This window comes from Papaver somniferum, unplaced genomic scaffold (assembly GCF_003573695.1).
Source record: "Papaver somniferum cultivar HN1 unplaced genomic scaffold, ASM357369v1 unplaced-scaffold_54, whole genome shotgun sequence".
Taxonomy (NCBI): Eukaryota; Viridiplantae; Streptophyta; class Magnoliopsida; order Ranunculales; family Papaveraceae; genus Papaver; species Papaver somniferum.
This window is the reverse complement of record NW_020648082.1, coordinates 370,720-436,351: the sequence shown is the minus strand read 5'-3', so window position 1 is coordinate 436,351 and position 65,632 is coordinate 370,720. Positions and strand designations below refer to the sequence as shown.

General features: G+C 36.4%; 8 protein-coding genes across 11 annotated transcripts; 7 read left to right on the top strand and 1 right to left on the bottom strand.

The window, feature by feature from the left end:
- Nucleotides 1-7,028: 7,028 nt before the first annotated feature.
- Nucleotides 7,029-11,630, top strand: LOC113343100 (probable galacturonosyltransferase 14). Of its 2 annotated transcripts, XM_026587404.1 has the most exons (6): nt 7,032-7,650; nt 7,747-7,802; nt 7,897-8,052; nt 8,968-9,558; nt 10,067-10,369; nt 10,654-11,630. In XM_026587404.1, exons 1-6 carry the CDS (start codon nt 7,437-7,439, stop codon nt 10,936-10,938), a joined length of 1,605 nt encoding a protein of 534 aa, XP_026443189.1. In that variant the 5' UTR covers nt 7,032-7,436; the 3' UTR covers nt 10,939-11,630. The 2 variants fall into 2 exon arrangements, with proteins under 2 accessions (XP_026443188.1, XP_026443189.1); XM_026587403.1 differs by having other exon boundaries at nt 7,029-7,802.
- Nucleotides 11,631-12,491: 861 nt separating this feature from the next.
- Nucleotides 12,492-15,204, top strand: LOC113343091 (membrane-anchored ubiquitin-fold protein 2-like). Of its 2 annotated transcripts, none has more exons than XM_026587399.1 (5): nt 12,492-12,791; nt 12,978-13,110; nt 14,382-14,552; nt 14,787-14,875; nt 14,981-15,204. In XM_026587399.1, exons 2-4 carry the CDS (start codon nt 12,978-12,980, stop codon nt 14,840-14,842), a joined length of 360 nt encoding a protein of 119 aa, XP_026443184.1. In that variant the 5' UTR covers nt 12,492-12,791; the 3' UTR covers nt 14,843-14,875; nt 14,981-15,204. The 2 variants fall into 2 exon arrangements, with proteins under 2 accessions (XP_026443184.1, XP_026443183.1); XM_026587398.1 differs by having other exon boundaries at nt 12,493-12,791; nt 12,890-13,110.
- A 1,944-nt stretch (nt 15,205-17,148) lies between these two features.
- Nucleotides 17,149-18,570, top strand: LOC113343107 (aspartic proteinase CDR1-like). The gene has a single exon (XM_026587409.1). It carries the CDS (start codon nt 17,149-17,151, stop codon nt 18,568-18,570), a length of 1,422 nt encoding a protein of 473 aa, XP_026443194.1.
- A 332-nt stretch (nt 18,571-18,902) lies between these two features.
- LOC113343106 (ornithine carbamoyltransferase, chloroplastic-like) lies at nt 18,903-24,118 on the top strand. Its single transcript, XM_026587408.1, has 6 exons — nt 18,903-19,085; nt 19,937-20,143; nt 21,921-22,255; nt 22,381-22,385; nt 22,808-22,916; nt 23,677-24,118. Exons 2-6 carry the CDS (start codon nt 19,960-19,962, stop codon nt 23,857-23,859), a joined length of 816 nt encoding a protein of 271 aa, XP_026443193.1. The 5' UTR covers nt 18,903-19,085; nt 19,937-19,959; the 3' UTR covers nt 23,860-24,118.
- A 5,122-nt stretch (nt 24,119-29,240) lies between these two features.
- On the top strand, nt 29,241-33,210 carry LOC113343105. Its single transcript, XM_026587407.1, has 6 exons — nt 29,241-29,625; nt 29,675-31,483; nt 31,611-31,665; nt 32,095-32,382; nt 32,467-32,530; nt 32,629-33,210. The coding sequence occupies exons 1-6, from the start codon at nt 29,241-29,243 to the stop codon at nt 33,208-33,210; spliced, it is 3,183 nt and encodes a 1,060-aa protein (XP_026443192.1).
- A 3,978-nt stretch (nt 33,211-37,188) lies between these two features.
- LOC113343104 (protein MAINTENANCE OF MERISTEMS-like) lies at nt 37,189-38,254 on the top strand. The gene is made up of 3 exons (XM_026587406.1): nt 37,189-37,383; nt 37,480-38,147; nt 38,248-38,254. Exons 1-3 carry the CDS (start codon nt 37,189-37,191, stop codon nt 38,252-38,254), a joined length of 870 nt encoding a protein of 289 aa, XP_026443191.1.
- Nucleotides 38,255-45,040: 6,786 nt separating this feature from the next.
- On the top strand, nt 45,041-48,168 carry LOC113343129 (proteasome subunit alpha type-1-B-like). The gene is made up of 2 exons (XM_026587428.1): nt 45,041-45,507; nt 47,410-48,168. Exons 1-2 carry the CDS (start codon nt 45,157-45,159, stop codon nt 47,881-47,883), a joined length of 825 nt encoding a protein of 274 aa, XP_026443213.1. The 5' UTR covers nt 45,041-45,156; the 3' UTR covers nt 47,884-48,168.
- LOC113343128 (heparanase-like protein 1) lies at nt 48,153-54,089 on the bottom strand. 2 transcript variants are annotated; one of them, XM_026587427.1, is made up of 12 exons: nt 53,869-54,089; nt 53,256-53,517; nt 53,119-53,155; nt 52,744-52,933; nt 52,079-52,227; nt 51,748-51,981; nt 51,454-51,643; nt 51,210-51,335; nt 50,998-51,097; nt 50,212-50,851; nt 50,042-50,084; nt 48,153-48,545 (listed from the first exon to the last, which is right to left on the bottom strand). In XM_026587427.1, exons 2-10 carry the CDS (start codon nt 53,466-53,468, stop codon nt 50,468-50,470), a joined length of 1,623 nt encoding a protein of 540 aa, XP_026443212.1. In that variant the 5' UTR covers nt 53,469-53,517; nt 53,869-54,089; the 3' UTR covers nt 48,153-48,545; nt 50,042-50,084; nt 50,212-50,467. The 2 variants fall into 2 exon arrangements, with proteins under 2 accessions (XP_026443212.1, XP_026443211.1); XM_026587426.1 differs by having other exon boundaries at nt 50,042-50,081.
- Nucleotides 54,090-65,632: the final 11,543 nt, after the last annotated feature.

Here is a 65,632-nt window from a genome sequence, read left to right as displayed (position 1 = left end):
GTGTAACTTTAAGTTACATACATGTGCTAATTTTACTGAGATTCTGCCTATATTTGTTTGCGCAGCTACAACGCAGGAAAACGTTTTTAGCCTTGGATTAGAAAAAACTCCAAAACCTGCAGGAGAGTTACTGAAGGAAGCTGCGAATACAATAAGAGAAAGGCAACCATCATTAATACAACAACGTGTGCTGAGGAATAGAAAAATCCCAACACAAGATCTGAAACAATATCAAAGAAATTCAAAGAGGATTAAGAAGACAGCTAATGAAGAAGAAATGGCCGCAGTTCCAGAAGTAGAAGAAGATAGAATGGCTGAGGTTGCTGAAGAAGATGATGGAACAATGAGAAACGATGTGAAAGGTTCAGAAGTTATCGAAAGGCTGGAAGGCGAGAAAAAGAATAAAGTGCTTGAATATTTCAATACTCATCCGAAAACGTAAGTAGCTTGACTCCAAGTAGGCTTGATTCTGTTATTGATTGTTGTATTTTACTACTTGATTCTGTTATCTTGATTGATAATAGTTTACTTCTTTGTAATGCAGAGACATTACTTGGATGGAACGCAAAGAAGATGGTAGCGAGCTGTTTGATATATCTGGAGAACTAATGATACAGCTTACAAAGAAAGAATCCTTCTTGGAGTCAGAATTCATCGACTTCTACATTAGCAGATTGAGGACGAAGATGAACTCTAACAGCAAGTATGACAAGGCGATATTCCTGTCGCCAAAAGCATACGTAAGTACTTCGATATATTTAAAATCTTATTGCATTTATAATGTGTAGTATATGTTGTAAGATTATGATAACATACTCAAGATTTTTTTCCAGTGTAAAACCCAAGGCCCTATGTGTAACTTCTGTTTACATAATCACTTGTTCATTTGTAACTTTTGATTAAAAATGTGAGTTTGACATTCCAAATGGTTTTTGCAGATCTCTTACTTGAAGGATTACGAAGAATTCAAGAAATTTTGGATTCCGAAGCTTGCGAAGGAGTATGTCAAGTACAAGAACGATGCAGTCAGACTTTTCGCCCCAATGTGCAACAACAACACACACTACACTGCTGGAGTATGACTTGAGGAGCTCTAATCCTTGGTCCTACATGAACTCGTCAAACGTTAAGGAACTCAAGGGTGAACACCTTCTTCAAGCCAAGAAATATGCATTTGCAATTACTACAGAACTGAGACTCCGCTGTCCTTTTGCTCTTGGGATGAATGAAAATGCCAAGAATCTCAATGCGCCCCCACAAGGTACAATTCCTGACTGTCTTCCATGTGTATGCAATTACATGAAGATCAGGATGAAGAATAAACCACTTGACAAAAAATTAACCTCAACTATGATGCTATGGTGGACTGACAAGCTGAACCGCATGAGAGGAAGCATGCTATACAAGATTCTTTCGGATCCATCTAGAGATGTGTAAAGCAGTCATTAGGATTAGAAAAAATTCTATACTCGCAAATATGTTGTTAGCCACAAACAGATGTTAGACTTGGAAAATATGTTGTTAGAAACTTTTAAATTTCGTCAGTTAGTAGATTTTAGCAGTTCTTAGTTTTGCAAAATATTTTTGGGTTGAAATTCTTTGAATTAAAAACTTTTATCTTGTTAGAACTACTACTGCTGTGTGTACAGGTTTCAGAAAGTATGCAACAGGTTAAGTAACTACACATCTTAATTTGATGCAGAAAGTGTAACCTGAGTTTACATATACATTTATCATGTGTAAGCTAATGTTACACATCCATATATTTGAGTGTAAACTGAAGTTACACAAGCCATTGATCGGATTTCCCAATAAATCAAAATAAAGTTACACCAGCATTTATCATGTGTAAGCTAATGTTACACATGCATCACAGCAGTGTAACTTCCGGTTACACATCCATATATTTGAGTGTAAACAAAAGTTACAGAAAGCATTTGACCACTGATCAGACGTATACAATAAATCAAAATAGAATAAAACGCATTTCAACTGTGAACTGACAAAATATAAAATCTGAATGAATCATCCTTACACATAATCAACGTTGAAGAAAAATAAAAACGTTTGGTCCATGAAAACCAACATGAAGAAAACTAAAAAAACAAATAATCAAAGATAAATAACAATCAAATCATTAGTTGCAGAAATGAATTTTGTTAGGCTCAAGCTAGTGGGGTGTGAACTTCCGAGGATTCCTGCAACCTGCCTTGTTGTGACCTGTTTCCTTGCAGTTGCTGCAATGAACTTTCCTCTTCACCTTCTTCTCGTGTTTACTTATAATCCTTTTCCCTGGTGGTCTACCTGGATGCTTCTTCACGGTAGGTGGGTTGACGGTGTCGTCTGGATGATATTCAACAGGCCTGTTGTAGTTGGGAATCGGCTGGATGGCATGCATATAAGTCTTCCTAAAATAGTCGCTTGTAAAATACGGTGAAATGAAATCAATAGCCTCACGTTTAATCTTGCGTATGGCTGCAAGAGCATGAGCACAAGGAAAACCATATACGCGCCACCTGGAAGAAAACAAAAACAAATCAAAAATCAGTTAGTTGCACATACAAATCATAAAACACTCAAAATTAGCTAGCTACAGGTGCATGTACAGGATGTGTATCTTTAAGTTACACATAAAATAAATTTGTAACTATTATTAACACATGCATATATCTAATGTAAAGTGGATATACACATTCTTAAAAAAAAGAACATACAAAGAGAAGAAAAAAGCATAAGAAACCAAACCTTTGACAGGTGCAAGTCTCGTGTTCGAGGTCCACCATGTGAGACCTTTCACTAATAACTTCAAACACGGTAGGACTAGCAACCAATACTTCCCAAGCCAAACCTTCATCTTGAAGAGCCACAAGCTTTTCTTCATACTCAGGGGTTAATGGAGTCATCATATTAGCACCAATTTCACGACGCTCCGCCATCAAACACATTATTTTCCTCCTAATCTGAAAAGGAGAAAAAAACTCATCAATGCATAAAGTGACAAAACATGAAATAAAAAGACAACAAAACAACAAACACACACACACTCAATTAACCTGATCAAGAAGAGCAGATGCAGGCATCTTCTTGTGAACCAGAACCCAGCTATTGACTGATTCTGCTAGAGTACTAGATGTTCGTCCATACCGACAACCTTTGAAATAGGCATTCGCATATGCTTCAGGTGGGATTGTCTCGATGTAATCAGCCACCCAATCGCAGTTCAAATCTCTAATCTTCTGTATGGCTTTCGCATGGTTTTCAGGTGAGAGTGCGTATGTCGCCTCTCGGAAATGGTCCATCACAAGTGAGTACCTAGGATCTGTTGCAGTGATGGGTATATTCTTCGTCAAATGATAGTAGCAGAAGCTGTGGAACCCATCTGGATAAACAAGTGGAACACCTTGCAAGAGTCCTTCATGGCGATCCGAAAGGAAGGTGATTGGCCTCCCATCACCAACAACTTCTTTCAAATTCCTTAAAAACCACTCCCAGTTGTCGATCGTCTCAGAATCGACTAGTGCAAAAGCAAGGGGGAAAAATCCTACAAAAAAATTGTGCAGAATCGAAAGAATAATAAGTTTCACACATGCTAAAACAAATATGTAACTTAAGGTTACACATGCTAAAACAAATATGTAACTTAAGGTTACAGATGCTGTTTTCTTAGTTACACACTGAGTAAAGTAATGTGTAACTGAGAGTTACACATGTGTAACTGTTAGTTATTTGTCAACTGAAGTTGTTCATAAAAAAAAAACACATAGAAAAAACATACCTTTACCACCATTGATCCCAGTAGCTGCCATCAAGCAACCTTTGAATGTACCAGTCAGGAAAGTAGTATCCAAGTATACCATTGGACGACAAAACCGGTACCCTTTGATGCATGCAGCAAATGCGATGAAAATCCGCTGGAACTGTTTATTTTCACGTTCAAACTTTATCACACTACCAGGGTTGGTTTCCCTTATAGCATCAATATACCATACCAAGTGCGAGTAGGACTTGACATCGTCGCCATAAATCGTATCATAAACCTTTTCCCTAGCATTATATGCCTGGTAGTACTCCATGTTGATCCCATAGTTGGTCTGGAAATCAGCAGCAATTTGCTTGGGCTTCTTGTGAGGATTTTTGCGAACTTCTTCCTCAATCAAACTAGACGAGAAGCTGGTGGAGTAAGTTTGGTTCAAGTTGCGTCCACCAGCACCACAAATGTGCTCAGGGTTATAAGACCTGACCTGAAGAGATTCATACAAAATATAAACAATTCAACCAAAACACAATATGGTGCCAAAAACATCATGTGTAAACCAAAGTTACACATACTGTAACAAAACATAACATATGCTAAGCATTAGATGACAGAACACGGAAAACCTACCTGAAACATTTCGTTCCTTTCATCGATAGAAGCTGCATGGAATTTCCAGCCGCATTTTTCATCTGCACACTTAGCCGTGAACCTAGAACGCTCATTGTGAGTTACAATCATTTGGAAACCAGTGCGAAGACGATACTTGGTAAAAGCAACCCTGACTTGCTTAACTCCTTCAACAAACACATGGCCAATATCACCAAGAACCTTGGGCCAACCATCCGATAACAAAGGTTTCGCTGGCTTACTTTTATCTTCCAAATACATTGCAACAGTAAGATTGTTTGTGGACGAAGACGTACTACTAGACCCATTAGAAATAGAAGAATCTGCCCTAGAGCTAGAGGAAGAGGCCACACGAGGAACATTTTGCAAGAAAATATCAACACTGGTCTTCTGTTTACTATTTGTGATAGATATAAGAGCTTGCAAAGAAAAATCACAGTCAAGCGGAAAATCTTTCCCACTTTCTCGAAAGAAGAAAGTAATACCAAGTGGAGTATACTGCTTCCATTCCTTGCAAACTTGTTCCTTAAACTCATCAAGTTTGATATCAGTATTAACACGCAGGGTAATGAAATCAGAAAAGTAGCGAACAACAGCAATGCAACTAACAGCAGCGCAACTAACAACAGCCATGACAACCTGAAAATATCAAATACACAATAAGAATATCAAAATTTGAAAACGAACGCAATTCACTCGGGGGCGTTGCCCCCTCGTGAGAAGTATATTCTATGCGGCAAGCTAAATATAAGTAAAAGATACAGATGATACAATTGTTTACAAATAAAACATGTTACAGGACATATATATGTAACTTCAACTTACACATTCTTAAAATACAACAGGGTATATATGTGTAAACTAAAATTACACATGTTGTAACTAAAAAAACATCTGCATCTTCCTCACACATGCTTAAAAATACAAAGAGGATATATATGTGTAAAATAAATTTACACATGCTGCAACTAAAAAACATCTGCATCTTCTTTAAGCATGCTTAAAATACAACATGATATATATGTGTAACCTCAAGTTACACATACTGTAACAAAAAAAACAGCATGTATACAAATCAATTTGAAGTTGTTTTTTTGAAACAAAATTGTTTCTTCATACTTCTCTCAGTATAAACAAAAAGTAAAACAACAAATTAACAGATCGCACATGAAAGAACAACAAAATAATTCAAAAAAAAAATTGAAAACAGATCTGAAATCAAAAACAACATAAAATTCTTACCTAGATTTGTTGTTTTCTTTCTTCTGAAACAATGTTTATTTTGTTCCTCTTCTCAGTATCAAACAAACATGTGTAAGCATCAACAAAAACATGTGTAAGTATCAAAAGTGATAAAAATAGATCGAAACGGTAAAATCAAAATCAATTGAATTTGAAAACTAAATCGAAATCACAATTCGTACCTATTTTGATTTATGTATTCCCAACTGTCTTCTTCCTCTTCTCAGACTCAACAAATTCGAAACAGAACAAAAATCGTAATCAGTAGAAGATCGAGATTCAAAAAATCGATGAGAAAACTAGTGAATCAAGCAACAGAAAAGCTAAAAACGAACAAACCTATTTGTTGTTCATCAATGCAGCTTCACTATCTCGTCAAATCTGAAAAACAGACGAATACACCTCAACGAATTGAGAGAAAATTCGTTTTCTTCTTCTTCTCGTTTATGTTGTTCTTCTTCTCGTTTTCTTCCTATCAAATTAACGAAAATCAGTATGAAACTATCAAAATTCACGAATTCGTCTGAAGAAAAATCTCCAATTCTGTTTCTGAACGAGAGCGGAGAGAAGAAAGAGCTGAATCTGATTTGGTTTTCAGTTTCTGGTAGGTATAAAACGTCTATAAATAGGGAAGGTTAATTTCGGTATTTTTACTTTTATTAAAAATCCTGATGACGTCAGCAATCCGGGAAAATTGAAAACCAGGCCCCAAAAAAAAATTTTCTGGGCCTAGAAATATCATAAACGGAAAGTGTGGAGTTCAGGGTGTAAGATCCATTTTGTGGGGCTTGTATATGGTTGAACCCATATAATAGGGGGTTCTAGTATTTTTCACTTTTATAAATCACTATGAGAATTACTCGTATACCCCATCAATTAGCATATCTTTTTTCTTTTCTTCTTTGAAGTATAAATTTTGTTAAAAACGAGGGAACTATTACACGTGGATATTTGTTACCGATGAAATCACTTCATATTGGTTAAAAAAATGTGGCATTCACGGTATAAGTTGTAGTTGGCCTCTCCTTCTCCCACTGAACATAAAACAAAAAATTCTTTTCCTTTTTTAGAAACAATCAAGAAAGTCATGGAACCTATTTTTGCAGCAAAGCGTCGGTGAACCTTCGTAAGACCCAGTCGCATAACCAAATACGGAACCTATTTCCGCAGCAAAGAGTCGGTGAACCTCCCACAAGACCCAGTCCGACACCACCTAAATCGACCACATAACAACAAGACAAGAAAACGCGGCATCGATACACTCATTTCTCACACGCTATTACACATAAATACTCTGTAACAGAGTAAAAAAACGCTTTCTTCCTTTTTCCAAAATTACTATAAAAATAAATAAATTAATTAAGATAAAATCCCAAAAATAAAATAAAAAAATATAAAAACAAAAATTGAAAATAAGATCCGATCGCCTTATTGATTGATGCCTTGAATTTTCCTCTCTCTCTAAACTCTGTGTCTAAATGGTGGTGGTGGTAAGTACTAGTTAGAAGAGTCTGATTCAATTCAGGGTTCATTAGCAGCTGATTTATTCAATCTCCAATGCCTGATTCCATCACAAGCAGCAGAAGAAGAAATCAATTCCATATACCATCATCATCAACATCATCAGGATCGGTCTGCTGCTGTGATTGTTGTAAGATTGGCGGTGGTGGATCTAATCAATGGTGATGTTACAACCATTTGGATGTTGTCTTGTCTTTCCTTTTCAATTTACTGTAACATCAAAATCAGTATCAGCACCGACGGAGAAGAATAAGAATATACTGAGACTAAGAGGGGGAAGAAGAAGACGATGCAGCTTCATTTCTCTCCTAGTATGAGAAGTATAACCATTAGTAGTAACCAGTATGGATTTTTTGATTTGATGAAGATCAAGATTGGAGCTCGACACATTTCTTACCGTACCTTATTTCATACTATACTTTTCTTAGCTTTCTTGTTACCTTTTGTATTCATTCTTACTGCTCTTGTTACTCTCGAAGGTGTCAATAAGTGTTCTTCTCTTGGTGAGTATTCCCCAGATCTCCTTGTTTTAAAATTCAATTTCGAAGATCTACAGATCTTGTTTGTTACTGATTTTTTTTATGTTTCGTATGAAATAGATTGTTTGGGGAGGCGATTAGGACCTAGATTTCTCGGCAGGGGTGATGATTCAGTGGTAATTTTAATCTATTCTGCTTGTATTTCATTCAGAACAACATTATTCATGTTGAAATTGGTGTGTAATAAGTGGTTTTGAAATGGTTGTGCAGAGGCTTGTTCAGGAGTTTTACAAGATCCTTTACCAAGTGAATTCTGAAGATATCCCAAATGGAATCAAGCTGCCAGTGTCATTTAACCAGCTTGTTACTGAAATGAAAGACAATCGTTACGATGCCAAGACGTTTGCAATCACTTTAAAAGCCATGGTATGTCGTTCATTGTCTTGATATCTGATAGACTTTATGAATAATAGGTCCTAGATTGCTAGAAATAGTGCCAATTTAACATAAACAAGTTTTGTAGGTTTGACTGGTAATTTTTTAGTGTGAAGGTAGTAATAGAGTAATAAGTTTTTGGACTATTGGAGTTGGCTGACTGGAATTTAGCAATTAACCTTGGATTGCATTTACCAAGAGAACCTAATTTCAGAATTGAAAGAATTTTGGTCTGAAGACTTTCGAGTTGAGTGATATTTGGTCTGATGACTTCGAGTTGAGTGAATTATGCTATAACTCTTCTAAATTCTCAGAAGTAGACTCATCTCTCTATTTCTCCTCTGTGGATAGCTATAGCAGTTTTGGTGAATCCTATGTAGTGAGATTTCAAGTTGCACACCGTCTATCGTCCACATGTTGGACACAAGACTGTTATTTGGTTATTTGAGTTCCATGGATATGTTACATTGTCACATGCCAAGGTTATTAAGGCTTTAAATTTGAATCATCTTTATAATTTCTGAAACATGAGTATTTTTCCCCACTTCCTGGTAACGTTTTTCATGCACTAGCTAGCTTCTTTATTTTCTGAACTGCTATCCTATAACCTAATGTCATAGTTAAAAAACAATCCTCACCTGAAACTACATCACTGTTATGTGTTCACTTCAACATACTTACTCTCTGAATTTGTATAACCCAAACAAGAATAGTAAACCTAATGAAACTATCTATTATATTTTGTTAAGTTAAATAGACCAACAAACACTTAAACCAACATTCTCTCCTTAAACTAGAATTTGCTCAGTTGTACTCCTTCTTTGATATTCACATGTTTAACAACGCTAGACGTTTTTGCTAAGTTTTAGTACTTTAGGTGTCAACTAAAACGATTTATATAAACAGATGGAGAAGTATGACAGGGAGGTCAGGCAGTCCAAGTTTGCGGAATTAATGAACAAACATTTTGCGGCAAGTGCCATTCCAAAAGGCATTCACTGTCTCTCCTTGCGCTTGACTGACGAATACTCCTCTAATGCTCATGCACGAAGACAGTTGCCATCTCCAGAGTTTCTGCCGCTGCTCTCTGACAACTCTTACCATCACTTCGTTCTGGCTTCTGATAATATCTTGGCAGCTGCTGTAGTGGTATCCTCTGCAGTCCAATCGGCTATAAAACCTGAAAAGATTGTGTTTCATATTATCACTGATAAGAAGACTTATGCTGGTATGCACTCATGGTTTGCTCTGAACCCTCACTCCCCTGCAATTGTCGAGGTGAAGGGCGTTCATCAGTTTGATTGGTTAACAAGAGAAAATGTACCAGTTCTTGAAGCTGTGGAAAACTTCCATGGGATAAGAAACTATTATCATGGGAACCATATTGCTGGGGCCAACCTAAGTGAGACTACTCCAAGGAGATTTGCTTCAAAGTTGCAGGCCAGGAGTCCAAAGTACATTTCAATACTTAACCATCTCCGGATATATCTTCCAGAGGTACTATTCTGCAACCTGAACATTTAGTGTTCTGTACAATTTTCAATCCTATAAATAACATGTTTTGTATGAAATAGTTGACCACATGATAGAATTAGATAATTACTGGGTCCGTCGTTCGGAGTTTATGTGGAACAGGTAACTCGGCTGAGTCATAAAAAATCCTAGAAATCTCAAAATTTCCAAAACATAGTTTAACGATGTCAACGGAAAAGGTGTGAGAAGTTACATTTTAATAGCGGCCCCGTTGAGTGGTACTAGAGAAAATAAAAGAAATAGTATATGGTCATTCTTGTTTCTTTTCTCTTTAGAAATCTTAGCAGGGGTTTAGGAGTGGCATTTCTTTGGTGATATATTAGATTACCTAGGCTTTTTGGAAGGTGAATTTGTCTTATCTTCCAAATGATTTTTATTCTTTCAATAGAGTTCTGTTATCTTCCATTCTTGTCTTTCTAGGGGTGTCTATGAGTAGGTGTATGCTGATTGACCTTATGATGTTTCTTGACAGCTATTCCCTAACCTCGACAAGGTGGTCTTTTTAGATGATGATGTTGTAGTTCAACGTGACTTGTCAGCCTTGTGGGAAATTGATCTTATGGGCAAGGTTAATGGGGCTGTGGAAACTTGTACAGGGAAAGATGAGTGGGTGATGTCGAAGCGCTTCAGGACCTACTTTAACTTCTCTCACCCCCTCGTAGCTCAAAGTTTGAATCCTGATGAATGTGCATGGGCTTATGGGATGAATATCTTTGATCTCCATGCATGGAGGAAGACAAATATCAGGGATACCTATCATTCCTGGCTTAAAGAGGTAAAGTAAAAAAAGAAAAACTTCCTCCTTTCTTGTCTATTATCTGTTTAGTAGTTATTAGGCAATGCATGCAAGGTATACCAGTCTCCATCTTTTATGTCTTGAGTTCAAATTATGATCAAGTGGGGGTTTTCTGAACTTTTCGTTTGTAAGACCAGTCACAACATAGTCAGACGAGCACCCAACACTGAGTTTTGAGTTGATCAACATTTATTTTATTCTGGTTATTGTTTAAATGTTGCTTAGTTGTTGCATGTGACGGTGGGTTGTTCTCTTCATTGCAGAATCTGAAATCGAACATGACAATGTGGAAGCTTGGGACACTCCCCCCTGCTCTGATTGCCTTCAAGGGGCATGTTCACCCCATTGATCCATCTTGGCATATGCTAGGTTTGGGCTACCAGGAAAAATCGGACATTGAAAATGTGAAAAAGGCTGCAGTGATCCACTACAATGGTCAATCTAAACCATGGTTGGAGATTGGCTTTGAGCACCTTAGGCCATTTTGGACCAAGTATGTCAACTATACCAATGACTTCGTAAGAAACTGCCACATCTTGGATTCGTGAAATATTACATGTAGAATACGGGAAAAAGAGAAAGAAGATCGAGTAAGATATAACTGGGAATGAGGTACCATTTGTTATTGTACGTCGGAAGTTCAAGATTCAGGTAAAAGATAAATAAAAGGAAAAGCTGGCCTTGTGGTATTGCTATTCGAACTAGATAGTGTACCATCTCCCACGCAGTAAGAGCAGCTCTGCATTGTTTGCAAGGGGTTACTAAGGGCATTCTTTGAATCTGTAACATAGTGCATCGGATGCTTTAATTTTGGAGGAAGAAGAAGGTTTCTTTCTAATTCTGGTGGTATATATTTGCCCCTGTTTTTTGGCGCTGAATTCGCTGGGTGTCAGACGACACGCAATAAGGGTAACAGATGAACACACACGATCATTAGGTGCCAGTTCAGAATTTTCATTTGATGAAAGAACGGCTATTTTCTTTCGCAAGGCACCCAAATATCCCCTTCATAATTTTTTTCCTATATAATTTTTTTCCTATTTTTCTCTTATTTCTTCCATTTTGGTCTGGTACCCCATTTTTTCTACTTAAATGTGTATTTTTGTTGGTAATCTTTAGATTAGTTGTCAACGGACATTGCTCTATTACGGATCCCATTGAATTTGGGGAACTATTCTTAGGTATTTGTTACATTCATGAGAATATTGGAAATGTGCAGATAATTCTTTTCTAGCGGCGACTCTCTGTGTTAGCTTGATGTCTTTGTCAGTTCAAGTTTACATATTAGTTCTCTGCTAAATCCAGGATATTAGTTCAGAAATAAAAAAGGGAGTCAGAAGTGGTTTTCATTTCACTTGAAATTTTTTCATAGATGCATTAGTTCATTTCATGTCTTAGTTTATGGGTTTTGTTTGTTATGAAAGAACCTTGAGCTATTTTCTTACCAGAGTCTTAGCAAAGCGTTGATCGAGTGAATAGCAATCAAGAAAGGGATGTAATGATCCTTTAAATATGTGATTCTTATAGTTGATAATAACAGACAGAATACTCCTAATCAAAAAGACATTTTTCACCTTTTATACTCAACAGCGACATTTGTTGAACTGTTCCACACGACTTTTTTCTTGATTTCATGGACTACCGTGTCTTCTGTCCGAACTCCGGGGTATCAGGTAACAGTTGGTTCGCCCACACTTGCACCTTGTTTGTTTGTTTCTTCTGGGATTTGAGTTGCCTTGTTCTGACTCACCTAGATCTCACTGAAATTACCTGACTCATCGGGATTTGACTCAATACATATATTTATTTTTTGAGTTAAATTTAACACATCACTCAAAAATATACGTGTTAGTGGCTTGGTTTTACGAGTCAACGGTATTTTCGTTACCTGACTCAAATCAGTCCGAGTCAGAAGTTAGGTCTGAATCTGCTTATGAGTCAGATGTTGATTCATATCCAGAAACCGAGTCAGATGTAAAACAAATTTTGGCAGTAAAATTTTATTTAAGTTTTAAGCGGAAAAAAAAGAGAAAATAATAAAATATTATATTATGGGCGATGAAAGAATATTGAATATTTGTTGTTAAGCAGTTGTCACGTTTGTTGGTGTTATACAAAAGAAAATATAAAAAGGTCCGATTGATTGAAAATAACAAGACAAGTCCGAAGAAGAAGAGAAAGTTGAGATTTCCATCCATTCCATGGTAATAGGGAGAAGAAGAAGAATCAATAGATTAGACTGAAGAAAGAAACATAGATGATGGAAGATGGAGCCATTCAATTTGATTTCATCTGATTTGACAATTTATTCATCCCATACGCTGCTGACTTCTTTGAAGAAGAATTAATACTCTAGAACTAGACAAATTCCTAGAAGAAGAAGACCAACTCAGATAGCTAGGTATTCTATTATCACGACTTTTCGCTTGATTTTTTTTTGTTTGATCTCTGTAGATCAATTTTCTGATTGACTGATTTTTTTTTCCTGAATTTTTGCAGAATTTTAATTTTTTCTGATTTCTAGTGGAGTTGTTGACAGACCCAGTGATTGGGTTTTTTTTTTGATTGATTTAAAATAAATACTAAGATGTCTAAAACTGGGGATCAGCTGGAGATCAAGTTTCGATTAACTGATGGTTCAGATATTGGTCCTAAATGTTTCCCTGCTGCAACCACTGTTTCCAATCTCAAAGAATCCCTTCTTGCTCAATGGCCCAAAGGTAATTCAATTCATTCGTTTTTCTTTGAATTTCTGTGACAGATTACTTCTGTTGTAATAAAATCAATTATGAATAAGTAACTTTCGAAAATAGAAATGGGCTCCTATTAAGCATGATTGGTTATGATGATTATTGGATTGGAAATAGCATGTCATGGAAACTAGTAGTTGTTGTTGCCAATGAGGGAAAGAAGAAGTTTTTGACTGCATAAAGGCGACGGTATGAGGGCCTTTTACCCTTGGTCGCCAATGGAATAAAGCAGTTGAATTGCAGCTTCTTATCTTGTCATTCGTTCTTGGTTATTTAGAAGGACTGTTAGTGATAGTGAAGATCATTGATCTTTCTTATTTGGTATTCCTGAAGCGTTCTTCACCAATTCTAGGAAAGCAAGGTGGTTGTACTGCACAATTGTTAGATGGATAATTCTCTCTTTGTTGCTAAATTGAGACACACACCTTATAAAGTTCGTAGATTCACTGTCTAGATTGTTTGTTCGAAGGGTAGTACTCTAAATTGGATAGAACACCAAGAGGCTATGAAATCTGAAAGAGTTTAGTGCAGGAAACGCCTCTAGGTTTGGTTTAGAGGGTAAATTGAGATGGATAATTCTCTCCTTGTTACTAAATTGAGACATGCACCTTAGAAAGTTTTGTAGAATCAGTGTCTAGATTGTTTGTCCGAAGGGTAGTACTGCAAAACGGGTAGAACATCAAGAGGCTATAAAATCTGAAAGAATTTAGTGCAGGAAAAGCCTGTAGGTTTGGTTTAGAGGATAGATTGGATGCCGTTATCCCAGTTTAAGATTTTTCTAACACAATAGACAGACGCAGCAAGTTGAATACATTCTGTACATTAATTTTGTGTGCATTTCATGCATTGTTTTCAAGTTTCCATGGCATCGCTGGGAATGTTTAAAGGTAAAACCCACAACAAAATCTTAAAAGTTTGTAGAATCGGTGTCTAGATTGTTTGTTCGAAGGGTAGTACTGCAAAACGGGTAGAACACCAAAAGGCTATCTTAGTGCAGGAAAAGCCTGTAGGTTTGGTTTAGATTTAGAGGATAGATTGGATACCATATCCCAGTTTAAGATTTTTCTAACACTATAGACAGACACAGCAAGTTGAATATATTCTGTAGGTTAATTTTATTTACATTTCATGCATTGTTTTCAAGTTTCCATGGCATTGCTGTGAATGTTGATGTTGAATTATTGCAGTTATAGTTATTTTCGGTTCTGTCAATCAATTAACAAAAATCTTTTTAAAATCAGAGAAAGCGAATGCACCAAGGACAGTCAAAGATGTCAAGATAATAAGTGCAGGAAGAATATTGGAGAATAATAGAACCTTGGGAGAGTGCAGAAGCCCAATGTGTATTATTCCCGAAGGGGTGACCACCATGCACGTTCTCGTTCAACCCCCTCCCTCAGAAAAACGATCAGGTATTACCTTATTGCCTAGTGTTTTCAGTATGATATTTGCAAATGAATTCTTGGAGTTCTTTCCAAAGCCATCATAGTATTTATCTACATCCTTAACATGATAGTCAACAAAGTACTCAATCACTACCACCAGGTGGCTTAAAGCAACCAGAACTGAGTTATTTTCTGTAGATTCGTGATTTTAGAACCTCTTCAGTCCGGCTGAACTAAATCTCTCTTTCACTCTTTCTCCAGATAAGAGAGCATCAAAGCAATCGGAGGGAAATAAGTGTGGCTGCATTATCTTGTAATTAGCAATTTTGCAAACAGAAAAAGATTTATCGGTAAGTTGTGTAGTAGTAGTTCACAGTTTTTGCGATATTTCAACCTTTTGCCCTGGTAAATGTTATCCGGAGTAATCATTAACATTTGCTGTGGTTCTCTGCCAGTGGTTTTTGGTCGTGACTAGTGGTACAGATGCTGAAGTTAAAGGAATATACACGTCGAAATCACAGTGCTCATTATCATGTTACTGCTCTTCACAGAATATGTTGATTTGTTGTACATTGTTACAGTTGATTTGTTGACTGCTTCGTTTATGCAGTGTTCTATAGATTTAACTTTTCTTTTGCCGCGTTCGTTGCTAAGTTGGAAATATTTATTTAACTTTGAACTCATCCATGGGTAGGAAGGGAGGGTGGGGAGAATAAATCAAACCCATTTTTGCAGTCTGCTCCTCCTGCTCGACTAATAAAATGCCACATTAACTTTGAATCTTCTTTAGAATGTAGCCAAGGTGTCGGAATTGAGAGTGTTAGACGCAGTCAGACCGATTGTTAGTAGTTACGGAAAGTCACATAACTGTTGTTCAAAGGTCATGTCACGTAACTGTGATTCAAAGGTCATATTCGATCAAATAGTTGATTGCTGCCTAACTTTGTATCTTTCAAAGTACCAATGCAAAAAATAGCCTGTTCTTGCGATAAATTCTGATAACAAGTAGCTATACAGGATGACAACTCTTACAGTAGTAGCAGCTATCAATCTTTGATGTTCGTTTAGCCTCTTACTTCGACAGCCATCACAGGCATCTTTACAAAAAAATCTACTCACCAGCATCTGTGCATGTTTCTCATTCACCGTCTACATCTCATCTTGCAATGCCCTTTTGGTAAGGCAACATGAATGGCCTGTCACCCCCATATTAGTCAGATTCTACAAAATCAGCCGAGTATTTAAGACTGGATTGCTGCACTCTGAAGCTGGCAAGCTCATTCATTCAATGGCTCACACCATCTGGTGTCTCTGGAAAACAGATGCCAGGTTATCTTTAGTAACCAGTCTCCTAACCAGTAACCATACAGGTATAGTTACGTTTGTCAGTTTGAGGAAACCGAAAGTATAGTTACGATTGTCGATTTCAGGAAACCGACAATTTCAGTTTCAGTTTCGACAATATTTTAAAACTTCCTCTCCTAAAATTTATGTCCTCTATTCTATTTTCGTCTGTCCTAAAATACTGGTCAGCTTCTGTTTATAGTCATATTTTTTAGTCAAACTCTCAAATATATCCTTCAATTTTTATAATTATAAGATTATTTTTAAATATGACCAATCAAAAATCTTAAATGATATCTTCATCGATAGGAAACAAATCTATTAAATCAATTCATAAATATTTTATTTTTATCTTCTATTTAAATGTATTAAATGATATCTTCCTCAATAGGAAACAAAATTATTAAATCAATCCATAAATATTTTTATTTTTCTCTACTATTTACACATTTCTATAAATAATAAAATTACCAATTATGTATTTTTCTTAACATATATTCCTTTTAATTTTAGTAATAACATAACATTTAATAGGGATAGTTTGGTACATTCTTCCGGTCTCCTTAATATCTTGACTTAGTCAAAGCGGACTAAAAATTTAGGACGGAGAGAGTATTGATTACAAAATTATCTCTAGCTAAACGTATATTCTGTAATAAAAGAGATGGTAATTACAAATATTTTAATAAAACATATTTGACGTAAGATTTGTAGATATTATTCTTTATAAAAGAGATGGTGATTACAAAATTATTATTATTATTCTCTAATAAAACATACACAAATTGACGTAAGATTTATAGATATTTCAAAATTGATTGTAGAGTTATCTCTAATTAAATGTACACTCCATAATAAGATATTTTGATATTGATTACGGAATTGTACACTCCATACATGTTGAAAGATATGGTAATGATTCGAATGATATTACTTGGATAATTTAGTGCCTTTAAATATATTACTTGGATAATTTAGTGCCTTTAAATATATTACTTGGATAATTTAGTGCCTTTAAATATAGTTCATTTGCATTGCTAACAAAGGAAAACAAAACCACACAAGAAAAAGGTTTTATCTCTAGTTAATATATACAAGAGGATTGTCGTACTAATAAAATACTTTGTCTTGATTTCCAAACATCTTATTGATATATTTTCTTAATTTCCGGATATCCAAAGTAGGATTTCTGGGTGATAATCCTAATGATCTGAATTTGAAACTCACCAACACCAAAATCTTTACCGATAAGAAAAACAACTTTCGTTTTAGCTCAATCATGGGAGGAACTCTGTTCATTTTTCTTCTAACAATTACTCATGTTTCACTATTATTAAACTTAGCCATTGCAACACTGAATCCAAACATAGGGTTTAGTTTAAAGATGATCCATAGAGACTCCAAAGAATCACCTCTATACATAGGCGACCGTTTAACACGAGACCAGAGGCTTCAAAGATTCGTTGAGCAATCCAAAGCTCGAGCACATTACATCGAGTCACAAATATTACTGGAAAGCAATGCAACATACTCCATGAATCCTGATGCTTTACAATTCACTGCAACTTACAATCCAGGAATGTTTTACGTTGCATCGGTTGGTTTAGGTACGTTTCCCGGTAAACAACAACAGTCATTCATGAATTACTATTTGGTGATTGATTCAGGTAGTGCTAAGACGTGGCTTCAGTGCGAAGGTGCCACTGAAACTTTCGTTCAAGATGTGCCACTTTATCCTTGGAAATCGTCAACTACATATCATCCTGTTCCTTGTAACACACATCCTCTTTGCACCGTACATAATTGCAATAGTGATGAACAATGCACTTACGCATCAGGCTACATGAGTGGATCATCTACAAGCGGTGTTTTTGCTAAAGAGAAGTTCACTCTAGGCTCCGACACTAATGCCTCCGAAAGCATCGAGTTATACATGGGTTGTGGTCTTGTCCAGAAGAATTTTGATGGTCTCAATGGTAATGGAAAACCTAATGTCGTTGCAGGAATACTTGGTCTAGGGCAAGGTCCAGAGTCTTTTCTAAATCAATTGGGTGCTGCCGGACTAGGTAAATTTTCTTACTGCTTCCAGACGTTTAACGAAAATACCAATGCATCCGACACATATTTAAGGTTCGGTGCAGATGCGACAATTGGAACCAGAGCTCGAAGACTAGGTGCAACTCCTATTGTGGTGCCGACGCAGTTTCTGACGCCATTGTATTACTTAAAACTAGAAGATGTTAGTGTAGGTGACAAAAGAGTAAGATTTCCTAGGGGTACATTCGAGCTTAACAATCGAGCAGAAGGTGGTAGTATAATAGATACTGGTTCTCCATTATCCCATATGTATAAAGATCATTTTGACAGAGTTGCAGGGTTGGTGAGGGCACATTTTGACGAGCTCGGAGTCCGATACATCGGTCCCCAACACGGTTTCGATGTTTGTTTCGAGGGAATATTTGAAACTCTCAACTATCCTCCTATAACACTTCATTTTCAAGGAGCAGACTATGTTATTTCAGATCATGAAGCTAATTTTATGAGATTAGGTGTCGACACTGTTTGTTTAGGGTTCCTGCGACAAGATGGTAATATCCCAGCTTTTATCTTAGGAGCAATGCAACAAACAAATAAACGGATTGTGTATGATACCATACTTCAGGCGCTCTTCTTCGGTGATGAGTATTGCAAATTAAATTAATGAAACTAGCTAGCTGGGCATTAGCCAAGAATAAATTCATTTTATCTGGAATTTAATAAATCGTTATTCATTTTAATTATATTCTTCTAGTCCCACACCATCTGGTGTCTCTGGAAAAACAGTTTATCTTTAATACGTTAAACGTATAGTTACGGTTGTTAGTCTCAGGAAACCGAAAGTATATTTACGGTTGTCAGTTTCAGGAAACCGACAATTCCAGTTTCGGTTAAGGTTTATACCCACAACCGAAACCGATCCAGTAACTAAAATAATCATAGCCGGTTTCATTTACCTTGGAAACTCACTTTTTCCTTTTCACTCTTTCAGTCTCAGTTTTTCTAGTAATATTTTCTTCTGCTTCTCCTCTTACCTTCACCTGTTAAACAGCGCCTAAGGTGATTCGATCTGATATATGAGGAAGGTGATTGATTCTAGGAAGTGGGTAATCATATGAACAAGGTGATTCCAGTCAAACCCTAGAAAGCCAAGATTTTATCAAAATTTTCAGTAAAAAGGTATGACTACAAGCTCTCGATTTTCAATACCTTCTTTAGTCAATATGGGTTGTCTGAAAATTTCCAAAGTTGGTTTTTTTTCCTTTTGTCGTTGGTTTATCATGTTGAATCAATTTGATATACTGAATTGCATATTCGGGGGTTATTTTCGAATAATTATCTTATTAATTGCATGTTTGATTTGAATCTGTTGAATGAAAATTGAGTTTATTGGTGTAAGTTAGTGTTCTCTTGCATTAAATTAAAATGATGTATAATGTTTTGTTTGAATGGTTTAGCTCACAAGTCGTTTCTTGCTGTTATTTATGTGATAATTGGGTTTTCTTGAAATGGGTTTACCTTAATTCTGTAAAATTTCAGTTTTTAATGAAATGGGGGTTTTTTGTTTACCCCTGATTAAGGGGTTTTACTCAGAAAACAGATTAGTGAAATGGATACTGGCGATTGTGATCTGATTAGTTTTTAATCAAAGTTTGGTACAGTTTTGTTTGAGGTAGATATGAATCATCCTATTTGATAGTGGTTTTGATTGTTTCTTTTTGATGTTATATGTATGAGTTCTTGGAAAGTTCTGTCGATAAAATGGTTTCAAATACCAACTGACACATGTATGGTTTATCATATAGACTTGTAGTTTGATAATGCGAGGATCTAATTCAACACCTACAGCCTCTATTTCTTCTAATGTTATCGGTTTTCATTAACAGTGCCCATTGGAGGGAAAATATCCTTGTCCGCTCAAAGTCTTATCGTTTTAGACCATTTTATTCTTTGTTGTTAAGACCCTCATGTTTTGTAATGATGTTTTTTTTATGAAGAGTTCTCTAATTTGTATAAAATTTTGTTTCCAGGGGCACATCAGGGTCTGCCAGTCATGGAATGCACATCCATCTGTTGTACTTCCCCTCTCATTCGATCTGATACTTCATTTTCTTCATCTTTTCCATCTCAGAAACTACTACAATCTGTTTGTTCTCCATCAAATTTGTTGAAATCTAACAGAATTTCGTGTCAGACATCTGCTTCTGCTTCCATTTCATCTTCTGTTAATGGAAAAGGTTAGAACTTTCATTTCATCTCATAACCTTTTTTTTTCTCGCTATTTTACATAATGGGTTTGCTTAAAAAATTGACCATGTTTAGATTTAGATTTGGGTTCTAGCCACGTTCGTGAGCGATGGAAAAATGGGGTATTTTTGCTGAGTTTGAATTGGGTTTTCTTTTTATGTGGTCTCTTTAGGTTATTAGGGTTTCGTTTTCTTTATTGTTTCGTTTGTCTGGTAGGATAGAAAACTTTGGATTTCTTAATGGGTGAATTGTATTTTGAAATATTAATGGCTCTTTCTACCGATTGATTACACTGAACCTCATTTAGTACAATGTAAGCCATGATGAGCCGCTCCTCTCCAGATGAAGCTTTAGTCCTAGCATGTAGAATTGTGTACAACTGTACATATAGGTAAGAGGTTAACATAAATAGCCGAAGAATGTATATTGAGTTAATCAATCGGAAGGCTTAATACAACGTATTGAGACTCTCAAGTCTCAAGTTCGCTAGTCATGCGATGGTACTCATTTAAAAATACAAAAATGTTGGAATACTCAATTGGTTCAACGTCAGCCCACCCCCAAGTTGCAACTTTACATTTATTAGCTGCCTATTAATGAAATTCTAACATAAGCATGAACAACTAGAAAAGATATGTAGGAGGAAAAATAAGAACACTTCTAGCCCTAGGTTTCGGAGGGAATGCCTTCAATAATCTTTGTTATATGCCTTGAAGAAATGAAACTGCTTTCGAGTTCCTCCCTTGTAAAATACTGGATGTGTTGGAGTAGTGTTGATATTTTCATTGACTAGTAAGTGATCTATTGATCTTATACAGTGACACGTTTTAGCACCGATTAGTAGTTGGTACAAACTCTCGAAACCGGTATGTATAAGCAAATAAGGTTTCAGATGAACTATCTCGCTCTCTGTTCTGTTATTTGACTGGCGAACAGTTATTTTTGGATTCTGTAATGTACGACTTAAATTGAAATACTAATGACTTTTTCTCTAACATCAACTTGACCTCTTTATGTATATTGATTTTCCTAGTTTCAAAAGAAGTGAAACCTTAGTGTTCTGTTATAGCTTAGGTTCTCTCATATGAAAGTATGCTAGTCAAAGTTTTTGGCTGACTTTGAACTGAGTAGAGAAGTATGGCTAAAATCTTGGAAACAACTGGTGCCATATCATTCAAGAACAAATATTGCGCTTGTCGTTTTGCATGATAGATGGATAATCAAATATTGTAATTGTTGGAGTGTGTTGAGAATATCACCAATTTCAGACTTAGGATCATAATCTAACACTCTTCAGAAGAGTGAATTAGGATGACTAGGAAGAAACTGACACGATTGATCGCAGAGATTATATTGAGATGCATATTCTTGCTGATGAATAATAAGTTTGCTAGTGTGCCTTATACAGTAGTACATGCAACATCTATTAGTGGTTCACACATACCCAAAGATCATAATTAGTTGTAAATTCGTACGCAGTGAAGGCATACATATTACATTAGTGGATACTTCTATTATGAAGTTTTTGTTAGAATGAATAACCATTACTTGTGTGAATAAGTTCCCATGACACATGGGCGATGTTGCTTTAAACCTTTTTTTTTCCATGCAATACGAATACCAGAAAGATGCTGTTTATTTAATTAATCTTCCTTTGCCAGCAAAAACAAAGGGTACCTTTAACTCAATTGTAGTTTTGAATTCATGAAACAACCCATGAATACTGCAACATACTTAGCTGAATTCGTAAATTTGATGTGTTTTCAGCAAAACTGGGGCTTAAGGACTTCATTCACATAAGTGATTTTGATAAAGATACTATCTTTAAGATCCTGGATCGTGCATCTGAAGTCAAGGCGCTACTTAAATCAGGAGACAGATCATTCCAACCATTTAAAGGGAAGACAATGGCAATGATCTTTGCAAAGCCGTCAATGAGAACTCGAGTTTCTTTCGAGACAGGCTTCTTCTTGTTAGGTGGACATGCTATATATTTAGGACCGGATGATATCCAAATGGGTAAAAGGGAGGAAACACGTGATGTTGCTCGCGTGCTTTCTGGCTATAATGATATCATCATGGCTCGTTTATTTGCTCATCAGGTATGACGGTGAGTTTTGCTTATCATTCTAGTAGTTGTTACATTTACTGTGAATGGGATTTGTTGGGGTAACTTGCTGTTTCTAGATCCTGCATATTATGCCATCTCTGCAAATTGGATATCCAGAGCTCGTAACTTTAGTTCTTCAAGTTGCTGAGGATAATTAAGTTCAGGAGATTTTGGCTGTCCAAGCCAGTTATTCGAACTATATATTTTTGAACTCAGGCATGACTTGGTGTAAATTTAATCTAACTTTCTTCGTTCAGTTTAAATTCAGTAGCAATTACTGCTGGCAGTCACATATCTTTGCTAGCCCTTGTTTGCATCCAAGCTGATGAAATTCGGATAAGTTGCACGAGGAAACCTTGTTAAAGCTTCTTTTTATTTTCCGCTTACAACCCCTATAAGTTTACCCTCCCCTGCCAAGATAAAGACTGAGCAAGTTGAAATAGGATAAGGACTCCAACCTTAGGAGATTTTTCTTTATATCGGCTATTCTGGTCATTGTTTGCGCTTTTCTTTATGTACTTATGTTTCTTCTTCTGTTTACTAGTCCCAAAGAAGCTGTTAAAGGGGCAAATGTTGTGTACTCTGACGTTTGGGCAAGTATGGGTCAAAAAGGGGAGGCTGAATACCGCCGTAAAGTTTTCAATGGATTTCAGGTATACTTTTATAATTTTGGCCGTCACATTGAATGGTCGAGTCCCCAAAAAAGTTTTATTTAAATTATAGCGGCATTGCATGTAACAATTGATATTGGTAGTGATAGGCTTATGGCTGGGCTCCTTATGGATTCATTGGTGGGTAACCAATGACGTACATGCACGTATTTAGATCAAAATAGATAAATCTCAAATCTGTGAAGGCACACTGTCGAAAAACTTGGTTGTCCAACAGTTAACTTAAATTAACCAGTACAAAATGTTTATGCCTCTCTTTTGTCTCCTCTAAGGTGTACTTGTACCAGAAACTTGTCCAGCAGATTTGGATGCATCAGGTTTCTTTTATAGGATCTATTACGACTTCTATATGGTGTACGTTGACCTATGTGATTTGCACAACAGTCATATATATTGTCTGAACTCTGAAGAATTGTAATTAGGTGACCATACCCTTATACTGAATGTGAGTTGAACAGCTGTCATATAGATTGTATATAATCTGAAGACTTGTAATTAGGTGACCATACCCTTATACTGAATATTAGAATTCTATTGAAAATAAATAGTAGTAATTTCCTTGAATTTAGTTTCGTGTGGCGAAGTAAACCTTGTCATCTAAAAAATAGATTGAAAACAAAAACATTGGAGCAATGACTGACATTCATAACCTAGCAGGGAATACCTCTTCTCTCAAAATAGGAAGCAACTTTATTTGATTATGCGTACTAAATATGATTTACTCTTTAAAACTCTATTGCAGGTAAACGAAGAGCTAATGATGCTAGCAGGACCAGAAGCGTATTTTATGCACTGCCTACCAGCAGAAAGAGGTGTCGAGGTCACAAATGGAGTCATTGAAGCTCCCAACTCCATCGTCTTCCCACAAGCTGAAAACCGCATGCATGCACAGAATGCTATAATGCTTCATCAATTTGGTTTGTAACTGTTAGGAAGTGAGGGTAAATAATAGCTTAGTTGGTAGTACTAGTGCTAGTGGTAGTAGTGTTTTTTTTTTTTTTTCCCGCAGGGCAGCCAATTTTGTGATGGTAGTCTAGTCTTACATGATGTTAAGAGCGAAAAACACCATCCTTTCCTCTCCTTCATCTGCATTAGGAATGAAAAACTAGTAGTGATTGTTTCTTCGAATCTTCTTGATATGTTATTCAGTAATTCCTTTTGAATATCGTCTTGTTTTAGCTGATCTCGGTATAGGTGTTTTTTTTAATGGATTTCTATTTCAGTTTGTACTAGGAATAAGTATTTGGGTTATGTTTGTTACTCATGGAAAAAAAAATCACAAATTGAATTGATTTACTTCTAGGGAACTATGCCGACTCTCTGAATAGGCATTTCCGAAGTTGGTCACCATGATTCAAATATCAATTCTACTACCAAGTTGTATATGGACAATGGGGTTCTTGGTTGCAGGAGCCAACCTTTTAGAAGTTTTTTTGTCTATTTTTTAATCCCACCAAATCTTGGCTATTTTTAGGAGTTGGGTTTTGCCGTCTAGAAAAATAAATAAATAGAGAAGTTAGTTTGGGTATCCGATTTCAAAATGATTTTTAGAAACAAAAAAAGATATCATAGCAAATTTATTTTTGTTTTTCCAAGTTAGGAGGAAGTCCGAAGATAAAACATTTTGCTTTACAAAAGTTAACTTTTTTGTTTCTAAAAATTATTTTGAGATTGTGTACCCAAACTAATTTCTGATTTTTTCTTTTCTTTTAGAAGCTACAGTGTAACTACTAAATATGTATTCGGACAAACTCACATTTTTGTGAAGCAGAAATAATAGGGGTGTGCAACGGATGGATGTGGATTAGGAGTCACCCGTGTCCGTCAAAGTTGTGAATTTGGAAAATCCAACCGTGTTCGACCAATCATCCGCGGATCAGCGGGTGATACGGGCCGGATGCGGATTAACCATGAATTTAATCAAAAAAAAAAAAGAAAAAAAAGTAACACAAACAATGAGATTACAAAGATTAACTAGAAGAAGCATAAGGAGGACGACGTACTTCTTGCTATTGTTGTCGGGAACAGAAGACCTATAATTTGGACTTTGAGTAGTCCGACCCAGATGTCCACGAAGACTTATATCGGCTTATCAAATATTCATGTGGGGGAGGTTTGCTCGTCTACAGAACAACTGGATAAAATCATGAGGCTAGGGCTGCACAAGACCCGGTCCAAAGTACCTGTACCGGTTAGGAACCGAAAAATCCGGACTTGTACCGTACCGGATCCGGAGTTGCCGGTACATGTACCGGTTCTGAAAGTAGAAACCCGGAGTAGGCCGGTACAGGTACTGGTTCTGGGGTGAGTCCCGACCCGTCCCGATCCATATGTCCCGGTTAATCATAGTCTTAGATTTTTTTAGGAATCTTACATCCTGACCGTCCACTAAGCACACATATTTCCAATTTTATTGACCTACTCACTGTTTCTCTCGATTCTTCTTAAGAAAATCTTCTACTCTTTTTCGTTTTTCCCGACAGAGAGTCACCCCCACTCACCATTATAGCCTCCACCACCAGAATCACCACCACCGTATTTTTCTTGTTCTCTTGTTCTTTACACTTGGGTACAACTACTATAGATGTTAATTAATTTAGGGTTCATGTTTAATTGATTTTGGAGAAATTAGGGTTGTGGTTGTTTAGTTGGGGGTTTAATCGATCCATTACAGAGAAGTTTCAGATGACGGAGAAGATAAGGTGGTGTAATTGGCTAGGATGGAATGGAGCGGGTAAAAACCCGGTACCGGAGTGGAACCAGCCAGTCTCACCGGTACAGGTACAGGTACCGGTCCTCAAAGTAAGGAACCGATCAACACCAGGTACAGGTACCGGGTTCACAAGAAACCCGGACTGTACCGGCTCATGTGCAGCTCTACATGAGGTTGTGGACAACCTTCTTGGAGCGCATGATGGGTAATAAATTATAGGGTGATTCCGCGGATCTAAAGTCCAGCCGCAACCAAACTGCTAATGGTGCGGATTTGAGAATCCGGTCCATAGATCTTGTGGACTGGGTTTCATCCGCAATTTTGTAAACGGATATGGGTGAAATCCGCGGTTCCGGATTTTTTGCCCATCCCCGAGAAATGAGCGATTTTTTTGGGACTACTCAAAAAAGGTGGGGGACTACTTTGTGATACAAATGTCCACCCTACATTATAAGGGGTGTCCTAAAAGATTAGGAAAGACTAATCTTACCTTATTCTAATTAAGATTATAACTAACCAACCCACTAATCTAATCCACTACGCACTAATCTTACCCACTAATTAAAACCTAAATTAAAAAAAACAAAATCAGTTTCATTTTCTTTTCTTTTCTTCTTCTCCTCTTCTTCGTCAACATAGACGTTAATCGTCGATTCGAAAAAATTTCATCGTCGATTAATCAATCTTTATAAGCAATGCGTGCCAAGCAAACATCCAGACTTCCAGGATTGAGTCCGGGACTCCCACATATAGTGAATCTCCCAAAAGAAGTGCTAAAGTTTAAAGAACTTGAAGCACCGTTGAGAGGAAAAATCAATCATCCAACCACAAAACAGAAGTCCAATTCAAGTGAAATGCAAATCTGCGGGTAATTTCCTTCATACCTATTCTTTTTAATTCGTTATTTGTTGAAGAAATCGATTAAAAATCATGAAAACTCATTGAAAATGGTAGTTACAGTGTAGATTTCGGTTAGGAGATTTTTGTTTAACCTAGATTTTCCAAACCGAACTTCTGAAAATAAGAACAATTCGTTGTGCTCGCAAAAATTTGACTAATATCTGGTGACCGAACTACATAGTTCGGTCTGCTCGCAAGAAAATCTCTCGTAACCGAACTCAATTTTTCCTTTGAAAGAATGAGTTTGGTTTTGTCGATAATTTCTCTTGGTAACCGAAGTTTTGAAATATTTAGTTCGGTGCGTTCACAAAATAAACTCTCGTAACCGAACTAAATTTTTCAAAGGTTAAGAATGGGTTCGGTTTTGTCGATACTTTTTATGCCTAACCGAACTTTTGAAATATGTGTTTCGGTTACCTCGCAATTTTTTTTTTTGGTAACCGAACTATAGTCTGCTAACTTCAAGTGTTGTGTTTACTTTATTTTTTAGTTCTATTTGATTTGATAACACAATATTCTCTTATGTTTAGCTAATACTTTGGTTTTTGTTCATTAGGAACAAAGGACAAAGATTGAGACAACAACTAGATGAGGATTTGAAAACTCCCACCCCTCGTGGAGAAAAACATTTAGATTTCCGAAAACGTGGTGCTACAAATGCTAAACATGGAGGGGGATTGTTACCGGAAGTCAACCAAGAGAATGTTCGTGATGTAATCCAAGATGTAAATCAAGATGTGATGGAGAATGCAATTGATAATGTTATTGAAGAAGAGAATGATGATGAATAAGATCAAGGAAATGAAGAGGTTGAACAACAACATGTTGAAAATATAGAAGCAGAAGAAGAAGAAGAAGAAGAAGAACTAGAACCCGGCAAAGAAGGAGAAGGACAAGAGGAGGAATATGAGGGATACAATGAAGAGGAGGAAAAGTATGGAGAAGGGGGAGAGGATGATGATGAAGAAGAAGAGTAAGAGGATGGAGAGGAGGGAGAGTATGATGATGAAGAAGAAGGGGAAGGGGATGGAGAAGAGGGAGAGGAAGATGATGAAGAAGAGCAGGAAATTATTCCTGCTAAAGAGAAAAATAAGCCGAAGCCACCTAGCAAAAGATACTCACACATTCCCCATAAAGATTTTTGTTTGCTACAAGTGGATCCAACTTATGGTACTCCAAATGATGGATGGGAAACATTGTTTGGCTACAAACACTCATGGGATGCGAAGATCTATGCGACAAAGGTATTCTTTAAGTTCATAGTGTTACGTTATTTTCATATTAATAGTGTTTCGTCAAGTATTAATAGTATTATGTTCTTTTCGTAGGATCATATGTTCTTTTCGTAGGATCATAACGATGCAGTTTGTCTTATTAAACGTCAAAAGGCGTCCACATGGGATCTTTCTTTGGAGTGTGACGAGTTTGTGTCCAAGGTTAAATAATGTGTGTTATGGAGAGCTATCACTACACCATTTTCCCCGAATTGCAACTAAATTTTGTAACGGCCCAGCAGCCGTTACAAACTTTTATGTTACAAATAGCCGTTACAACCTAGACGTAACAGGGAGGAGCCGTTACGAAATTTTTTCCAGATTCGTAACAGGGGGAAGCTGTTACGAATAGTAACATGCTAATTTTTTACGTGTGTCAGTCACACGCTTGGTGACACTAGAGCCGGTAACAGATATTATTGCGCGTGTGCCATTCAGCCGTGTGCCCCCTTTTTCCACCCAAGTTCACTAAGCTAGAGTATTATTCCTCCCCTGAAGAGATAAGCTCGTGAAGAGATGAGGGTTTCATCGAGTACACTCATTTCATTTTTTCACTCTCTTTCTCTTTTCGTTTCTCATCAGAAGATACCATAAATTTATCATCGTGAAGAGATAAGGGTTGCCTCTGCAGAAGATACCAGAAATTTATCAAAGACACTTTTCGATCTGTTATTTCAATCGTAAGTTTCAAATCAGTTAGTATTCAAATTTCTCGATCTGTTATTTCAATCGTAAGTTGTTTTTTTTTTTCTTTTTTATTCATTCAATCATCGTCTGTTTTTTTCATTGGGGTTTTTAATTTTAGGGTTTTTCCATCTGATAAATCTATTATGATTTCTATTTCTGATTTCGTTTTAGGTTTATTTTTATCTGATATAAATCTGATACGATTTCTTTCTCTTATTTCAGGGTTTTATCTGTGGAAGAGCTGAAGAACTTTGAAGGTATTTGTTTTATCATCTGTTAAATCAAGTTTTAGGATTTGAAGGATATATATTAACTGATATTCTGATTTCATGTTAGGGTTTGAAAGACTGAAGAACTTTGAAAAACTCCAAAGAGCTGAAGTTGAAGGTATAAGAATTGATTTGTTTAATTTCAATTAGTATGAATTGATTTTTTTTAATTTTATTTTTAGGTTTTCAATTAGTATGAATTGATTTGTTTAATTTCAGTTTTAGGGTTTCAATTAGTATGAATTAATTTTTTCTTTATAGCATGTTAATATTATGGTGTTTTATGTAAACTAGCATGTGAAGTTATTTGGCCAGGGCGTCGACAACCTGTTTTCTTTGTAATCTGTTTTCTATGAACTACTTGTAGACCATATGTATGAACTCTGTTTTCTTTGTAATATGTTTTCTATGAACTACTTGTAGACCATCCTCTCCTCGTTGAGAGGATGTTTCTGTCGTTTTCATGAGGGCTTCGGCAAACCCACCATTAGGACTAAGTACTTGGTTTGATCCTATAAAGTCTATTTTGAAGGGTAATATGTCATCTGATGAGAACAAGAAATGGATGAAGTGTGACCGTAAGTCTGGTGAATACATACAAGGTGTGAGGTCATTTATACAGTTTGCCAAGAATAATGGTGGTGGGAGGGTTTTATTTTCATGTCCTTGTCGAAATTGTATGAATGGTAAAGGTTTAGTTTCACTTAGTGAGATATCATTGCATTTGCTCAAATATGGTATTTGTTTGACGTATACAACATGGCGTCATCATGGTGAAAGTTCAGTAGCAGCACGGTCAAGACATAGGGATAACACTACAGCAGTTATGGATGGGAATGTTACAGTAGGTGTGGATGTGGATGGGATCTGCTATGGATATGGATGTGAATGTCACAGGAGGAGTTGATGTGGATGAGAATGTTACAGCAGGTGTGGATGTGGATGAGAATGTTACAACAAATATGGATGTGGATGAGAATGTTGGGACCAAGGGGTGTTGTAAGAAAAAGTTATCAGCGGCCGAGCGAGCAAGAGTACCATTGTATCCTTCGTGTCCTAAAGGAAAGTCGGCGTTGTATGTAGCGATAATGGTGAACAACATAAAGACTCAGTATGCGATTTCAGATAATGGTATGACTGCAATGTTAGAATTGATAAAAGAGTTGCTTCCCGAAGAAAACACCCTGCCAAGTAAGTTTCCAGATGTCAAGAAGATAATTCAAGAGTTGGGGATGGATTATGTAACCTACGATGCTTGCGTGAATGATTGTATACTCTATTGGAAGGATAAGAGTTCATTGCTGAAGTGCCCTGTATGTCAAGAACCGCGGTATGTAAGAGTTTTCAATGATGAGAGAAAACTTACTCAAGTTGCGCAGAAGACGTTGAGACACTTTCCAATAATTGCAAGGTTGAAAAGATTTTATAGTATACCATGGATAGCAGAGGCGATGCTTTGGCATTTTAGAGCACAGAAAGATATCAATGTAATGCGTCATCCTGTTGATTCTTCAGCTTGGCGTTGTGCGGATAGTTTTTTTCCAGAGTTTGCTAAGGAAGCACGGAATGTTACTCTTGGTATAGCAACTGACGGCTTCAACCCCAATGGATGCATTGGTCTCAATTACAGCTGTTGGCCGGTAATTCTCTGTCCGTATAATCTTCCTCCTACGATGTGTATGAAGAGGGAGTTTTCTATGTTATGTTTGTTGATATCAGGCCCAAGAGCACCAGGTAAAGATATCGATGTTTACTTACAACCATTGATTGAAGAGTTGAAAGAGTTATGGAATGATGGTGTTATGACTTTCGACAGCTTCACCGGTTCTGAATTTCTGATGAGAGCTAGGTTGTTATGGGGAATTCATGATTTTCCAGCATTAGGGACTCTTTCTGGATGTGTAACTCATGGGGATTTTGCTTGTCCAAGTTGTGGAGAAGAAACAGATGCTGAGTGGCTGCCATATAGTAAGAAGTTGTGTTATATGGGACATCGAAGATGGCTGCCAACGAAACACAAGTTTAGAGATGATAAAACAAACTTCAGTGGAGGAGTTGAGCATGGTAAAGATCCATGGCCACTAACAGGATTGCAAGTTCAAGAGATGGTAGCTAATTTGAAAAGCAAACAGGGTAAAGGAAAACCACCATCAAAGAAACGTAAAAGAGGGACTGAAGGGTATGCTGATGAAGAAATTTCCGATCACTCTTTATTTTCTCGAAGGTCTATTCTTTATGATTTGCCGTATTGGGGAGCGAACACAGTTCGTCACTGTACATATGTGATGCATACCGAGAAGAATATAACTGAGCACATTGTTAATACTGTATTGGGAAATAACAAGTCAAAAGATGGTCTTAATGCACGTAAAGATATGGAAGCTATGGGGATTAAAAAACGGTTATGGTTGAAAGAGGATGACAACACGGGCAAGAAAACAATGGAAGATGGGTCTTTTGCCTTAACAAAGGATGAAAAAGTTGCTTTCTGTACAGTTTTGAAGAATTTAAGGGTGCCTTCAAATTTCTGTTCCAATCTTCGCAACAACGTTGGTATAAATCCACCGGAGTTGAAGAATTTAAAGTCTCATGATTACCATGTTATGATGCAGTCTTTGTTTCCACTGCTTGTTCATACTGCAACTTCATTTCCTAAAGATCTGCGAGTTGCTCTTCTCCGGATTAGTTTATTTTTCAATATCTTATGTGCGAAGGTTCAGAGAGCATCTTTTACAAGCTAAAGCTAGTTTGGTGGAGGCGATGTGTGTTCTAGAAAAATTCTTTCCTCCATCCTTCTTTGTCATTAGTATCCACCTGATGATTCATCTGGCAGATGAAGCTTTAATCTGCGGTCCGGTCAGATTTAGGTGGATGTACCCCTTTGAGAGGTAAATTTCCCACTTGACTATTTCCCCTGTTTAGCAATTTTGTTTATTGTGCTGTCATGATTAATTTCTTTTATGCTAGAGGATGACTTTAAATGCATGATTGGACTAACACAGTAGTATAAAAATCCAATGGTAACCATAAAAAGGAGTGGAACTGTTTGTTCTCATTATTGAAAGGTTGTGTCTTTTAACATCTTACTATGTGTGTTATGCTAGTGCTGATATGGAGGGTACAAACCCTTGCTTTATAGATTAAATTGAATTTGAGAATGTTATATGGAATGTCAGGTGCTGAGTGTAAGATACTTTGATTAAGAAAGTTTATATTTGAAGTTTTTTTCTTCTGAAATTTTATGAAGTTGACAACTTAGTATAAGAATCATGCTTGATAAGGCCTTGACACCTTCTACACTTTACTATTCTTTGTAGGTTAATGAAAGGCTTTAAAGGGTTGGTGCGCAATAAAAGGTACATTGAGGGATGCATTGCGAGAGGGTATTCGTTGCGAGAAGCTAGCTTATTTTTTATGGATGGCATGTCAGATGATGGTGATGGTACTCATAAACATACTCGACGGGCTTTTTTAGATGATGACTATGAGTTTGCAGATGAGATGCCTCTAAGTACTGGAAAGAGTATGACTTTAACTCAAGTACAATTTGAACAATGCCGCAGCTGGATCCTATCTAAGTATTTTGAGATAGATGACTGGAGAAGGTAAACATTACTGCTTCAATGTGAATTTTAAATTGATGCATTAAGATGTTTTCATTATTTGATACTATTTTTATGTGGTTGCAGGAAGTATGATTCCTATGTTAGCGGCAACACGTCTAATGGTCAGCAGACCTCAAAGAGTTTTCATGTATGGTTGCGCGACGAGGTAACATGATATCTTAAATCTTTCATCCCAACTTGTTATGTTTTTGGTTGTGATACTAACTCTAACATGAACTTTTATAGTTGATAGAAGCCAAAGAGACTGATTCAACACTTTGGAGACTCGTGCAAGGACCCCTCTTCAAGGCACGATCCTACAGTAAATACCAAGTCAATGGCTTTACTTTTAGCAAACTAGGTTGTGAGGCGAAGAATATATCGCAAAACAGTGGCGTATCATTGAAAGCTTTTACAAGACTGAAAGCGAAGTCGGCCGAGGAAGCAGAAATAACTTATTACGGAGTTATTAAAGATATTATCGTCTTGAATTACATGGAGTTTGAAGAAACTGTTTTCTGTTGTGATTGGGTTAGTGTTGGAGATAAGAATGCGTGTAAGGTTGATGCAGTTTCAAAGGTTATAAAGGTCAACTTATCCAAGATGAAAAACAAAGTTAGAGTGTCCGATGAGCCGTTTATCCTTGCATCTGAAGCGGCTCAAGTGTTCTACTCGAAGGATCTTACAGATGAGGGATGGTCCGTGGTGTTGCACTCACATCAGGGGTTAACTTGTTCAGTAGATAAATTTGAAGTTCCTACAGCTTATCAATCAGTTCTTACTGACAATGAGAATTTCAAAAAGTTGCTTTCAATTGGTTCTATTTGAAATGAAACTGATGCCACCTTTGCAATGTGTTGCGCTTCACGAATATCTATAAAAAGAACGACTGCCTTTGTTTTGCTCTTGTTTTGCTTTTGTTTTGTTTTATTTGATCGCTTATTATTTGAGAGGTGTTATTTGTTTTATTCGCTTGTTCTGTGATCTGTTTTCTCTTGTGCAATATTTTCTTTCATGATGTTTTTTTTTTCCAGGACATGGCAGCAGTAGTCGTCAATGAGTATGGACAACCAGTTTCCAGGAACTGCACGACAGCTGGTCACCGGAAGGGCTCATTGGTTCGTACACATGTGCCTGTTTCATACAAAAACTGGAAGCTTGTGCCTCAGAAGCATAAGTATGATGTTTGGAATACCCTTAAGGTACAAAACTTACCTTAATGAGGGTTGTATCCTCAGTTGTTGTTCACTCCTTTAACTTCTTTTATAGTGGTTGTATCCTCAGTAAGCCAGTAATGAGATCTGACTTTACAGGACGAATTTAATATCCCTGAAACATCGAAGGATATTGTTCAGAAGTCCATGGATGGTCCATGGAGGAGATTTAAAACTGAGTTACGTACCGATCATTATGATTTGTACCCTACTCATGAAGAAAGGATTCTACATGTTCCACCAACTGTAAGAGAAGAGGATTGGATAAAATTTTGTGAGAATGAAAAAGAAGAAAAGGCAGCGCAAAGTAGAATTGACCATAAGCGGAAAAGACAACAATATGGCTACACACATTGTTCCGGTCGCAAACCTCATTGTTTGGTCAGAGCTGAATTGGTACGTAAGTTTTCTCGATCTCTTCTACATTCACAATTTTCCCCATCTCTGTTGTATTTCAATAATGCCTCAAACTCTGATATATTCACAACTCGTCTTGATCTCTGTAAATGTAGGAGGCCGAGAATCCTGGTGTAGAGATCAGTCCTGAGGATGTGTGGCTTAAATCTCATACACAAGAGAGTGGTTCAATCTTACCTAGCGCCCAGCCATATGCTGTGAGTCAGTTCACTTTTCAGTTATTTCAAGTCTTCTCATTGTTTTTAGTTAAACATATTATAATTTTCTCGATTGTTATGCTTGGCACAACAGGATAAGCTGAAGAAGGCGCAAGAAGAGATCAAAGAAAAACTGGATGCAGGTCTTCCAGTAGAGGAACTTTGTGCACTTGCTGCAGCTTTTGGAAAGGATACTAGAGGACAGGCTCGTTCTCTTGGACTTGTATCTCGTACACAAGTCCAACTTTCTGCTCCTGCGCGTCACAAGGTCAATGAGTTGAAACAGAAGGAGGGTGGTGTTACTCAAATGGTGGAAGAACTAGGTGGAAAGGTGGGGGTTCTAATCGAAGGACTTGGCAAATTATGCCACATAGTTCAAGATATCCAATCTGCAATGCCAGCATCAGTTGGCTCAAACTTGGCCAGCACCTCAAAAGCTCCATCTCCACAGGGTGTTTCTGCTACACCTCTATCATCTCCACAGGGTATTTCTGCTTCACCTCTATCATCTCCACAAGCTGCGACGAGTTCACCAGCTACATCAGGAGTACATGGCATGCCGCGTTGTTCATTACTGAACTTCGAGGGTCAAGTGGTTGCAACTGGTAACATCTGTACTGGTGGTTTAGGAGAAATAATTCACGGAGATCCTGTACCCTTACATCTTTCCAAGGTGTGTATCGATACTATTTCCAAGCCAGATGCAATAACTGTGAGTGCCAACAAGTATGCAACGACCTTCAGAGACGTTGGAATTGGAGGATATGTGCTTCATCCAAAGATGTGCCTCTCAATTTACGAAACACCATCTCTTTCTTTTTGATGTGTCAACCTTTTTGAGCATCGCGTGGTATCCGCCTCAACTCATATGGTTCTTTTTGGTCTTTTTATGCAGTTCAAACTTTTTTACGTATGCTCTTATGCATATGTGCATAACAAGTTTTTAGGATTATTTTCCTTTTTTTTTTCCAGTTCACACTTTTGTATGTATGCTGACTGATATGCATACTCTTATGCAGTTGTGCATAAGAATAGATTTACTTGAAGCAACTTCTGCAGTGCTGCATAACAAGTATTTAGGCTTATTTTCCCTTTTTTTTTTTGCAATTCACACTTTTGTATGTATGCTGACTCATACGAATACTCTTATGCAGTTATGCATAAGAATAGCTTTACTTGAAGCAACTTTTTTTGTCCGATGTAACTTTTCCCTGAATTATGTGAACACAAACCGGCTTATGAATGGATATGCACTTTCAGTTCATCATTTATTTGTATATGTGTGGGTGGCTTTTGTTCTGTTATATGTGAATGCACAGGGGACTTCTCGCAAGGTCAGCTGAAGCAGCAGTAGCCAGCCGGGGAAATATCAATCCCTGGTAATTATTTCACTTGGTTATATTTGTACTATAAAGTTTAAGAGGCGTGGTTTCTGACCTTCAATTTATACTTGCGAGGTATTATGCTGGTGGGAAGTGAACTACAGCTGGATTGGCATCAACTTGTGTACCTGTTAGAATACCGGGTAAGTACTTAACTTGTATATTTCTAGATTCCATGTTTCTTACGGGACTTTTATTTGTTGCGCGTGCGAGAGAGCTTATGGACTTTGGTTTGTATCAGGACCAATTGCAATGATGGCCTGGATCAGTGGTTGCAGTTTCAGTTGAAGCTCTTGATGACTAAATCATGGGCTTGTTCTTATTACAAAACCACAATAAGTATTTCTCATTGTTCTTCTCCCCAATTTATATTTTTTTGAAAGTTTTTTCTGCTTTTAACATAAGTTGGTATATATGCTTAGGAAGTTTAAACTTAGCAGATACTTTTCATCTATAACTTTATACATGGATTTCGAACTTGAAGTCTTAAAATTTGCAGCTTCAAGTTGGTTTATCAGCTCTAGCTGTGAACATAGAAAATTTGCAGTAAGTTTCTATGTACAGTCTCAGTTATATAAATTTGTGAACATAGGAATTTCTATGAACTGATACTTATGGGAATTTGTATACATTCCCCTACTATTTGATACTTAGAATAATTTAAGTTCTATTTTGTATGAATCCTTTGTATGAATCCATTTGAATGTGATTAGAATTGATTGAAAAAAAATAATGTTGATTGTGAAGGATAAATGAAAGGTGTATGCAGGTGGTTATTTTGAATTCCGGCGTATTCCGGCCGAGAATGAGCTGCCGGTCAACCTTGACCTGGTCAAAATTGGTCATTGCTGACTGATTTTGACCAGGTCAAGGTTGACCGGCAGTAATTTTTTTACTGTTGCAAAAAATTCGTAACGGCTTCAGCTTGTTACAACGATCTGTTACTAAATAAATTCGTAACGGCTCTCGCATGTTACGACAGTGCCACGCAGTAACGGCTCTACGCTGTTACAAAAAAAAATCGTAACGGCTGCTGGGCCGTTACAAAAAATTTGTAGCACCCCTTTTCGTAACGTTCCGGAACAGTTACAACCCCGATTCGTAACGCTCAATAACCGTTTCGAATCGGAAAAAATGGTGTAGTGTATTGAGTTAACACATGTGAAGTTTGACACTATATCATATCTGCATATCTCAAGAGGTATTATCTAGTGACATATACTATGCATCTTCCATTCGGCGACATGGGAATTACTCCCGATGATTGCCATAATATCATCGGCTTACCAGTGGAAGGTAAATGTCTTCGAGAAGGCTACAACCCCTCGATGAGTTATGAAGCTCTGGAAGTATTGGTTGAAAAATGTCGAGGATGGGATGCAAGAAAGTTTCAATGTGAGTTTAGACGTTCTGTGAGGTCCCTTAAACGTGGAGATGAGTATAATCCAAGAGAGGCAAATGGAGCATTGAAGAAGAAGTTCAAGTTGGTAAAGTTGAAGGCAGTATTTGAAGGGACCAAAAAGAATGTGGAGATAGGAAAGTTGGTGATGGACAGGGGAGACCCTTAGGCGCCATGTCACCGCTTATTGGTTATATATGCTAGGAACTGTCATTTTCCCCGACACTTCTGGAAATAAGGTGGGTGCACATTATCCACAACCTTTGGAGAATCTCGATGAGATGAACAAATACTCTTGGGCCACTGGTGTGCTTGCTTTTATTTTACAAGAGATGTGCAAAGGGTTGAGGATTAACTGTAATCAAATTGGAGGTCACTTGACTCTTGTTCAGGTGAGTGGATATTTTTGTACATTGTTAATTAGCAAATTATTTTTCTGCTTCCAATTCAATTTTCATGTACGTGGATATTTTTGTATTTTCGCATAGGTTTGGATTTACGACCACTTCCCTAAATTGGGATTGGCTAGAGCAAAAGACCCTTATCCCTATGACCAACCTACAGAAGGAAAATGGTTGTTTTTGGATAACCAAAAGAAGTCTAAGGGTTCGAAGCAGTTGACTTCGTTGAGGAAGAAATTGGATGCACTTACGGTGAACGATGTGGTATTTCACCCATACGCTGTACCCGATGATGTCCCTGTAGATGATGATGACTTGAATGCTTTCTCCCGCGTCACGCCTTACTATGGACCAATTTTGCATCCTAACGGCTACGCAATATATAATCCAAGGAGAATACTAAGACAACTTTGTTGCGTCCAAATGGATCCCGACGTGGAGCATGAAAATTTCACTTTGCAGGTTCAAGGAACAAAGAACACCGAGAAGTATTTTGAGCCAAATCATGAACCAACTCCTGCGGTAGCATATTGGAATGCACTTACTACCTACCACATACCAGGAGGTGATTTGGTACCTTGTGGTGGAGATGTAAATGCATGTGAGGAAGATTATATGGAGTATTATGAAGAAATTAGTCATCCTTTCGTGATAAATAAAGAACAACAAGCTAAGGATGATGCGGCAAAGACAAAGGAGAGGGAGTCTAAGAGAGCTCAGAAAGAGATGCCTATTTGTGGAGAAAAAGAAAAAAGGTTATGGGATAATGTGGTAAGAAAATTTCTTTCTCTTATACTTTTCAGTTGTTTCAAACTATTGAAAAAAATATTTACTCGTGCTTAAAATTGGAATTAGATGTTGAAGGGTTCGAAATTGTTGAAGAAATGGATGGCTAAAATCAAAAGTGGAGAGCCGATGGAGACTAAGGAACAAACCGCCTACTACAAGCAGTAGGAGGGTCTTATAACTAGAAGAATGGTGGAGACAAGTAGGTCTAAACAACTGAAGAGGGGTCGACAACCAGGAGAAGGCTTAAGTCGCGATATGGACGAAACTGGTGGAGGAGATAAAACCCCAAGTGATGAGGAAGTTCGTCTTAAAACTCGTGGTAAACAAGGAGGTGGTAAGAGGGGTCGTCAACAAGGAGAAGGTTCAAGGCGCTCTGTGGAGGAAAGCGGTCGAGGAGATGATACCACAAGTGATGAGGAAGTTCGTCCCAAAACTCGTGGTAAACATGGAGGTGGCAAAAGGGGTCGTAAAAGTGGTCGTCAGTGATCACATGGGATTTTAGTTTCAAAAAACATCTTACTTATGGATTTCGTATTGTTTAATTTTGGTATGTTTATGTTTTTTAAACAATTACTTAAGGATTTCGTAGTTTGGTATGTATAACACTTTTATATCTGTTTGAGAACCTTCTTTGTGTTTTCAATTTTAATTGGGTCTGTGTTTTTCAATTGAAAAGCACTAAAATTTGGAAAACAGGATACAGCTAACCGAACTAACAGTTCGGTAACCTGTGAAAAATTCTCTGTCACCGGACTGGGTTTTCGGCAACCTGCAGAATGATACCAGATTACCGAAGATATATTTCGGTTACCTCGTAACATTTTTTCTGGTTACCGAACCTCTCTGTAGGCTGAAGCACAATCCTTCATCCATAAAGGCTAAATTTCGGTTACCTCATGTATTTGTCTTGTCACCGAACTCCGTGTTCGGTTAGCAGATCATTATTTTTAACGTCACCGAAATCTTCTCTGGAGACTCAAAATTTTGGTATTGCACATGTTGGAAAAGTCATTCTCTTGATGGAGAAATCACATAGACCAACTCTTAGGTTTGTTTTGGAGTGTTTTTGGAATCATATATATAATCATTTTGTCTGTGAGCCTTCAACAAAAAGTTCGGTTACCTTATCTATTTATCATGTAACTGAACGTTTTGTTCGGTTAGCAGAGCATTATTTCAAAGGTCACTGAAATCTTCTCTGGAGACTCAAATTTTGGGTATTGCACATGTTGGAAAACTCATTCTCTTGATTCAGATTTCACATAAACCAACTCTTAGGTTTGTTTTGGAGTGTTTTTGGAATCGTATATATGTTCAGTTTGTCTGTGAGCCTTCAACAAAAAGTTCGGTTACATCATCTATTTATCATGTAACCGAACGTTTTGTTCGGTTAGCACAACATTATTTCATAGGTCACCGAAATCTTCTCTGGAGACTCAAATTTTGGGTACTGCACATGTTGGAAAACTTATTCTCTTGATTCAGAAATCACATAGACCAACTCTTAGATTTGTTTTGAAGTGTTTTTGGAATCGTATATATGCTCAGTTTGTCTATGAGCCTTCAACAATAAGTTCAGCTACCTCATCTATTTATCATGTAACCGAAAGTTTTGTTCGGTTAGCACAGCATTATTTCATAGGTCACCGAAATCTTCCCTGGAGACTCAAATTTTGGGTATTACACATGTTGGAAAACTCATTCTCTTGATTCAGAAATCACATAGACCAACTCTTAGGTTTGTTTTGGAGTTTTTTTTTTGAATCGTATGCTCAGTTTGTCTGTGATCCTTTAACAAAAAGTTCGGTTACCTCATCTATTTATCATATAACCGAACGTTTTGTTCGGTTAGCATGACACTATTTCATAGGTCACCGAAATCTTCTATGGAGACTCAAATTTTGGGTATGCACATGTTGGAAAACTCATTCTCTTGATTCAGAAATCACATAGACCAACTCTTAGGTTTGTTTTGAAGTTTTTCTGGAATCGTATATATGCTCAATTTGGCTGTGAGCCTCCACAAAAGAGTTCGGTGACTACTTGTATTTGTCTTGTAACCGAACTGTGAGTTCGGTTGGATCGCAAGTTTTTACCTGCTAACCGAACTTGTAATTTTGAAATTTAAATGTCCTTTAGCTGACACAAATATAGTACATCATTTTAAAACTATGTACTATACATCAAGTAACGTCTAATAGCCGTTATACACCCAACTGGTATATATATGTGTTACATAGTTATCATTTTGTTACAAACAAACCTAAAAATGGCAGCTTCCACTCCTAAATTTACTCTACATGAAGATCTTTCTCTTTGCAAAAACTACATATTATACTATCCAAAGAGGGGTGAAGAACGGAGAATGGATGGTATTATGAGTCAAAATTATTGGGGGAAAATTCATGAGAAATTCTGCTCCGACACAACAAACCCTTATAACCGTGATGATATATCTTTGTTCATTCGATTTGGAAAGATTAAAGATAGAGTTGTGAATTTTGTGGCTTTATTTCGTATTGTAAGGCGGTATCGACTTAGGGGTGAAGGATTTGACGAAATCATTTTAACATCAAAAAACGAATGGCAAAGATGGAAGAGAAAGGATTTCAAATATGAATATCATTTCCGCCTTCTTAAAGACTTTTTCATAACGCGTTTCGAATATTAGATGGTATGTAATTTTATTTTGGAAGATCATGTACAAGCTCGACATTGTCTTGTAATTTGAAAACGTAACCGAACTTCTGTCTGGTATAGTTCGGTGTGGTCCTGTAATGTTATCTCCTAACCGAACTTGTGTTTCGTACAGTTCGGCATTGTCCTGTAGTTTCTTTTCCTTACCGAACTTCAATGTCAAATTCATCAGTTAATATTTTAGACTTTTGAACTAAAGTTCGCTAACCTGGTATTATTCATTAATGTAACCGAATAACAATATTTTGATAGCTAACCGAACGGTTGTTCGGCAATGTCGATAAAAATACATCTTAACCGAACTATGATCTGGCAGATACACAAAATACTAACATTTACTCAAAAAATAATACAACTCTTCAAAAAACATAATATTCCATTGATAAGCATACTTAGTTCCATTTCATGTGTCATTTAATCATCCGCAAGTTCAACTAAACCTTCATGTACAATTTCTTTTGAATTTTTCAAAGCATTCCACATCTCCATGTTAGGCTCATACATGATACACCAACCCAACATTATATCCGGATTAAATGCAGGCCAATAAGAGGTTCCACATATTTAAGGCAATGGACAATCAGGTTTTAACCGGAGGCATATAAAGTGGTTGTTGTTAATCAATGCCATCACACATCTCCTTCGTTTGAGTTTTTCAATACATACGTCTGTTTTCGGGGTGAAGGTGAAACTAGCATGTTTTGTGAAATAATGAACCACACAATTGAATGCATCGGAGATTAAGTGTCCACATATTGGCATGCTCATCCAAAAATCCGATGCCATCGGATGGCCCCCATGAAGACGACGTTGATACCTAAAAAATTGCTCATTGAGACTACCTTCACCATCCCACAACATTGTCTTGTAAAAGGCCGGATTCTCCTTTAGTTTGGACAACAACCTTTGCACACCCATTATTTCGCTTCGCACCTTCAATGAAAGGCCCAACTTGTTGATTGACAACATGAAAACCACAATTACCATCCGGAGGAACGTCTTCGGTGGAAATAACGTATTCTCTAATGTATAGAGGTAGCTCATTCAAATAGTATTTATTTGGGGGATCAAGCTTCACGTCTAGGGAAAATGGTTGGATGGGGCACATTGGAGACTTAAGCTTCACGTCGACGGAAGATGCTTGGCTTGGTTGTGATGGATACATCGGACCTTTTTTCTTCAAATCTCGCTCGCTTGTTTCTCCTTTCTCCTCAATACTCCTACCCCTTTTTTTGGTTGTATCCAAATACATTGTCGCGGTATACTCATGGGCACAAGGATCTCTAGTATTTGTGTTTTTCTCACTTTTCTTCTTACGTAACACCTTTGCATATTCTCTTAGTTGCTTTTTAGTTTCTTTTTTGATTGATCTACCTTTGGGTTTGCCTTTTGACTATTCATAAACATTCTCCGCAGTTTGTGGATATATGATTTTCTTCATGTCATCCCAAAATATTTGTTTTTGGAGCTTTTTCATGCCACGATACATTTCTAGTACGGTTCTACCCATTTCGTGATCACCAAACTCTTCCCCGGCTTCTTCTCCCTTTGGAGGAGGGATGAAACTTAGATGCTTCCAAAATGGATCAATTTCGCTTAAAGGGATTACGCCATGCTCGTAGTTGATTATCGTATGGCAACAATCTAGTCCCATAGACTTATTCATGTTACATACACACACCTCGTCCAGCTTGGTTTCCCACTTCTCAATCAACTCGACTTCTATAATCAATAACTTCATACATTGTCGAGATACGTTGTAATAGATTCCCTTGAACAATGTGTTGTCAGCATATTTTCCGTTCATATTGAATATACGGCTTTTTTGGAACTTCTCTTTAATTCTATCAATGTCGCGCTTGAAGTAATTTTCCATAGCATTCCACACGGTTACGAAATTATCAACACATCCAAAGAGATTATGCTTCAACCGATGGTGATCCGACTCAACTAAACTTGTCGCTTGATTTCCCAAGTGTTTATATTGGTTAGTATAAGCATTAACGAACTTCTCTTTGTATGGTTCCAACCATTGGCGAAGAACATACGACACAACACCGGGGTAATCTGGAGTATCCCAATGGGCAATGAACTCCGCAAGATTTAGATGATACTCTTCCTCGGTAAGAGGCCAACACAATGATTCCCATTCACCGTTGAAAGCAACCCATTTAGCGTAATTTGTTTCGTATTTTTTTTTCGAGTTCCTCTTTTGCATCCGCTCGTTCATGTTCTGGTAGCATCTTAATCTCTTCATATCTTTTTTTCTTGGGTGGACAAATTATTGGCTTGCACCTATTTACCAAATTACACCATATATGGAACGTACAAAGCATATTATGTGCATGTGGGAACACTTTCTCTATTGCATTCATCAATGCGACATCATTATCCGTCACTATAACCCCGGGAATATCATCACCTCGGAAGATTACCTTAACTTGGTTTAGTGCCCAAATGTAACTAGGTTCTTGCTTATCCCTTAAGAAACAAAACGCCACGGTAAACGATGACTTCGTCGAAGTACTCCCAACAATATTCAACAATGGCATCTCGTACTTGTTCCTCTTATAAGTGTAATCCATTATTATAACTTCATAAAAGCATTGAGCCAATTGAACACTTGTCAGATGCGCAATAAAAAGTTGTGTTATCTCTCCTTCCGAATCCACATCCTTTTGAATCGCGTAGTTTTTCTCTTGGGCAAAAAAAAAACAATTGTTGCATTACTTGTCTATCTCTCCATTCCTTCCTTCTAATTGTCTCAATTGCATTGTAAATTATGGACAAAGATGAGTGGTTATCCTTGTTATCCTCTTTTAGTATTTGGAGCTTTTGAAGCGGTGAAATACCCATTGTTCTCATTTTAGCTACCTTGTCCATCTCTTTAGGAGTTAGCTTTGCCGCCATGAAATGTCCTTCAAGATGCTCCGGACGAGGATGATTATGACAACCTTGCATAACCTTGTAGAGAACCCATCCACCCTTATCTTCGTTGTAATTAAATGCAAGCTTGAATGGGCAACGAATCTTCTTTGATAAAGTTTTGTTCTTCCTATTTGTCTTTCCTTTATAAACATAACCCTTCCTCTTGTGGCTTTTATCGGAATCACCGCTTCTCTCACAAACCATTTCAAAGCGAGTTTTGCTTTCTCTCCCATTCAATACTAGTACGCACATGTCTTTTTGTGCATGTTGTCTAGCCCAACTCTTTGCATCTTCCGGATTTGTGAATACCAAGCCATTCATGTAGTGATGGGATGTGTCATCGTACAAAATACCAACTGAGGAAGGTTGGTTTTCCATTGGTTCTATTGGATCACATGGAACCTACAAGTAATAGCACAACGTAAATACCATAAACAATTAACACTTAAAGTTCGGTAATCTGAATTTTTTTATCGACCCTACCGGACAACAAGTTCGGTTATGTAGTTTCCAGAAATAAAAAGTTGACTAAACCGAACTCAAAGGTTCGGTTAGAAAGTTTGTATTTATTTTTTTTGCGACATTACCGAACATAAAGTTTGGTAACAAAAGTGTTCATATCGACTGAACCGAACAATGCACTGTAAACTCTATAAAAATAGTTACATGTTCTGGAAAAACATAACCGAACTCTAAAAAACCACCATTAATATGTAGTTCGGTTACCTGCGTCTGCTAACTTTAGTAACCGAAATCCACATTAAGAATAGTTCGGTTACCTTGCAAGCTAAATTTGGTAACCTAACTAGGTTGACCTAACCGAAATTTTTCCAGAAATTTTGAGTTTGGCCATATTTTTACACAATTCAAGCTACATTAACTAAATATGAGGTATACCTGAGTACCCATAGCTTCATCTTCGGGTTGTGGTTTAGAAAATCCATCATTTGTTGGGATAGCTTGAGTTTGAGGCAAAAAACTTTCATCATCTAACAAATAACTCATTTCCGGATCATTAGAAATATTGACAAATACCCTATGAGGTGAAGGGGGTTCTGATTCTCAGGATGAGGCATCATCACATGAATCACCCAAATCATAATTACTAAACTCAAAAATTTTTTTTTGGGTTCACCCATCTTCTTCATATTTTCTTCTTATGAAAACGTTTCATTTCGCTATGGACCCCATCAGAGACCCATTGATATATTCAACAGATATTGACCAAAAAGTGTCTTAACGAAAAAGAAAAGAAGGTAGGTCACTTCCCAAGTATTAGAACCCAGACCAGAAAAAAATCTCAGAATCAATTTTTGAAAATCAAATCAAAACCCTAGTTTTTTCATCAGAATGTTTAGGAACCAGTACGACACAGATGTAACAACATGGAGTCCAGCCGGGAGATTATTCCAGGTGGAGTACGCCATGGAAGCAGTAAAACAGGGTTCAGCAGCTATTGGACTTAGATCTAAAACTCATGTTGTCTTAGCAAGTGTTAACAAATCTAATTCTGAATTATCTTCGCATCAGAAGAAGATATTCAAAGTTGATAATCATATCGGTGTTGCGATTGCTGGTCTTACTGCTGATGGTAGAGTTTTGTCTAAATATCTTAGATCTGAATGTATCAACTATGGATTCACTTACGAGTCTCCTCTTGCTGTTGGGAGATTGGTTGTTCAGTTAGCTGATAAAGCTCAGGTATCTTTCTTTGTTTAACCTACCGCTTTTGTTTCGATTAAGTAATTTTTATGAATTGAGGTTTATTTAGTTTTGATTTTGTTTATGTTTAGAATTTGAGAAATTAGGGTTCATTTGATTTGGTTAAGTATCTTTATGAATTGATTGCGCTAATTGCTTTATTTTTTTTAATTATTTAGGGTTTGTTTAGTTTTGATTTTATGGAGGCCTGTTTAGGTTATTAAGTTTATGATTTCAAGTTGGAGAAAATTAGGGTTCATTTGATTTGGTTATAATTTTATACTGATTGAACCTAAGGTTAAAGAATTGGGGTTCCAAAGAAGTGGTTATAATTTGTTGGAGGTGAATACCAGGCATCTACAATAAATATGGCACAATGTGCACCAGATGTGCGAGCATTATAACCAGAAGTTACTCTTGAACATGCTTAATAGGTTTATTAAGCTTTAGTACTAATTTGTAAGAGTTATTAAAATATAAATAATTCTTTAGTCCTGAGAGCACTTTCGGGCTCCAGGTGTCTAAGATGCTGAATGTGTGGGAGTAGGATTGATAAGACACGGTAGCATCTATGAGATCATTCGAAATCAGCATGTTTAAGAAAACAAGATTTCAGATGAACTGTCTCGCCTCTCCATTGTTTTGTTTGACTGAGGTAGAGTAGATACTTTTTCTTTTTTTTGGATTTTCAAGTGTGCGACCCTTTTTGAAATATTGAGGACCTTTTGTTCAGATTCAACTGAACTTCGTTCTGTACATTGGTTGTCATAGTTTTTTAATCATTGAAACCTTAGTGTATTCATGTGGTTCAAGTTCTCTCGGATAATGTACTCTCGAGTTTGAAGCTTTCCGAATATTTGATGCTAATTAGAGAACTATGGCTACAATCGTGGAAACGACTGATTAACTTATGACGCTGCCTTACCATTTGAGAATAAATATTTTCCCTTTCTTTTCTTATATGTTATGAACACAAGAAGTTACTCTAACCAGAGGCCTCCGTAAGCTTATAGAGTTATGTACATTTAGGTAGTTCTTTCATTGGTTTTGGTTATTGAAATTGAAATTGTTTCCAAACTTCAACAATTTAGATATTTGATCGGTTGAGTAGTGTTGAGCATATCACCACTTGATTGTGAAATTATATCCGATCTTTATATCCAATCTTCAGAATTTTTAGATATTGGATTGCTAAGAATTAGGATCATTATCAACAGTCTTCAGAAGAGTGAACTATGATAACTAGGAAGAAACAGAGGCAGCTGATCCTAGCAGATTACTTTGAGATAGATAATCTTGCTGATGAACATTAAGTTTAGTAACCTTGTAAAGCAGTACATCTCACAATCGATTAGTGTTTCGTACATACCCAAAGATTACAATTAGTGTAGGTAGTAAACTCACATGAACTAAAGGCATACATATTACATTCACAGATACTGATATCATGAAGTTTTTGCTCATTAAACCTTTCTCATGGAATGGGAATCAGTGATATTGCTGTTTAAATGCTTAATCTTCCTTTCCAGAATTGAAATTTTAATTTTCCAAGAGGTCAACTTGTCTACCCTTGTTGTCTACCCTTGTTAAGTGTACTTGAATATCCTGACAATTGCTTGTTTGTTTGCTAATAGGGCATACTTTCCTCACTCCCTTGGCAGGGTAGTGAACCTCCATCTTATGACCAGCTATTATTTCGTTCCTAAAGATTTCTTTGTTGAGCTGTATTTTCTTTTATCTTTGTGTTGTCATATGGAAATAGTAGTCATAGTAGTCTGAGCATTATATATGATTAGCTTAAACTACACGATGGACAATGAACTAGTACAAACTGTGCTTGTAATGTCTTGCTTAACAGGGTTCTCTATGCTCCAAGTGTATTGTTAATTCTCTTTCTTGCAGGTTTGCACCCAGAGGTCATGGAAACGTCCATATGGTGTTGGTCTGCTTGTAGGAGGATTGGATGAATCAGGAGCACACCTCTACTACAATTGCCCAAGTGGGAACTACTTCGAATACCAGGCCTTTGCTATTGGGTCTCGCTCGCAGTCTGCTAAAACTTACTTGGAACGCAAATTTGAGTCCTTTGCCAACTCTTCCCGTGATGATCTGATCAAAGATGCACTCTTTGCAATCAAGGAAACTTTACAAGGAGAGAAGCTAACAAGTTCAATCTGCACTGTTGCTGTTGTTGGTCTTGAAGAGGATTTCCACATTTTGGATCAGAAAACTATACAAGAGTTTATCGAGTTGTTAGAAATAAGGGAAGAGGCGCCCGTGCAAGAAGAAGCTGGTCAGGATGGTGGTGCAGTTATGCAGGAGGACAGGAGTCCAGAAGTGCCTCCTCCAGCTCCAATGGACATTGGAGATCTGTAAGAGAAGCGGTTGCATTGCTTTGAAGGAGGACTTCGATAGTTTCTTTCACGATTGTATGGAGGACAAGATATACTCTCCTTTTGTTTCCATGGTTCCATTGTTCTTTTTACCTACCTCATTTTTTGGAGAACAATTAGAACCTCGCCCCGATTGTAAAAAGTAGTTACGAGATAAAACTGTTGGATTTTTCTAACGAATTGCGCAAATGTTAAAACAACAAAGGGGTACTGGAGTTTTTACCTGATCATAAATCTTTTTAATTTAACATAATGATATCTTGACAAATGAAGTTTTTGGGCTTCTCTTCTTTTTTTCTTTTTCTCAGACCAGCAATTTTTTCACCCAAGAGGGCCAAATCAATTACAAAATACAGTTCAGAGTACTGAACTGAGAACTGGAAGGCGATAAAGCTACAGAAAACGAAAATATAACATATCAGACCATTCTAAATCTGGCAGGAAAGGAGGTGTTGATTTGAAAGCAGAAATTGCAGCACTTGAATCAGATTAACCCAGGATGTCACTAAATCTTCTCTGACCAACCCACCCCAAACCAAACAAGAACTGCAAGGATTTCTGCACTCCAATTAGTAACACAGCCAATTCCTCGTGCAACAACACCAGCTACCACCCCTAAAAAAATTCTCGCGGTGAATCCAAAACCTGCAGGACATGGATTTCCATAAGTCAAAATCAATCGTATGCAACATCTCCATCTCCTCAAGGAGGGAGGGAGGGGCCTTTTATCTTTTGAAGTACTCTGACGTCTTGTTCTTGCAATCATTTCTGGTAGCTACGCATGATGAGAAAACTTACATTAGTGGCAGAGGCGGCGGCAAGACCATGGTGAATGGCAACAGTAGCGGCAAGACCATGCTTATACTAATCATGGTGAAGCTTCAGAATGTGTTTGAGCACAATAATGTTCATTGACGCGTATAAGCAAAGTGACTAATACAAAGAGAAAGGCATACTTTTCTCAGGTTTTCAAAATGCCAAAATCGTACTATCACTGATATCCTAGAAACTATATCCAACTTTCTCCTCGTGAAGAACTCCATACTTCTTTCGTCGGTTTTCTCGGGTGGAATAAGAAATATGGGCTCCAGGGTGGACACTAGTATAGGATAGGCGAAGACTTGAACCTTGATAATTCCAAACATAATATCCTGTGTTTCTACTTTCATGATTTTAATCATTCTTAAATCTTAATGTGACACGACTACTGCATGTGCAAAGAAAGACCAGAGTAACCAAGTCCTTCAGGATCTCCAAGTTAGCAATATCTCAACAGAAATGGTGTGGTTCAGTTTTAGAAATGCAAAATGCAACTGTTGCCTGAGTTGAAGCAACCAAATGCACAAGTAAATTGTTCATAAACTTGGAGGTGCTGACAAAAGAAATTCATTATATGATTTTTCAGCATACCCTGATAGAAGATTCGTAGCATCTGATGGTGCATGAAAGAAACTAACATTGAGATCATGAGCAACTGCAGCAGTATTTGCAAAATCACTAACATTAATTTTAATGATTCGCAATAGAATTGACTGTAGCAGTGTTGTAAAATCGGCCAATAGAATGGCGACAATAGCAGTGATCACCGAGTATCAATAACCGGCTACCACGACAAAGCAGTTGCACACCAGCAAAGTGATTATGCTAAGTTCAAAGATCTGTATTTTAAGAATGAATCAACTGGTAAATTCTCGATCTCCCTCTCATCCTTAATAATAATTCCAGTTAGATTACATTTGATCTCTCCTCTAGGCTGTATCCATATGTATTTAAGCAGTCTCCTCATGGGACACTCAGTTGGTTTCATTAAAATCTAACAACCTGTTTCTCTCTCACCGACTAATGGAAATCTAGCATTTAACTATTCAGCAACCTACTCCGGTACCGACATCTAGCCAATAAAGGCTGCACAAGGAAAACTAGATTATTCTAAAAACTTCGCAGCTACGTTCTTATAGTAGCTGGATGACCTTTTTATCATCCAAACATCCAGTTGTTGGGTGATGGAGTTACAAATGTTTGTGAGACTTACTTCATTCATGATTTGCGGTTTAAATGCTTTAAAATTCAGATTCCGGGAAGTTATGCAGCTTAAACAAATTGTTGTACAAGGAGATAAAAGACAGGATCAGATCAGATACCTTTTCGAATTCAGAATTTTCGTTCTTCTGCTTTTAACCTCTGCTAAAAAGAAACGAAACAGAAAATGCATTAGCATATTAGAAGAGATCAGCCAACATAGAATAACTGAAAGCGACAAGACGAGAATCTAAGAAGGAATTGAAGATTTACTGCTGCATATAAGAAGTACCTTTTCAGGATCTGCAATGGCCTCGTGGTTTGATCCAGTATACACCCATCTCCAATAGATACATTGCCAATTCACAGTACTCGGTAATATAATTTATAAATAGTACTCTTATAAGAATCTTGCATTTAGCAAGTGAACTTTGTTGTTGAACTAGTTGGTACAATATAGATACAATTATCAAGAGGTTACAGCTCAGCGGTGTCCTGCACTGTATAATAAGGTGCAGAAGCAGAAAGTAATTGTGGTACTAGAAAAATCATACACAAGCTGGAGCATCGAAATGCGGGAAGGCAATGAAGGCAATGGATAAAGGAATAATAAGTACAGGGGAATTTATGTCGACAAGAACAGGATTCAAACTCGGGATATCTCCATTCTGTGCAAGTTCTAACGGGTTACCATTCAGAAACATAGTTTGGCTTCTTAGGTTACCGTCCATCGGAGTTAAATGGTATTCTTCTCTTGATAATGCTCCGTATGATGCTTTTCTTCCAAGCCATGAAACTGTTCTCTTAAGACCATGCATGAAAGATTTTTGTTGCTGATCTCCTACAACCAAGTTGAGGTTTATATTGTTACGAACTCTGATTTGATATTCGGTATGGTTGCTTAGATTGATCAGAAGTAAGGTTATGCCCGCCTGTAAAAAGACAACGACCGAGAAAAAAATGAAACATTAAATACATATCTATAGGGGTGTTGGCAGCAAATATGGATGACCAACATACAACATTCTCTTTCTAAGCGATGTTAGACATATTGAAAAAAGAAAAATATGAGGCTCACTTTTTCCTTTGAACAATGAGCATAAACACGTAAGTGCGCTGAAGCATCGCTATCAACTGAAAGAACTCTTTTACCCATAAGCCGATGCCACAGAAGTGCACTACTCGTATCAAATTCATCCAATCAAAAAAAGTATGAAAATAAGATGTCTTCATGCTGAGCAAAAGAAAATAACTATTTCTATCTGCGTGATAATTTTTAAACATGTTTACCTGTAGTAATCAGGGTTGGGAACAAATGTGGTTGTGTTGAGGAGACCATAGTTCCCGCCAATTAAAGTTTGTCTACAATATACCTTTGTTTCGTACTTGGATGACATTCCAAGCTGATCTAAGTACCTGAAATGTATATAAAATTGTCGTAAACTCGAACAGCGCATCGACAAGAGAATTTAAAACTGATTAAAAAAACTCGAGATAAAGAAGACACACAGAGAAACAACTTAATCCAGTTTACCAGAAGCTATTGACAAATCTACTGGACACATGACGACCACCACTATTGTAGGCTCCTCCAGCTTCTCCAACCCAGGCAGAAGCCCAAGGACCATGTCTTTTCATTGTTTGCTGAAGATTGACGAAAGTTCCAGCAACCCTATTCAAATGATAGGGATCCAATATCTTACTCACAAGATGGGGATCATCACCTAGAGAGAGATAGAGGAAATTTATTGGCTCAAAGAGGCAAGATAAATAAAATAAACCAAAGGTCTTTCTGTGGAATGAAGGAAACCGTAAATGATTTACCCACCAGGGCCCAGATTGTATAGATGATGTGTCAGTGCATTGACTGTGTTTAGCCCGGATACATCAAGACACCTTGCATACCATTTCAGATCAAAGAATCCTCCTGGTGCTAGAAGCAATGGTTTGACGTCGGAGTTCTTGTATAAATCATTGATGATAGATTTAAGGTTGATTAAATCTTCTCCGTACTGTGTGGCACCAACACTAGCACCAACTCCATTTCCACTCAGCTCGTTACCTTCAGCAGGAATTTGAATGTGGTTGGTCTGAGTAAATTACTAAATGCAATCAAGGACATCAAAGTTAGACACGATGCTTTCATCAAGTGTTATTACCAAATTCCCATGAATCGATATGGTATCCTTTGGAGATAGTGTATTTGATGAAATCACGGGCATTACTTGAGTTCCAAGCACCTCCCCAAGCACCTTTTCCGGTTTTGTGCCTCCCATAAAGTGCATTAAGTCCAAATGTTATTATGGCCCTACAAACGCAAGATTCAAATACCCAACCAGTATCAGTTTTCTATGCATGTTCCTTCATTAAGTACGGACATACATACCATGAAGAAAGAAACGGTTAGAGCATAAAGACATCAGTTGCTTGTTTATAATGGGTGTTATTGGAGCAAACATCTTTTAAGATCGAAAGTAGTCAAGGATCAACAGCTTGTACGATATTCTTTTGCTCTTTTCATACATCACAAAAATAGAAACATAGAGCTGCAATGGGATATCTAATTTCTAAATGGGTATCTTTTCTCTCTAGAAAACTCTAACATGATTAATCAGAAATAACTTTCTAGACATTCTCCTGAATGCTAACTATTTTGCAAACATGTTATCAATGTTCTCAAGAAGATAATAAAGTCAAAAGCATTGTAAACAACAGTCTTCAACATTCAGATGAACATGACAAATGCTTTCTGCTAGCATAACTACATAAGAAGGTAAATGGATGTAAGAATAGGCAAGTAACAGCCCAAAAGTTAAAATCTTACCCTGTCTTAGCAAGTAAGTCGTTGAGCTCGTCCCATCTATTCATGTGTAAACAACCTTTGGAAAATCCAAACAGGCCATCTATTTTTTTGAAAAATGGATGAGCATGACAAGGATAATTCAAGGCGCCCACGTCATAGATAACTTGGTCTTGCAGAGATCCTCCGATTCTTATTCTCAAATGATCGAACGCTATTACAGAACACAACCATAAACGACACAATCAACAATACAAAATCATAAACCTCAGAAATTTTTTGTCAAGCATATGAAACAACAAATATAAGTTGATGTCTTTATACATCAGCCAACTTTGAAACAACAAAATGAGCACAAATCATGACTGCGTGGGCAACTCAAAAGGAAAGAATATGCACCTCTTATGGCCTTGGCGAGCAGCGGATGAGACAAGTTCTAAGAAGTAAGAATAACAAAACAAAATATCAGTTGTGTTGTATACCGGACGTCCTTAGACTTACAAAAGCAATTAAGCTCTCTAACAATGAATTCTTACCAGGGATAAGGCAGTGGACTCTCCCCATGGACAACGGTTGTAGTTACACTTATCTGATGGCCACCAATCGATAGTAGCACAAACAAAATGATCATCAGTCTCAGCAACCTTTGTAGCACCCCTAACAACAACTGTTGCATATGCAGTTTCTTGAGCAAAAATCACAGGGAGACAACACGCCATATACATAACCAAAGGCACCCAAAAAGCCATCACTAGACAACAATCCACAATTCCTCGAGACACTACTCAATCAATTTAGCTGCAGGAAAACGATTTCAGTCAGTTACAACTGATTTGCATAATTTTAATCAAATTTTTATCCAGAACAGTTCATTACTGCAATTTCCAGATTTAGAAGAACATCCAAATTTCAGTTTTTCCTTTTGTTTTGTTTTGTTTGGAAGTAATCAAATCAATCTTGATCTCCCCTTCATATATGAACAAAACCCATTTCATAAAATTCCACTAAAATCCATTTGCATCTAATTTATAACAATATCCAAACAAACAAACAAAACAAGCTAATCTTTATCCTCAACCTCAAAAACGTAAAGGAAATGGATTCACATGATTTGTACAATCAAATTCAAGAATTCAACAAGATTGTTACCTGATAAGCAGGAAATTCAGCATCTGAAATTTGAAATGAGAATCCACTGTAGAGAGAATTTGGAGCTGCTGCTTTGTGTCACTGTCTCTTTACATTCCGTTTCTTGTATTTTAATCTTATTTCCAACAACTAATCAATCTAAGCAAGGGACTGTTGTTGTCTCAACACATGGGCAATCTTCAATCTTTGTCGGATAGAGTAAGAATTATGCAACGTATTTTATTCTTATTTTAACAATAAATAATATAATATCATTATGGATAGTGCAGCTGAACCGTTCACTAAAAAAGTAACTCTAATTTCTAAAAGCAAAAGGTGGTAAAAGAAAACCAAATTAAAAATGTAAATCACAACAGGCTGATTGGGGTGTTTAAGGCTCGGCTACGTTTTTTTTTTCTTTTAGAAAAAGAGGATAACCTCGTTGCATTGATAAGAAATTACCATAATTTTCAAAAGAAGAATTACGATATGTCGTTACATCATCATTCCATGACTGAATGTTTAAATAAGTTAACATTGTCCATAGGCTTTCGTCTATCCAGTTATGTTTTACAACAAATTTATTACAAAAGACCGCTAGTTTAGCTGCCCAAATTATATCGGTTCTTCTTACAAAGTTAAAGTCCTTCACTAAGAAGTTTATATCAAATTTTGAGTTGTTTCCAAAGTCTGCAATGATCCTGTATCTTTGTTTTCTTGCTTCTGCGTACTTTTCTATCAGCAACATGAGAGTTGGTTGCGAGTCACTTCTGAAAGATATGGTGTGTCCACTCCATTTGTGGCCCACTGAAAAGCCGCCTCCGCTCTTGCCTTCTCTATTTCTCCTGTAGTTGAGCAATCTACAACCCTCTAGCTTCTCTGATTCTCCCTGTATGATCAATCAAAGATAGCCCAATTCCAGTCTTAAGAAAACATCATTGTGAAAGCGATATTAATTTTCAAATGTATGTTTCCTATTTTCTCCTCAACCTGTTGAGTAGAGATTGTCAGCACCTCATCATTATTTGGGTTATAATACAGAGATTTCGGTTCTGCTCGGCTCGGTTTGGTTTTTTCTCAAACCAGAACTTACCGGTTTTTAATTTTCCAAACCAAAAACCGAACCATTAATCAATGGTTTCGTTTTTTACTTTTACCATTGGATTACGGTTTCGGTTTAACCATTATTTTGTCGATTTCATCTAACTGATATAGTTGAAAAAAGAAAATACATATACAAAAAAATAAATGAAAGATTAAAATATAATTACACATTAGAATTAAATAAAATCAAATATAGCTTTTATAGTTTAAATCTATCAAGAATGCATAACACGGTTTGGCTAACTTAGCCTATGTAAGTGGTGGCCAAGATTTGTCTGAAGAAGATAAACCTACGGCCATGGTTTGTTCAACTAAACTATTATGAATGTTTTATTGATTAGTATCTCATTAATTTCTCATAATGAATGATTAATTATTTTTCATTATAAATGTCCCTTGAATTCATCTAATAGATACATATTTTTATTAGTAAATTGTCTATTATAAGTCGTTATGCAAATAGTGACGAACATAGAATGAATCTTTGTATATGCCAAAGTATTGATCATTCCCTGATCCATATTTTATGTATATACTGCAATGCTCCATAAGTGTTTCTTGTGTTGAGCATAAGACGATTGAGTTAATCATTCTTTTATGGTTAACATATTCGTAGCTCCGTAAGTTCTCTTATGTCGATCATGTTCAATTAAGTTGATCACTTTTGTGTTTAATTTGATTGTATATTCCGATTAAATTAATCATGGTTTCTCTTGTGGTTAGTTTAATCGAGAATTTTGGATATAAAAAATCATTTATTTATGGTTTTTAGTGTCCAATAAAATCCTTATTTTCTTGCAAAAGTAAGGTCGCTCTTGTTGTTCTCTTGGGAATGACATCAAATGGGGAAGAGTTCTTTTGAACAAAATCGTTTACTACTTGTTGAGGTTTAATTGTGAACTCCTCTCACAAAATCGTACTTTCATGGATACTTCAAGCATCATGTCTTCAGATGGAAAAGATATCAATATGATTGTTAAGCCATCAATCACCAAGGAAAAATAAAAATCTCTAGTGTCTCCATCCTTGAAAAGAAAAAGAAAGAATGTGAGGAAGCCAAGTGCGATTCCTTATAAATCTCAGAAGTTCTCTGATGTTCTTAATAAGTTGAAAGAGACACGAAAGGAGATTCGAAAAATAAAGGCTTGTGTTTTAAGATCTATAGTTTTGATCAAAACTATAGATTTAACCAACAATGCTTATATCCTACCAATGGTTATGTAATCTAAACTCTTATTTCAATCATTGAAACATTCTCAGAGGACGTTATATAGCTGTTATTCACAGATCATTTTTTGTCAGAGCAATTTTCAAAGTGATTGAAACATAACATGACATTCGTCACTAGGTATGAATTTGGCTAAAGCAAAAGCTTACCAACACATATTTCGAGAAATAGATAGGCGAGTTAAACTCGACTCAAAATAGCAAATGTGTATAATCAAAGTCTATATATCAAAACGACTTTTGTCTCAAGATAGGAGATAGAGTAAATAGACTTTTGAGTGATAGATAAGTTCAAGTCTCCACATATCTTTTAGTCGATGAAGTTCCACGAGTTCCTTGAGTAGTCCTTCATCTTGGATGATGATTGCCATGGATTTCTTGAGCTCAAACAAACTTTCTATCCTAGTCCGAGACCTTTATCTATAATAGGCTAGAAATGAAGATTTATAGTTTTGATCACTAACATTGACAAACATGCTTGAGATAGCAACGCATGCGAGTTCGACCGTTCTGGTGGGCGTGCTCATTTTGGTCTAACATTAAACTAATGTCCACAATGCTCTAACATTATTTTATAGGGTTTATTTATTTAAATTCTAAAATTGTTTGAAAAATGATCATTGCAGTATTAATCTTTATGGTTTTCTATATTTCAATATATTATGGGATATGTGTGTTTGCGTCTGTGAATTATTATTGTCCCATATGATGTCAAAAGTTATCTCTTTTATATGTCGATATGCAAGTATTGATACAAGATCGATGAATTTTTGACAAACAAAAGTTAAGCCTATAATGTCAATTTTTGATGGAAGATAGGTTAAAAAAATTTGTTGACAATTGTCTATTATAAGTCGTTATGCAAATAGTGACGAAGATAAAATGAATCTTTGTATATGCCACAGTATTGATCATTCCGTGATCCATATTTTATGTATATACCGCAATGCTCCATAAGTGTTTCTTGTGTTGAGCATAAGACAATTGAGTTAATCATTCTTTTATGGTCAACATAGTCGTAGCTCCGTAAGTTCTCTTATGTCGAGCATGTTCAATTAATTTGGTCACTTTTGTGTTTAATTTGATTCTATATTCCGATTAAATTAATCATGGGTTCTCTTGTGGTTAGTTTAATTGAGAATTTTGGATATAGAAAATCATTTCTTTATGGTTTTTAGTGTCCAATAAAATCCTTATTTTCTTACAAAAGTAAGGTCGCTCTTGTTGTTCTCTTGGGAATGACATCAAATGGGGGAGAGTTCTTTTGAACAAAATCGTTTACTGCTTGTTGAGGTTTAATTGTGAACTCGTCTCACAAAATCGTGCTTTCATGGATACTCCAAGCATCATGTATTCATATGGAAAAGATATCAATATGATTGTTAATCCATCAATCACCAAGGAAAAATAAAAATCTCTAGTGTCTCCATCCTTGAAAATAAAAAGAAAGAATGTCAGGAAGCCAAGTGCGATTCTTTCTAAATCTCAGAAGTTCTCTGATGTTCTTGATGAGTTAAAAGAGACACGAAAGGAGATTCGACAAATAAAGGCTTGTGTTTTAAGATTTATAGTTTTGATTAAAACTATAGATTTAACCAACAATGCTTATATCCTACCAATGGTTATGTAATCTAAACTCTCATTTCAATCATTGAAACATTCTCAGAGGACGTTATATAGCCGTTATTCACAGACCATTTTTGGTCAGAGCAATTTTCAAAGTGATTGAAACATAACATGACATTAGTCACTAGGTAAAGATGAATTTGGCTAAAGAAAAAGCTTACCAACACATATTTCGAGAAATAGATAGGCGAGTTAAACTCGGCTCGAAATAGCAAATGTGTATAATCAAAGTGTATATATCAAAACGACTTTTGTCTCAAGAATAGGAGATAGAGTAAATAAACTTTTGAGTGATAGATATATTCAAGTCTCCACATACCTTTTAGTCGATGAAGTTCCACGAGTTGCTTGAGTAGTCCTTCATCTTGCATGATGATTGCCATGGAGTTCTTGAGCTCAAACAAACTTTCTATCCTAGTCTGAGACCTTTATCTATAATAGGATAAAAATCAAGATTTATAGTTTTGATCACTAACATTGACAAACATGCTTGAGATAGCAACGCATGCGAGTTCGACCGTTCTGGTGGGCGTGCTCATTTTTGTCTAACATTAAACTAATGTCCACAATGCTCTAACATTATTTTTTAGGTTTATTTATTTAAATTCTAAAATTATTTGAAAGATGATTATTGCAGTATTAATCTTTATGGTTTTCTATATTGCAATATATTATGGGATATGTGTGTTTGCGTCTGTGAACTATTATTGTCTCATATGATGTCAAAAGTTATCTCTTTTATATGTCGATATGCAAGTATTGATACAAGATCGATGAATTTTTGACAAACAAAAGTTAAGCCTATAATGTCAATTTTTGATGGAAGATAGGTTAAAATTTTTTTTATTGACAATTGTCTATTATAAGTCGTTATGCAAATAGTGAGAAGATAAAATAAATCTTTGTATATGCCACAGTATTGATCATTCCCTGATCCATATTTTATGTATATACCGCAATGCTCCATAAGTGTTTCTTGTGTTGAGCATAAGACGATTGAGTTAATCATTCTTTTATGGTTAACATAGTCGTAGCTCCGTAAGTTATCTTATGTCGAGCATGTTCAATTAACTTGGTCACTTTTGTGTTTAATTTGATTCTATATTCCGATTAAATTAATCATGGGTTCTCTTGTGGTTAGTTTAATTGAGAATTTTGGATATAGAAAATCATTTCTTTATGGTTTTTAGTGTCCATTAAAATCTTTCTTTTCTTGCAAAAGTAAGGTAGCTCTTGTTGTTCTCTTGGGAATGACATCAAATGGGGGAGAGTTCTTTTGAACAAAATTGTTTACTGCTTGTTGAGGTTTAATTGTGAAGTCGTCTCACAAAATCGTGCTTTCATGGATACTCCAAGCATCATGTCTTCATATGGAAAAGATATCAGTATGATTGTTAAGCCATCAATCACCAAGGAAAAATAAAAATCTCTAGTGTCTCCATCCTTGAAAATAAAAAGAAAGAATGTGAGGAAGCCAAGTGCGATTCCTTCTAAATCTCAGAAGTTCTCTGATGTTCTTGATGAGTTGAAAGAGACAAGAAAGGAGATTCGACAAATAAAGGCTTTTGTTTTAAGATCTATAGTTTTGATCAAAACTATAGATTTAACCAACAATGCTTATATCCTACCAATGGTTATGTAATCTAAACTCTCATTTCAATCATTGAAACATTCTCAGAGGACGTTATATAACCGTTATTCACAGACCATTTTTTGTCAGAGCAATTTTCAAAGTGATTGAAACATAACATGACATTAGTCACTAGGTAAAGATGAATTTGGCTAAAGAAAAAGCTTACCAACACATATTTCGAGAAATAGATAGGCGACTTAAACTCGGCTCGAAATAGCAAATGTGTATAATCAAAGTGTATATATCAAAACGACTTTTGTCTCAAGAATAGGAGATAGAGTAAATAAACTTTTGAGTGATAGATAAATTCAAGTCTCCACATACCTTTTAGTCGATGAAGTTCCACGAGTTCCTTGAGTAGTCCTTCATCTTGCATGATGATTTCCATGGAGTTCTTGAGCTCAAATACACTTTATATCCTAGTCCGATACCTTTATCTATAATAGGATAGAAATCAAGATATATAGTTTTGATCACTAACATTGACAAACATGGTTGAGATAGAAACGCATGCGAGTTCGACCGTTCTGGTGGGCGTGCTCATTTTGGTCTAACATTAATCTAATGTCCACAATGCTCTAACATTAATCTAATGTCCACAATGCTCTAACATTATTTTTTAGGTTTATTTATTTAAATTCTAAATTGTTTGAAAGATGATTATTGCAGTATTCATCTTTATGGTTTTATGTATTGCAATATATTATGGGATATATGTGTTTACGTCCGTGAACTATTATTGTCCCATATGATGTCAAAATTTATATCTTTTATAAGTCGTTATGCAAATCGTGACGAATATATAATGAATCTTTGTATATGCCACCGTATTTATCATTCCTTGATCCATATTTTATGTATATACTGTAATGCTCCATAAGTGTTTCTTGTGTTGAGCATAAGACGATTGAGTTAATCATTCTTTTATGGTTAACATAGTCGTAGATCCGTAAGTTCTCTTATGTCGAACATGTTCAATTAAGTTGATCACTTTTGAGTTTAATTTGATTGTATATTCCGATTAAATTAATCATGGGTTCTCTGGTGGTTAGTTTAATTGAGAATTTTGGATATAGAAAATCATTTCTTTATGGTTCGTGTCCAAGAAAATCCTTTTTTTCTTGCAAAAGTAAGGTCGCTCTTGTCGTTCTCTTGGGAATGAAATCAAATGAGGGAGATTTCTTTTGAACTTGCGCTTAATTTCCATATCTTTGTGGGGAGTGTGGTTGTGGAATTATTTTGGGGTTATCTTGTATCTTTATAAACTCCTTGATGAATGCATTTAGTTTCGGCTTTATGATTGCATCTAAACAAGTTGATATGTACTTTTGTTTGGTCTTGAAGCGTCTTCGTGGAAATTTCATTAGGATCCCGTTTCGTACCTTTGCCAATTTTATTGACAAAAAGGGGGAGAATTAATATGTAGTTCACACCACAAATACATATGATTTACGTTCTTTACGGTTCATTATGTGAGGGGGAGTGGTTTTCATGTTGAGACAAAAGTATTGACTAGGGGGGACTGATACATATCACCATAGTATTGTTGTCGAAGTTGTGATATAAGAACTTTGATGCTGTGTAATAATATTGTGACATTGTGTAACAATGATCGAAAGCTTTTGTTTTCTCATTGTTATGTCTACGAAAATTCAATAACTATGATGCTGAATTGAACATCTGTGGAATCATGGGAGTACTTGGAATAAGACGAAGTTTTCAAGTAATCTTGAAGCACCAAGGAAATCAAGCATGTGGACGAGAAGCTACAAAGTTTTATTTATTTTGTAATCCATATGTATTGATAGTTTTGTCACTAAATCGAAAAAGGGGGATTCTTAGAGCATTGCTTGGTCGAACTCTCATGTGTTTCTATCTCAAGCATGTTTGTCAATATTAGTGATCAAAACTGTTAGAGCATTTCTCGGTCAAACTCGCATGCATTGCTATCTCAAGCATGTTTGTCAATGTTAGTGATCAAAACTATAAGTTTTGATTTCTAGCCTATTATAGCTAAGGTCTCGGACTATGATAGAAAGTGTAGTTGAGATCAAGAACTCCATGGAAATAATCATACAAGATGAAGGATTACTCAAGGAACTGATGGATCTTCATCGACTAAAAGGTATGTGGAGACTTGAACTTATCTATCACTCAAAAGTCTATTTACTCTATCTCCTACTCTTGAGACAAAAGTCGTTTTTTATATATACTTTGATTATACACATTTTCTATTTAGAGCCGAGTTTATCTCGCCTATCTATTTATCAAAATATGTGTTGGTAAGCTTTCGCTTTAACCAAATTCATCTTTACCTAGTGACGAAAGTCATGTCATGTTTCAATCACTTAATTTGAAAATTGCTCTGACGAAAAATGGTTTGTGAATAACAACTATATAACGTCCTCTGAGAATGTTTCAATGATTGAAATGAGAGTTTAGATTATATAACCATTGGTGGATATAAGCATTGTTGTGGAAACACATATATGCATAAGTCCTTATTCCTTGAACAAAAGTTCGCGAACTAATTTTTTAATCAAGAGAACCGGAATAGTGGCGTGAACTAAGTCTGGGAACTCAGTCCGTGAACCCAGTCCGCGAACTGGAGGAAGTTCTCAACCCGAGAAAATCTGCTGGAGTTTGTGTACTCCTTCCGGGAACTTAATTCTGCGAACTTGAGTTGGTTATATCTAAAACCAGTTGTTCTTGAGGCTATAAAGTTCATGAACCGATTCGGGTGAATCAAACCGTTTTTGCTTCGATTGTGTCTTGTGTAGTTACATAAAATCTAAACAATTGAACAACTCTATAACTAGTTCATTTGAGTAATTTGAACTAGTTATGGTGAAGAAGAATATGTGAAAAGATGAAGGTACCCAAATACCCCATAATATTTTATTTTGATCACAATCTATACATGACCCACTGTGTATAAACCTCTTGGAGCAACAGTCCCTCAAGGAATATTTCAACACAATGTCCACTTGAAATAGGGTTAGTCCGGACTGTCCTCACACGTGAATAATTATATCAGATAAGTGGAGAAATCCAATAGACTTTGTGTGATCGTCTATGGATGAAATCGAGACAATATAACAACAAAGTGTTCACTTGATAAACGAAACCTTATAAGATAAATATCAAGTGCATAGTTAACCTACAAGTGTAATTACTTCAATTATAATATAAAAACAATTATAATATGGAAATAAAGTAAAGCACACACCAGAAAATCAAGTCACAGAAAGTTACACCAAAAATCAAAACACAAGAATTTTTTTTTTCAAATCTTCAAAGTCTTCAATCTTCGATTTAATCTTGAAAGTAACAACCTGCAAAAACAAACTTGATTCCTTATTGATTTGTCGCACATAACGGAGTCTGTTAACAATGGAAAATCAATGAATCTATCTTACAGATCTATAAAGACTTAGATCCGTAGAAACGTTGATCTTTGATATAGTTTGAGTGAGCCTTATATCAGAAGAGAAGGTTCTCAAGAATAAACAAAATAGGTGCAATCAAATATTCAACAATCGTTAGTGAATCAAATCAATAATCGAAAACTGAAATAAAAATGCAATCTTCTAGTTTCCCACCAACGGTACACGCTAGAGCTTCTCAATTCCAAAGAAGACTTTAAACTGAGCGGCCGTAAGAGATTTCGCCTAATTAGGTTACTCTCCTCTCCGAATTGGCGGCTACACCAGTAACAACACAACCGAGGAAGTTTGCTGTCACGAAGGATTAGTTTGCTAGAAAGGCAAACTTCAAGTATTTATAGGCAAGGAAGTTTGGACACCTAGGAATTTCCAAAACCGAAAATATTCTCAAGATATGCAATATATTTCCAAAATAGGTTTATATATATGGTATCTAACTTGTAATTTGGTGCACATGTCTAGAGGATCGGTTCCCTATAGTTAAAACTGTGTTACATATGTGCGTAGGATCTCTTCCCCCAATAACAAAACTTGATGTACATGTGCATCGGATCTCTTCCCCCAATAACAAAACTTGTTGCACATGTGCATAGGATATCTTCCCCTTTTGAACCTTTTACAGGGATCGATTCTCCTTTGTGATGTACTGATAGACACATTTTTGTGTCTGATATAATATCAATTGTATATATTGTTAGTGCTCGATTTTGTATTTATTATGGATTTTTGTGTGTTTGTAGGTATTTTTGGGAAAATAAGCTTTTTCCGCGAAATTGGTGCGAAAAGTGGTTTTTGCGCTCGTGGGAGAAAATTACTATACAGACCCTAAGTTTGGATAAGGGGTAACCTAATTACTAAGGGGCACCTTCAGGACACCCCAAGACCACATGATATTCGCACCCCCAATTCTATTAGGGGGAGGTCATCTTCTTTATTTGAGTTTGTGTTTTGGCGGGAAATGAAGAACACTTCTGGCAGATTTTTGATCGGATTTTTGAACGTGTTCTAGGGAGATTCAATGGCTGATTTTTGGTAGGTAGTTGTAATATAGCCTATTAAACATACTGTGGGCGTTTGGTTCGACCAGAATTGGCTAGAATCATCTAGACAATTCATGAGCAGGGAACAGGGCAGTTCGTGTATATCGCGGGTTTCACGTGATTTAGAAAAGATTCAATGTGTTTTATGCGTGCATGGAAGACCCTCACAGCCTATTGGAGTGTGAAGGTGTTAAATATGGTAATTTGGAGGCTTGAAAACGCGTGAGAAGATGAAACAGGAAAGAAAATATTCCCAGAAATATTTTCTTTACTGTCGAGTTTAAGAGGATTATATGGAGTGAATGAGCGAGATTCGATGGGTCTTTTGGATATAAATAGGTTGCTATGGTTGCTAAGAAGGGTGTTGAGAGTTTGGGGAGTTAGCAGAGACAAGAGAACGAAGAAATCACGAGTTGCAGAGATATCAGTTCTGCTGCTGCACAGCTGAAGAACACGAAGAACAGACTACCAAAGGCAGTCGTTTATCAACAGTGACAACGACACAGAACCGTGGGTCGTAGTATTTCAAATACTACTGCAGTTTAAAAGTATCGTTCTTTGTAATAGTGCTTTGCAACGATTAAAAGCGTTGCAAACACTCGATTTTTGTCATTTTTATCCATTTCATCATTTGTAAGCACCATTTGAGCAATGAATACCAATTTTGAGCAAGTTTACACAATGATGAGCTAAACCCATCCTCTGGGGCGACAGAGGAAGCTATTCTGCCAATGAAAAAGTGGTAATTTCTATTTTAATAATTTATGCAATTTAATTTATGATTATTTGCCTAGAATAAAAAAGTTTTTCCAATGATTTTTATTAAGCAATTGTTATTTTAATTGATGGTTTATGCTTAACTTTGAGTTCTTGATATTCCATGCTTTCAACTTACAATTGCTCTTTTATAAAATCTATTTTTGCAATAATTAGAATCACTTAGAAGGAAAACAATTGCATAATAATATTAAAAATATCACTTTGGAATTGGTAGAAAAGTGGAATCCTTAGCCCCAGTTTCTCCAAAATCTTGACATTACTTTTTGAATCAAATTTGCAATATTTATTTAAATCTAAAAATCCATTTCCTTCACAAGTCTGAAACGAACTTTTTACCACTATCACTACAACAATTTTTAAAACCATTAAATTTTTGGCGCCGCCGACGCGGATTTGTGTTTAGGTAGCATTTTTAGATTTTTTTTTTAGTATTATTATTTTCATTTGTTCCTCTTTACGTCTCTTTGGGCGTGTCTTTGATTTGCAGGTTTGAAGTTGGATACTAAGGACTTGGAACAAAGCTGAAAGCTAAAAGAGAAAAAAAAAAGAAGACAAATAATTCTTTTTTAGGATTTAGTTTTAGTATTTTATTTTATTTTTATTCTTTTTTAGAATTGTATTAGGAAATATTTTGTAATTTTCTTTTTGTTTTTGCACTTTATTTTTGGACTTGGGACTGTGAACTTTGGACATTTTATTTTTATTTTTTGTACCCTACGGAAGGGTACCCTTAAATACAAACTGTGTGCAGGGAAGGACGACGATTACGATATCGTCTCGGCCCCTCGGGTTCTCACACTGACACCGGAGTCAGTGGCCCGAGTCGACTTCAGCGGTTCATCGCCCATCTGGTACGGGAGATAAGTCTTTCGAAATACCCGCGAATCTCCTGCAAGTGGGTTTACTGTATGCCTTAAGGTGATTATATG

Excerpts from the sequence above, each read along its gene's own strand:
- LOC113343100 (XM_026587403.1), top strand. The coding sequence starts at position 7,437 with ATGCAGCTTCATTTCTCTCCTAGTATGAGAAGTATAACCATTAGTAGT. Across the intron at positions 8,053-8,967 it reads CAATCACTTTAAAAGCCATG|ATGGAGAAGTATGACAGGGA; the intron begins GTATGTCGTTCA and ends TTATATAAACAG. Across the intron at positions 9,559-10,066 it reads TCCGGATATATCTTCCAGAG|CTATTCCCTAACCTCGACAA; the intron begins GTACTATTCTGC and ends GTTTCTTGACAG.
- LOC113343091 (XM_026587399.1), top strand. The coding sequence starts at position 12,978 with ATGTCTAAAACTGGGGATCAGCTGGAGATCAAGTTTCGATTAACTGAT. Across the intron at positions 13,111-14,381 it reads TCTTGCTCAATGGCCCAAAG|AGAAAGCGAATGCACCAAGG; the intron begins GTAATTCAATTC and ends TTTTAAAATCAG. Across the intron at positions 14,553-14,786 it reads TCCCTCAGAAAAACGATCAG|ATAAGAGAGCATCAAAGCAA; the intron begins GTATTACCTTAT and ends CTCTTTCTCCAG.
- LOC113343107 (XM_026587409.1), top strand. The coding sequence starts at position 17,149 with ATGGGAGGAACTCTGTTCATTTTTCTTCTAACAATTACTCATGTTTCA.
- LOC113343106 (XM_026587408.1), top strand. The coding sequence starts at position 19,960 with ATGGAATGCACATCCATCTGTTGTACTTCCCCTCTCATTCGATCTGAT. Across the intron at positions 20,144-21,920 it reads ATCTTCTGTTAATGGAAAAG|CAAAACTGGGGCTTAAGGAC; the intron begins GTTAGAACTTTC and ends ATGTGTTTTCAG. Across the intron at positions 22,917-23,676 it reads AAGTTTTCAATGGATTTCAG|GTAAACGAAGAGCTAATGAT; the intron begins GTATACTTTTAT and ends ACTCTATTGCAG.
- LOC113343105 (XM_026587407.1), top strand. The coding sequence starts at position 29,241 with ATGAGGGCTTCGGCAAACCCACCATTAGGACTAAGTACTTGGTTTGAT. Across the intron at positions 31,666-32,094 it reads TGGATGTACCCCTTTGAGAG|GTTAATGAAAGGCTTTAAAG; the intron begins GTAAATTTCCCA and ends TATTCTTTGTAG. Across the intron at positions 32,531-32,628 it reads AGACCTCAAAGAGTTTTCAT|TTGATAGAAGCCAAAGAGAC; the intron begins GTATGGTTGCGC and ends GAACTTTTATAG.
- LOC113343104 (XM_026587406.1), top strand. The coding sequence starts at position 37,189 with ATGCTAGGAACTGTCATTTTCCCCGACACTTCTGGAAATAAGGTGGGT. Across the intron at positions 37,384-37,479 it reads GTCACTTGACTCTTGTTCAG|GTTTGGATTTACGACCACTT; the intron begins GTGAGTGGATAT and ends ATTTTCGCATAG.
- LOC113343129 (XM_026587428.1), top strand. The coding sequence starts at position 45,157 with ATGTTTAGGAACCAGTACGACACAGATGTAACAACATGGAGTCCAGCC. Across the intron at positions 45,508-47,409 it reads AGTTAGCTGATAAAGCTCAG|GTTTGCACCCAGAGGTCATG; the intron begins GTATCTTTCTTT and ends TCTTTCTTGCAG.
- LOC113343128 (XM_026587427.1), bottom strand. The coding sequence starts at position 53,468 with ATGGCTTTTTGGGTGCCTTTGGTTATGTATATGGCGTGTTGTCTCCCT. Across the intron at positions 51,644-51,747 it reads TCTATACAATCTGGGCCCTG|GTGATGATCCCCATCTTGTG; the intron begins GTGGGTAAATCA and ends ATCTCTCTCTAG. Across the intron at positions 51,336-51,453 it reads AGATTTGTCAATAGCTTCTG|GTACTTAGATCAGCTTGGAA; the intron begins GTAAACTGGATT and ends TATACATTTCAG.